Source organism: Bidens hawaiensis, unplaced genomic scaffold (genome assembly GCF_021521415.1).
Source record: "Bidens hawaiensis isolate Kalapana, Puna unplaced genomic scaffold, B.hawaiensis_p1.1 tig00011619_1, whole genome shotgun sequence".
Classification (NCBI taxonomy): Eukaryota; Viridiplantae; Streptophyta; class Magnoliopsida; order Asterales; family Asteraceae; genus Bidens; species Bidens hawaiensis.
The window spans coordinates 51,111-123,199 of NW_027491908.1; the positions used below are offsets into that span (position 1 = coordinate 51,111).

At 38.6% G+C, this 72,089-nt stretch overlaps 4 protein-coding genes across 5 annotated transcripts; 3 read left to right on the forward strand and 1 right to left on the reverse strand.

Moving 5' to 3' along the window:
* The first annotated feature begins 19,438 nt into the window (after positions 1-19,438).
* Positions 19,439-23,384, forward strand: LOC143538409 (DEAD-box ATP-dependent RNA helicase 32-like). The gene is made up of 8 exons (XM_077031980.1): positions 19,439-19,811; positions 20,497-20,769; positions 20,848-21,171; positions 21,255-21,446; positions 21,536-21,691; positions 22,297-22,712; positions 22,815-22,975; positions 23,062-23,384. Exons 1-8 carry the CDS (start codon positions 19,443-19,445, stop codon positions 23,382-23,384), a joined length of 2,214 nt encoding a protein of 737 aa, XP_076888095.1. The 5' UTR covers positions 19,439-19,442.
* A 3,282-nt stretch (positions 23,385-26,666) lies between these two features.
* LOC143538410 (polyadenylate-binding protein RBP45-like) lies at positions 26,667-31,195 on the reverse strand. 2 transcript variants are annotated; one of them, XM_077031982.1, is made up of 7 exons: positions 30,833-31,195; positions 29,473-29,947; positions 27,617-27,672; positions 27,405-27,535; positions 27,224-27,320; positions 26,945-27,136; positions 26,667-26,848 (listed from the first exon to the last, which is right to left on the reverse strand). In XM_077031982.1, exons 1-7 carry the CDS (start codon positions 31,178-31,180, stop codon positions 26,846-26,848), a joined length of 1,302 nt encoding a protein of 433 aa, XP_076888097.1. In that variant the 5' UTR covers positions 31,181-31,195; the 3' UTR covers positions 26,667-26,845. The 2 variants fall into 2 exon arrangements, with proteins under 2 accessions (XP_076888097.1, XP_076888096.1); XM_077031981.1 differs by lacking the exon at positions 26,667-26,848 and having other exon boundaries at positions 26,930-27,136.
* Positions 31,196-39,727: 8,532 nt separating this feature from the next.
* On the forward strand, positions 39,728-42,507 carry LOC143538385 (purple acid phosphatase 18-like). Its single transcript, XM_077031958.1, has 5 exons — positions 39,728-39,898; positions 40,921-41,589; positions 41,669-41,857; positions 41,930-42,018; positions 42,220-42,507. Exons 1-5 carry the CDS (start codon positions 39,746-39,748, stop codon positions 42,437-42,439), a joined length of 1,320 nt encoding a protein of 439 aa, XP_076888073.1. The 5' UTR covers positions 39,728-39,745; the 3' UTR covers positions 42,440-42,507.
* A 2,215-nt stretch (positions 42,508-44,722) lies between these two features.
* On the forward strand, positions 44,723-47,157 carry LOC143538386 (glycylpeptide N-tetradecanoyltransferase 1-like). Its single transcript, XM_077031959.1, has 2 exons — positions 44,723-44,764; positions 45,839-47,157. Exon 2 carries the CDS (start codon positions 45,852-45,854, stop codon positions 47,127-47,129), a length of 1,278 nt encoding a protein of 425 aa, XP_076888074.1. The 5' UTR covers positions 44,723-44,764; positions 45,839-45,851; the 3' UTR covers positions 47,130-47,157.
* The last annotated feature ends 24,932 nt before the right edge of the window (positions 47,158-72,089 follow it).

The window sequence follows — 72,089 nt, forward strand, 5'->3', positions numbered from 1 at the left end:
TCCTATGATCATAATGCATATCAATCATAAAATAATCAAAAACACAAAGTAGATGACATAATAGCAACCTATCATGTGGCAAACAATAATCATGGCAACTATGGAATAATAAAACTCAACAAACAACCCTAAGCACACATATATATCAATTAACATAATCAAACTTTTTAACTAATTCATAAAACCATAACGAAAAATAAATCCCAAATCAATCACAACGTCAACATAGGTTCATCATATGCCTAAGTAGTTTATAAAGTCTAGCCAAGCATTGAAAAATTAAACAAAACAAACTTAAAGGAAATCATGGTGAAAAATAATGTTAACGGAATAAAATAGGTGATAATTGTAGCATCTCGGATTTTTCGAACTCGTATTCGTTTACATAAAACCGATTCGGAAACTTATTCGGATCCTTATTATTAATAATGTCAAGTATTTATAAGTATTTAAGGTTAGTAATTTCATTTTATACTCTTTATACTTTCTAAGTTGCTTAAATATTGATTTACTCCAAAATATTCAATAATTGACCATTTATGAAACTACAAGGGCCTAACTTGTCAAAAATCAAAATTTTCCTCTTCCTTGCTGGAGCGCTGCGCAGTGGCACCCTCCCATGGTGGCCACGCGCTGCCATGAGGTATCTGTGCAGTTCGTTGTTGTTTATTTCGTTTCCTAGTTCGTTTTTGGCTCGAAATCGCTTATTTTTGGACTAAATCAAGTGAATTAAGCCCTAAGAAAACTCACATAGCCTAGATACATGCCCATGTTCATTACCCCTTGCCCAAGAACGAAATTTACTGATTTAAATATTGATTTGATCATTTAAAACATATCCGGTTTCTTAAACGAGTGAAATAGCCTTATTTAATTCGTTTTAGTGTTTACTACATAAACAACACCAATATTATCAGTCATAAACTTTCCCTAAACCCTAATTCTTCATTCCCAACTGTCACCATCCTCTGGCCTTTATAAACATCTTCGGTTTTGCTTTATTGTTTGAAGATACAAGCTTAATCAGTTGACTTTGCTTATTCATCGACCTTTGACTCTGCTTATTCATCGACCTTTAACTCCTCTTGTTGGTTGATTCTTTCACTTTCCAGGTAAGTTGTAAACTGAGAAATTGTTCATACATATTCCCTAGTCAATAACCTTCAATCAATTTCCACGGTTGAAGGGTGTTGACCGTCAATTTTCTTAAAACCCGTTAAAGGGCAAAACAGTCAACAAGTTTGACTATCTATTTTCTCATGCTTTTGGTCAGATACAACATTTGGTCAAGAAGACTTTTATTCTCGTAACAAAATTTTAAGGCTACTAACCAGAACCCGACTTTCGACTTGCTGTTCGGATTCTAGTCAGTACCGACCCGCTTAAATCTTTAATTTAACATAGCCGAAGTTCTAAACATCCGTTTGGAATGATTCCAACGGCATTAAGTTCGTTTTTTACTCATATTTTCCATTCTAAAAGTTTCAGGATCTGTCAGTTTGTTTCGTTCGACGCGTTAGGTGACGACTCGCTTAATTTTTAACTCGTTTATCATTAATATTATTCGCTTGCCTTCGATTTAGGTGAGTTTTATAATTCCCCTATTTTACTAAGTTTTCACAGGTTGTGAGGACATATGCATACATATTCGTATTTCATATTATCTATATATCACAAAATAGCAAACGTGTAATTGTGTGTGATTGATCAAATATATTTGTTACCAGCTTATTTGTTTACTTTATCTCATTCGGAGAGGTCCGACATATTCTCATTCATAGTATGATCATACTATTGACCCACGTCCGATTCTCTTAGCAACGGTTTTATTACTTGCTCATGGTTGATTTATCAGTGCCCGATTCGCTTGGCAATGGTTAATTGACACCTTATTTGCACATGGTTTGATTTCATTACCGTAATTTATTACGTTTTGCTTATTTCTTTTATTTATTATGTTAACATTATATCATTGCAAAAGCTGCTGATAATCTCACTCAACATGTGTTGTTGGCAAACTCTATTTTCTACACATATGCAGGTTACCTTTGAATTGAATTTTGATGTGAAAAGGACATCTAGTAAAGACGATAGGGAATTTAATGAAGATTATATTTATCTTGATTGATTATTTGTTTTAAATTATTTATATGAGTTATGGATATTTGTGCACTGTAATTTAAAATAATTAACTTAATAGGTATTTTCATTTATATTTATGATAGTATATTCGAGCTATGAACAATCAACTCACGCCCCAGCATTTTTGCCTTAGGTTGAGGTGTGACAATAAAACCCGTAGTCTTTGTTCTTGATCGATGAGCACTTCACCGGCTGATTCCTTGCCTTCAAACCAGCCAAAATATGCAATCCTAAGCTCCATGAAACTCCAAAATCGGCTCTGGTTTGCATGGTATGCTTAGGATTAAGTTTAAGGGTGTTTATATAGACTTTCAAGGCCCAAAAACCCAAAATTCGTAAAACATTCTGGAACTGGAACCAGAAGCGTCGCGCGACACTAGAAGCACCGCGCGACGAGCATAAGCCCCCTGTCCGCGACGAGCATAGGGGTGGCTCATGGTCTGGTCCGGTCCGGTTCACTCCTGGTTCGATCCAGTTCATTTCCTAATCCTCCGATTCCTCAGTTTGGCTTGTTTTTAGCACTTTTTCGCTACGATCAAGTCCCGGGACCTACATTATTCAAATATGTTAGTAATATACAGATCCTAATAAAAACCAAACAAAAACTAATAAAATACTAATTAAAATATAAACAAAAATTATATATATATATATATAGCATTATATCAATGTCACTAACTACATCTGCAGATGGTTTTTTAAACGAAATTTTTCTAGAAAAATCTGAATAAGAGGGACATTCTTCTTGAAAATTTAGGTGACAATATTTTCAGACTAACTATTCATGATTATCTATTGCCCGAGGGGGAGGACGATGTTGATTAAAGAGAGGAGTTTACTAGTTTTTTAGGATTGTAATGCCTGCTACATCCGATTTCAAGAATTAAAGCTTGTAGAGTATGTATAATTCTCGGGATTTATTAAACGTTTCTCGGGATCCTTCTCGGCACCCCGGTACGTTATAATCACTTAACTTTCTCCTCAAGTTGCTACACACTTCATACTGTAGGGACTAGGGTGTAATATATTTTATATCATAATATATAAAAAAAACCTAACCCTAATGTTATTCAGCACCGATCGCAGCCAAGACCCCCCCTGCTCGAATTTCTTCTGTCCAGCCAAGTTTGATTCGTAAAAACTTCAATTCAAGGTCGTTTTTATGATTCCCCATGTTTTTTACACCTTAATTGATCATATTAACGCGCTTATTGGTCGTTAAGGTCGAGTTTTGATGATAACAGTTTGCTGACAGATTCGTATACGTTTAGTGTAGGGTCTGTAACGTGATGATAATACATTGTTTTTGATCTATTATTGATTCCATGATGTTCTACTTTGAGTCTAGTTTCCAGAAAGGTATAATACGTAATTTTTGGACTAGATTTGAATGGTTTTTATGAATTTATAAAATCGAGTGTCAAAGCTGATGCAGGATGACGGATTCTGGTCTGTCTTCCTGGCGTCATAAACTTTTTTCGACAGGTCCAAATTGGTTGGTTCCACTTCTGGAAGTTAGTATTTTGAGTTAGGAACCAAACCCAATTGGAATCGTTTAATTTGGTTCGGTAATGAATTTTATAAAAATAAAACCATTTTGTTGTGCACTGAAATAGCTGCACGTACCTTGCTGTGTTGGAGGAATTTTTATAATTTTTGTGTCCAACAGAAAAATATAATAAAAATATTTTTATAAACCTAAGACATTTATTAAAGTCTGGTAAAAATTTAATAATTTATTTCAAAGGTTATCCTATGTAATTAAATGCATCTTCGCATGCTAAAATCTACACGTGTTACTCGTTATTGATCGATAAGTTCGTTTTAGGCTTAACCGGTGGATGTTATTGTGTTCTTGTCGGGGCTGTTTGAAGTGAGTTTTTGCACCACAATCTTCCTAGGTATGTCCCGTATATCATACTAAAAGATCATGTTCATAGGTGTTCGTTAAGTTGATCAACTAGTTGTAGTTTGATTGTTATGTTCGGTTGTCTAGAATTGTAGTTTGGCGCGTTTAACGCGAGGGTTGAAGTGATTAACGACCAATTCAGCTCGGGGACACTTGGTTTGATGTACGGGCTCAAAATTCATTTTTATAAGTTATGGGGCTGAATTGGTTGTCGGTTACTCCAACGGGTCGGTACAACGCGCAATTGTGTTTATTGAATAGTTGGTGCGTTGTGCTCGCGGGTTACCGACCCATTTGACTCGCGTGGCGTCGTGTGGACTTTTTGGCTGTGATTTTATCATAATGGGTCCACACGGGCCTGATTTGGATGTTAACGGCCTAAACGACTCCTAAACGCGCGTGTTAGTGTCACCTAGTGCTCCCGAGGGTAAATTGGGAATTCTTTATTCCCGGGAGTACCTAAGGGTAGTTTTGGTGAATGTGAGACCTCGGGGGCTGTTGTGATTAAGTTTAATGAGGTCTAGGGTTTAGGTAACTCGAACCATGTTAGAACGTCTCGTAGGATAAACGAGTCATCTTGATGTCATTAGTATTGATTGAATGTAAACCGACAGGTGTTTGAGTTTTGGGATTTCTTAGGGATTCTCTAGCTCGTGGTGAATCCGCGTCTTGTGTCAGGTGAGTTCTTGATGCCCCGTTTAACTCTTTTTAAGTTTTGGGCTAGCATGCACACCTAAGCGATTTTGCTTGATGAAATGTTTTAAACGATTTTACATAGGCTTGCTAGTATTGGTAGGCCATAGAATGTTAAAGAATGTGTGTATGTATATATATATATATATAAATATTAGAATGGCCAATATTTGGGGAATGTTGTAGTCGTCTCGACTACTGAATGTTGCGTATGCCTACTTCGTATTTGCATGCGCTGAATGTTATGTGTTTGGGTTGTACGTTTGCTCGACCCTGAATATTATTATTGAATATATATATATATATATATTATATATATATATAGGAATGTGCGTATAGAGATGTTCACACGTAAGGATGATTATTTATTGAATGTGATGACCTAACTGATGTAATTCCGTTTACAGTTTTAAAACCGTTGGAATGATTATTAAGACTTTTGTTATTTATTTAAAACTTGAACTCACTCAGCTTAAGCTGAATTTGTGTGCATGTTAGTGTGAGTTTCAGGTCAAGAAGAGGATGCCTTATCGCTTGGACGTGCATGAAGCTACTTGGACGGTGAAGGGCATACGGGATTTGAAGATTTTATTATTAAACATTTATTTTTAAAATTTTTTTTATTAAAGATAATTAAGTTGGTTTTGGGCAAAAATTCCCGGGTTTTAGGAACTTATTTTGTTATTTACTTTTTCCGCCGAATTATACTCTGTGATGCTTATTTTAATGAAAAGAATTGTTTTTATTTAGTAACAATAATTTTGGAAGATTGTTTAAATAAAAAAAACATAATGAACATAACCAAATGCAAATGAATAAACGTAAACAAATGTTCTCGGACATTAATGACCATACAAGATATGTACCAGTATTCTTTCATTTAGTTATATGAATAATTTAGTTTAATTATTTTAATGAAAAGAATTGTTTTTAAGTTTAATTATTTTTATGAGTGTTTTGAATGATTACCAACTGTGGGGTTCCCAGGGTTCGTGGCCTTACAAGTTGGTATCAGAGCCATGGTTCGAGGGATCCGAGCATCCCCGAATGCTTAGACTCGAACTGTATGAAAAGAGACCAGTATGCCCACCGCGAGTAGCTGCACGCCAAGAGGTAACTTTAAATTATTTAGTCATTACTTTAAATTTAAGATTTCCAGCATGTGATTAATTGTTAAGTGTTAGATAGAATGCTAATGTGGTTAGGGGCAGGGGGTGCTTAGAACGGGCCGGTGAAGTAAACGACTAATAACACTTGATCAACGTTATTTAGCAGTTTACCCTTACCTTTCATGTTTTAAATACCACTTGTGTCTGACTATGTTAAGGTTCCGTCTTTGTAGGGATAGGATTTGGCTAACTCTCGAGTCGTTAGCGTTAAAGCTTATCTTATTCCCTAAATTCTCCTGTTCGTTTCCCATCCTCTCGAACGCTTTGCGCGTAATGGTTTAGCTGAGGCGTAGAATACTGTCACTCTGGGTTCCTTGGTACTTGACCGCTTAAATTCCTCGCTCCTTCAAGAATGTATGAGCAACTGTTTAGCTAAGTAGGAGCGTGATGTTATACTAGATACCTTTCTACTTGATGAATTACCGGCGTCAGTCTTATTTGGTTCGGGCGCCAGTAGAAGTTTTGTGTCTACCGCTTTCTGTTCCTCGTTTAATAAATCACCCGAGCGTGTAGTCGATGTGTTTTAGGTTGAGGTCGCCGTAGGAAAATCTGTTTCCGTGTCTAGGGCTACCGTCATGATGTTCCTATCGTTCGGGATTTCCCGGATGTAATTCCAGATGATTTGTCAGATGTGCCGCCGGACTGCGAGGTCGAGTTCCAGATAGATCTTGTGTCGGGCGCAAAACCCGTTACTCGAGCCCTTATTGTCTAGCACCGAATGAGATGAAAGAACTTATGGCCCAGTTGGAAGACTTGCTCGACAAGGGCTTCATTCGACCGAGCATCTCACCTTGGGGTGCCCCGGTCCTGTTCGTTAAGAAGAAGGACGGTAGCATGCGAATGTGCATTGACTACCGTGAATTGAATAAGCTCACTGTTAAGAATCGGTACCCTCTCCCAAGGATCGACGACTTATTTGATCAGCTCCAAGGAGCTAGTTGGTTCTCGAAGATCGACCTTAGGTACGGGTATCATCAGTTGAAGATTCGGGAAGAAGATATTCCTAAGACTGCCTTCCGCACTCGTTATGGGCACTACGAATTCCTCGTGATGTCTTTCGGTTTGACCAACGCACCGGCTGCGTTCATGGATCTTATGAACCGGGTGTGTAGACCGATGCTCGATCGTCCTGTTATTGTATTCGTCGACGACATCCTTGTTTATTCCAAAAGCGAATCCAATCACGCCGGTCATGTCTCGGAAGTTTTGGAAGCTCTGCGAAAGAACAAGTTGTATACAAAATTTTCTAAATGTTCCTTCTGGTTGCGTGAGGTTCAGTTCTTAGGTCATGTTATTAACCCGAGTGGTATTTTGGTTGATCCTGCAAAGGTGGAAGCCGTGAATGATTGGGAGTCTCCTAAGTCTCCATCTGAAATCTGTAGCTTTCTGGGCTTGGCGGGGTATTACCGCCGCTTTATTCCCAACTTTTCGAAAATTGCTTCTTCGCTGACCAAGTTGACTAAGAAGAGTGTTAAGTTCGTTTGGGGTACTGAGCAGGAGGAGGCTTTTCTCGAGTTGAAGAACATGTTAACGCATGCCCTGATTTTAGCTCTACCTAATGGCATTGATGATCTGGTGGTTTATTCTGATGCCTCTTATCAGGGGCTTGGGTGTGTTTTGATGCAGCGAGGTCGAGTCATCGCTTATGCCTCACGGCAGTTGAAGCCTCATGAGGTGAATTATCCTACCCACGATTTGGAGCTGGCGGCGGTGGTGTTTGCGCTCAAGTTGTGGAGACATTATTTGTACGGTGTTCCTTGCGTTATCTATACCGATCATAAGAGCTTAAAATATTTCTTCGAGCAAAAGGAACTGAATATGCGACAACGTCAAGGGTTGGAGTTGATTAAGGACTACGATTTGGGGATTATGTACCATCCGGGTAAGGCTAACGTGGTAGCCGATGCGTTAAGCCAGAAGGAGAGACCAAAACCTATTCGTGTGAAATCCTATCAGCTTATTCTTAAACCCGATATTTTGAAACAAATAGCCAACGTTCAGAACGAGGCTTTGCAGGTGGAATGGATTATGTCATAGCGTGTTTGGGGTCAGGAGAAATTGTTGGTAGACGTCGGTGATGGGGTGAAGTATAAGGATGGTCGTTTATGGGTACCGAAATATGGAGGATTCAGAGATAAAATTTTGGATGAGGCACATTAGTCGCGCTATTCTATTCACCCGGGCGCGACCAAGATGTACCAAGACCTGAAGAAGAATTATTGGTGGCCTGCGATGAAGTTTGAGGTGGCTCAGTACGTGAGTAAGTGTTTGACGTGTCTACAAGTTAAGGCCGAGCATCAAAAGCCGTTCGGGAAGCTTCAACCTTTAGAAATACCTGAGTGGAAGTGGGATTTCTTAGGATTGAATGTAAACCGACAGGTGTTTGAGTTTTGGGATTTCTTAGGGATTCTCCAGCTTTACATTCAATCAATACCTGTCGGTTTTGGGATTCTCTAGCTTCAACCTTTAGAAATACCTGTCGGTTTACATTCAATCAATACTAATGACATCAATCCTGAATATTATTATTGAATGTTATATATATATAGGAATGTACGTATAGAGATGTTCACACGTAAGGATAATTATTTATTGAATATGATGACCTAACTGATGTAATTCCGTTTACAGTTTTAAAACTGTTGGAATGATTATTAAGACTTTTGTTACTTATTTAAAACTTGAACTCACTCAGCTTAAGCTGACTTTGTGTTCATGTTAGTGTGAGTTTCAAGTCAAAAAGAGGATGCCTTATCGCTTGGACGTGCACGCAGCTACTTGGACGGTGAAGGGCATACGGGATTTGAAGATTTTATTATTAAACATTTGTTTTTAAAATTTTTTTTATTAAAGATAATTAAGTTGGTTTTGGGCAAAAATTCCTAGGTTTTGAGAACTTATTTTGTTATTTACGTTTTCCGCCGAATTATACTCTGTGATGCTTATTTTAATGAAAAGAATTGTTTTTAAGTTTAATTGTTTTTACGAGTGTTTTGAATAATTACCAACTGTGGGGTTCCCGGGGTTCGGGGCCTTACAATGATATTACAATACACTGCCGAATTTATCAATAAAAGGGAGAGAAAACTTCAACGACTTGATTGTTGGTTGAAAATTTACAAAGCTATGTTTGATCGGTTTAGGATTAAACTATTGTAAATTTCTAGCATAAAATTTGGATTGTCCGAGATTAGAACATGATTATGTGGGCTTTGAGTGTCTGTCTAGTTACTTTTGTCTGAAGGGAACAACATATAATTGAAACCTGACTATATTGGCTATGCATATTCAGAGGATTGCTTATGTTGAATAATACAATATTCAAACGAGTTGATTTTAATGAAGAATACTAGCAAGTCTTGTCATCAAAAGTTTGTTATCAAGTAATGGAATTTGAAACTTGGTATCATATACCAAAGACATTAGAATATGAGCTTCAACAGCTTATAGGGCTTATGTAGGTTGTAGCTAACACGAATAGACTTATGTGATCTGGTATATCGAACTTGAAGTTCAATTTAATGTCCATGGCATCCTTTTGATGCCCCAAAGTCATATGGTTGGGCTTTGGGGGCTTAACATCAGTTTAGTAACAATAATTTTGGAAGATTGTTTAAATAAAAAAACATAATGAACATAACCAAATGCAAATGAATAAACGTAAACAAATGTTCTCGGACATTAATGACCATACAAGATATGTACCAGTATTCTTTCATTTAGTTATATGAATAATTTAGTTATATGAACGTAACTAATAAATTAATTTATAGGCATTCATTAAATGTCACGTTATTTACAAGCCTTGGTTACTAACATTATGATATTAAATTCCATTTTGCAATTTCCATAATTACACTTACAGAGGATGGAAATTAAACTACGTCGTTTAAGGAGAGGTGTGGGCTGCCTTCATTAGTTATTAGTTATCTTGGTTATCCATAATTTGAACATGACACGTAGAAACCCAAGGTAAAATTTATCTTAAGTGGTTTTGTGGTGTTGCGCTACAACAACCCTTGAGCAGAGAAATCCTAAACCAATATTAATGCTTATGGGTGTGGTTGTGTTGCGACTTTAGTGAAATATGAGCAGAGAAACCCTAAAAGACTTAAATTGAATTTAGTAGTTTATAATAAAGTATGAGTAGAGAAACTCCAATGATAAAATCACAGTTGGGCCTAACGACTTATCATAGGCTTACGTAGTTTGATGCTAACATATAACAAATAATAATAAAGAATAAAATAATCAAAGAAAGAAATGAAGAAATGAGAAAGAAAAGAGAAGAAGTAAAAGGAAGAATGGAAAATATAAAGGAAAATTCCATCCCACATTGGTGGAGGAAAGAAAATGGAAGGTTTTCACCATGGTATAAATAGGATTTCTAACTCTTGTCCCACATCGCTAGATTACAAAACTTGTAAGCTCTTTATAAGGAACAGAATTCACATGATAGTATTCTTATGTGCCAAATCACACCCAGTAGTCCTAGCGGAGGGTGCGAAGCACCCGACGTGCACGCGCACGAGCTTGGGCGAAGTGCGATGGTCGCAATGTGGCGCTTTGATGGCGCACGCTCACATCGCTGCGAGCCGCTTAAGGGCCGCCTTATACGCGAAGGAGTATGCTTAAGCTTCTTTGTGATACGCGAAGATGTGACGTAAAAGTTATGCAGCATTGACACATCACCTAACATGTGTCGCGCCACGTGGCATAGCTAGGGCTCACTCGACAATCCTACTGCAACTTCGCGACATGCGAAGATTCCTTCGCGATACGCGAAGATGCTCAAATTCAAGTATAAATAGGGCAGAAATCTGGACTTCACAACTTGTTCAAAACTTTTCTCTCTTGTATTATACCCGAGTAATTGTAACGGTACCTCTCCGATCGAAAGGAACTTTTATAACACGAATCCAAAAGCTCTACCTAACCAAGGTATGACATTGTTCCATCATGTAAAGTTTCATGTCTCGTGATATCATTATTATTATGGGTTTATACTAATATAGATATACTAAATTGTGCTTAATCTAGGTGCTTAACATTAGAAGGCTTGTTAAATATAAACTTGCAAGGTGAGACATTCGAGTTTTTGCACAACTCACATTTGCGTGAGACAACTGATTTTTCAATGTTGTCATGATGCTTCTCTAAATCCATTAAACTCATGACAAATAGTCTAAATATTTTCAAACGATTTTAAATACATTACAGTGATTAAGTCTCTATAGACTTACGGGATAGTTACTACTAGTATTGTTGGGTTTTGTATACAAGGCTTGCCTACTGGGCTATTACACGTTACTTATTGGACAAGTGTTAGCCAATAAGTAATATGGCCACAGTCACAGATACGGTCGAGTGACAAGTACCTTTCGGTAATTTGTAAGCAGGCAGATGTAAAAACATCTTAATGTTGTAACTGTAAAATGTGTCTTTTATAAATGAATGTACTCACCAGTATTTCCTGTTGATCAAATATTTTTAAACATGTTTCAGGTGACCTGTTAGAAACAAAGGAATGATGCCTGCAGGCTTCCAGCTTAAATAAGTGGCTTGTCACCAAAAAAAAGAAACGTATTTTGTAAATTAGGGTTTATCCCTATAAAACTTATGTTTGTATAAAAATGGGTTTTTATTCCAGTTTATGAAATAAGAATTATGGTGTTTTTATAACTTTGATTAATTTTTCTAACTACGGTTCTGATGAAATAGTCCGCTGCAAATTATTTTAATAAACATCGATACCACCACTCAACGTTCACGGCTCCCCTCCCAGGGTATAGGGGTCGGGGCTGTGACAGCTGAAGTGGTATCAGAGCCACTGGTTTAAGCAATATAGGTATTTTAACAATACCTAATTAAGTGTTAGGAAATAAATGTATTAACCTATGTGTTAACTTTATGGATGAAATTTTAACTACACATAAATATAAATAATATGATTTTCTTTTGGAGGTCGTTGTTTTATTGTTTTTGATTAAACAGCATGAGTGAGTTTTTAGAGGCTTTTGAGAACATATCGGTCAGTACGGAAGAAATGGAGACGGTAAACCCAACAACTGAAGAAAAACCAAATGAACCAATGGTATTCACTGCCCAGTCCTCGACTTCAACCCCAAATCAACCAAAAAGAAGAAAACGATATATGGACTGGAGAAAAGGAATGAGAAAACAAAAAAGAAAAGTTATGATTCCAGTACCAAAACCACAACCACAAATTCAACCACCAACTGAACCACAACCCCCTCCAACACAACCCATCACTGAACTTCCTATGGAAGAAAGGCTAGGCCAATGCCTAGATCAGTGTGAGTTCTTCCAACCAATAGTTAACAACATGGAAGCAGGAACCTCGACCAACCCAAACCAAAACCAAGAAAACCCGCTTCCCCCTGATGACCTCATAAACCAATCTCAATTTGAGGAATGGTGGACAAACGATTGGCAATTCCATACAATGACCACAAACCCGTACGCACCATTCCAGCCGGAAACTGCCAACTACCCCACGATGACACCGGAGCTGACCACACAACTCCGTCATTACGGGGAAGAACTTAATGAAACCGCCAACCGACTGAGAAACATCGGGGATAGCATGATCTGGCGATTTTACGATAGAGAACCCTATATATAATATAACTAATATAATATATATATATATATATGTTTATTACCGTAATTTCCTCTTTGTATAAAAAAATGGTGTGTAAGTAAAAATTATAGTGATGCATATATATAGATTAGATATAGAATATAGTGACGCATATGTATAAATATATATATATATATATAAAGAGTAAATGTCGCAAAGCTCGACGATTTTGACATATTCTGTGCCTATGTGTTAACATATTTTGTGCTTATGTGTGGATAATACCTTGCTTATTTTATTATTTAATTATGATATTAATATTCCTTCTTGTTTGAAATTCATATGTCAAATCAAGTTTCTGTTAACAACCGTGAAAATAATCATGAAAATTCCAATCAAGAAAATGTCCTGAATATAAATGCTATTGACGATATGATAGCCCAAAGAATTACTAAAGCAATCCCACAAATTGCTACAGCTATTAGACAACCAGTAACTGTCATTAGAGATAAAACCGAGAGCAATAAACGGAAATCTGACACTGAAGCTAGTAATAGTGTGAATGGAGGAAATAAAAATAAACAACCTAAAATGTTAAAAACTAATGGTTGTACTTACAAAGATTTCTTGGCTTGTTAGCCAACCGAAATTTATGGAAATGAAGGAGCTATTTCAGCACTACGCTTGGTTAGAAAAGACAGAAGCCATTTTAAGAATTAGTAAATGTGCTGAAGAAGATAAGATATTATATGCTTCTAATCTCTTTATTAATGAAGCATTAGAATGGTGGAATACAATCCTCCAGGCAAAAGGAAGCAACATAGTTTACATTATGACCTGGGGTGAATTCAAAGAAATAGTAGAAAGAAAATTTTGTCCTCCACATGAAAGAGAAAAGATTGCTACTATGTTCTTGAACCACAAGATGGAAGGTGTGAAATGTCGTGAGTATACGATAAAATTTTTTGGATATGCAAGAATGGTACCGGCTCTGGCTTCGCCAAAAACAGTACTAATTTCTCGTTATATTTGGGGATTAGTAAGTGAAATCCGTGATCTGGTAAAATTGGCTAGACCTCAGACTATTGAGGAAGCAGTTGAACTAGTCAATACCATGACAGACGGATTAATCCGAACACAGGAAGAAAACAAAAAAAAGGAATTAGCCCAGAAGATTTCTCAAGAATTCCGAAAGAAAGGGGCAGGGAATCCTATGCTCAGCCTTTCTGTAAGGTCTGCAGAAAGAGGCATTCAGGAAGATGTGCTTTTAAAAAGACCAAATTCTGCAACTACTGCAAGATGGCTGGTCATACAGATGAAGAGTGTAGAAGAAAAGAAACCCGTGTTTGCTATAATTGCGGATAACCTGGCCACATCCGTCCAGAATGTCCCAAGTTGATAAAGGTGCCTGACAACAAAGCTAAGAATACAGATGGACCTAAGAGGAACGCACGAGCTTTTCAGCTTACTGTACAAGAGGCAGCAATGATTCCGGACGTCATTGCGCGTACGTTTCTTATTAATGACGTTTACGCTAAAGTACTATTTGATTCCGGAGAAAATCAAAGTTTCATAAACAAGAATTTTTGTCAAGTCCTAAACCAACCATTAACCAAACTTAAACAAGTTTGCATAGTAGAAACAGCCGATGGAAATTCCACTTATATTCATGAAGTACTTCAAGGAGAAAATATAGACTTATTAGGTCACAAGTTTAAAGCAAATTTGCTTCCAATGAATTTGGTCGGATGTGTTATATTAGGAATGGACTGGTTAGCAGCCAATCATGCTCGAATCCTATGTAATAAGAATTCTGTTGAGATTCGTACGCCAACATGAGAGATTATTACAATTCAAGGAGACAAAGTTCTTAGACCTACAAAGTTTATATCGATAATGAAAGCGGCAAATTTCTTAAGAAAGCAGGGTATAGTATATATGATTTCTGTCATCATTAGCGCCAAAGGAAGGGAGCTAAAAGAAATTCCGGTTGTATCAGAATATTCTGATGTCTTTCTAGAAGATTTACCGGGACAACCGCCTGATCGTGAAGTAGAATTCAGAATTCATGTGATCCCAGGAACATCACCAATTGCTAAAGCACCATATCACTTAGCGCCAACAAAAATGTTAGAATTGAAAACGCAATTAGACGATTTGCTAGAAAAAGGTTTTATACAACCAAGCTCACCACCCTGGGGAGCACCAGTGCTGTTTGTTAAAAAGAAAGATGGATTGATGCGTATGTGTATCGATTATAGAGAATTAAACAAGGTCACAATTAAGAATCAGTATCCCTTATCGAGAATTGATGATCTATTTGATCAACTTCAAGGAGCTCGATATTTTTCAAATATCGATTTACTCTCAGGATACCATCAATTAAAGGTACAGGAAGAAGACATTCCTAAAACTGCTTTTAGAACCAGATATGGTCACTACGAGTTTACAGTTATGCCGTTTGGTTTAACCAATGCACCAGCTGCATTCATGGATATGATGAATCGGATATGTAAACCATATTTGGATAAATTTGTGATCGTTTTTATAGACGATATACTTATTTATTTCAAAACTAGTGATGATCATGTCAAACATCTTCATACACTTTTAACACTATTGAGAAAAGAGAAGCTTGATGCTAAATTCTCAAAGTTTGAGTTTTGGTTACAAGAAGTGCAATTTCTAGTTCACTTGATTAATTAGGAAGGTATTCATGTTGACCCTGCCAAAATAGAAGCGATCATTAAATGGGAAATTCCTAAAACTCCTACAGAAATTCGAAGTTTCTTAGGAGTAGCAGGATATTATAGACGCTTCATTCAAAACTTTTCCCGAATAGCAGTTCTGTTAACAAAGTTAACATGTAAAAATGTTAAGTTTGAATGGGGAGATAAGCAAGAAGAAGCTTTTGTAACTTTGAAACAAAAGTTAACAAATGCCCCAATACTTGCATTACCAGAAGGAACTGAAGATTTCACAATTTGTTGTAATGCTTCCAAGTCAGGATTGGGATGTGTATTAATGCAACGTGAAAAAGTTATTGCTTATGCATCCAGACAATTGAAGAAGCATGAAGAGAATTACACAACACATGATTTAGAATTGGAAGCAATAATTTTGGCCCTAAAAATCTGGAGATATTATTTGTATGGCAGTAAGTTTACTGTATTCACAGATCATAAAAGTTTAAAGTATATATTTAGGCAAAAGGAGCTTAACATGAGGCAAAGACGCTGGATGGAAATTCTTAGCGACTATGATTGTGAAATCCAATATCGTGAAGGAAAGGCAAATGTAGTAGCCGATGCATTAATTAGAAAAGAGCACGAGAAACCTAAAAGAGTACGAGCTCTAAGATTAGAACTTCAAATCAATTTAATTGATGAAGTGAAAAATGCTCAAAAACAAGCAATGGAAGGAAATAACATTGCTGATGAAAAAAGAAATGGTACAATTGACCAACTGACAACAGGAAATGATGAGATCCTCCGAATGGGGAATAGAATTTGGATACCAATCATTGGAAATTTACGAGAAAGGATTCTCGAAGAAGCTCATAAATCCAAGTATACGATGCATCCCAGAAAAGATAAAATGTATCAAGATTTAAAGAAAACCTACTGGTGGATAGGGATGAAAAAGGACGTAGCTAATTATGTTTTGAAATGTATAACTTGTTCGCAAGTTAAAGCTGAACATCAAAAACCATCAGGATTATTTCAACAATTAGAAATGCCAGAATGGAAATGGGAATTAATAATAATGGATTTTGTTACTAAATTACCTACAACGAGAAGAGGTAATGACACAATCTGGGTGATTGTGGATAGATTAACAAAGTCAGCTCATTTCATACCAATGAAGGAAACTTTTAAAATGGAACAATTAACTAAACTGTATGTAGACAAAGTTGTTTCATTACATGGAGTTCCAGTATCCGTCGTATCTGATCGGGATAGTCGTTTTACTTGTCATTTTTGGAAGAGTTTCCAAATAGCCATGGGAACAAGGTTAAACTTGAGCACAGCATACCATCCACAGACTGACGGTCAAAGTGAAAGGACTATACAAACGTTGGAGGACATGCTAAGAGCTTGTGTGATAGATTTTGGTGGAAATTGGGACGACCATTTACCACTGATAGAATTCTCTTAGAACATCAGTTATCATACAAGTATTAATGCTGCCCCATTTGAAGCACTTTATGGACGAAAGTGCAAAACACCAGTGTGTTGGGCAAAAATAGGAGGAAAACAATTATCAGGTCCTGAAATCATACAACAAACTACTGACAAGATAATTCAAGTCAAGGAAAGATTAAAGACCGCACGAGATCGTCAGAAGAGTTATGCAAATCATCGACGCAAACCATTAGAATTTCAAGTTGGAGATAAAGTGCTACTAAAGGTATCTCCATGGAAAGGAGTAGTCCGATTTAGTAAGAAAGGAAAGTTAAGTCCAAGGTTTGTTGGACCATTCCAAATTATTAAAAGAACTGGACCAGTAGCCCATCAGCTGGAGTTACCAGAAGAAATGGCCGGTATACATGATGTATTTCATGTAAGCAACCTAAGGAAATGTCTAGCTGAAGAATCGTTAAAACTACCCGTTCAAGATATAAAGGTAAACGAAAAATTGAAATTCATTGAGAAACCATTACAAATTGAAAATAGGAAGATCAAGAATCTCAAGCATAAAAGAATAGTTCTGGTCAAAGTAAAATGGGATTCAAAACATGGACCAGAATATACTTGTGAATTAGAATCAGAAATGAAGCGGAAGTACCCACACCTATTTCAATAGATCTCGAGGACGAGATTTAAAATAAGGAGGGGAGACTATAACAAACCATAATAAAGAATAAAATAATCAAAGAAAGAAATGAAGAAATGAGAAAGAAAAGAGAAGAAGTAAAAGGAAGAATGAAAAATATAAAGGAAAATTCCATCCCACATTGGTGGAGGAAAGAAAATGAAAGGCTTTCACCATGGTATAAATAGGATTTCTAACTCTTGTCCCATATCGCTCGATTACAAAACTTGTAAGCTCTTTATAAGGAAGAGAGTTCACATGATAATATTCTTATGTGCCAAATCACACCCAGTAGTCCTAGCAGAGGGTGCGAAGCACCCGACGCGCACGGACACTGGCTCAGGCGAAGTGTGATGGGTGCAATGTGGCGCTTTGATAGCGCACGCTCGCATCGCCGCGAGCTGCCTTATACGTGAAGGAGTATGCTTAAGCTTCTTCGCGATACGCGAAGATGTGACGTAAAAGTTACGCAGTATTGACACGTCACCTGACACGTGTCGCGCCACGTGGCATAGCTAGGGCTGACTCGACAACCCTACTGCAACTTCGCAATACGCGAAGATTCCTTCGCGATACGCGAAGATGTTCAAATTCAAGTATAAATAGGGCAAAAATATGGACTTCACAACACGTTCAAAAATTTTCTCTCTTCTTAAAAACTGGTATTATACCCGAGTAATTGTAACGGTACCAATCCGATCGAAATGAACTTTTATAACACGAATCCAAAAGTTCTACCTAACCAAGGTATGACATTGTGCCATCGTGTAAAGTTTCATGTCTCGTGATTATCGTTATAATTATGGGTTTATACTAATATATATAATATATATATATATATACTACATTGTGCTTATAATGTGTTTGTATTTCTTTATTTGAAAACTCGAGCTCGTTGCGCGACGCGCTTAGGGAACACACTAGTTATTAAATGGCCATTTTCGTCCCTGTGGTTTACTACTTTCGCCACTTCAGTCCAAAATTTTTAATTTTGTCAATTTAGTCCTCATAGTTTTAAATATTAGCCAATTACGTCCCATCCGTCTAACGGCATCCAGCTATGCCGTTAGTTTAAGGGTATTTTTGTCTTTCTCCTTTTAATTTTGAGTTAATGGTCATTTTAGTCCCTGTGGTTTGATATCTTTGCCAATTCAGTCCAAAGTTTAAAAATTTGTCAATTTAATGTTCAATTTAATTCAGTTTTTTTTATTTTTTATGTTTTTTGTTTATAACCCTGAAGAGCATAATTCAAGCCCAAAACCATCGAGCAACCTCAAATAATGGTATGCATTTACTCTGTTGACAACAGTAATCATACCCCCCCCCTTATATTTAGTTTCTAGACATTTCCTAAAATCTTCTCAATGGTGGAATTCAATGGTAAAGTGGTCAAGGTAATTCCCTGAAACCGAATTATACAGAAAAAACTAAAAATTGTTTTGTTGATTAATGTATAATAGTTGATTACGACCCAGATTTTCGTTATGATATGTTAATCTCTAAACCCTAAATATTATGCATTCATCAAAGAAACGATTTTTAGTTTTTTCCGTACAATTCGGTTTCACAGAATTACTTTGACCACTTTACCATTGAATTCCACCATGGGGGAGAGTTTAGGAACCGTCTAGAAACTAAATACGAGAGGAGGGGGTATGATTACTGTTGTCGACTGAGTAAATGCAGACTTGTTTTGGGCTTGGATAATGCTCTCTAGGGTTATAGAAAAAAAACTGACTTAAATTGACAAAATTTCAAACTTTGGACTGAATTGGCAAAAGTATCAAACCACATGGACGAAAATGACCAATAACTCAAAATAAAAAGGAGAAAGATAAAAATACCCTTGAACTAACGGCATAGCTGGATGCCGTTAGACGGATAGGACGTAATTGGCTAATATTTAAAACTATGAGGACTAAATTGACAAAAATACAAATTTTGGACTGAAGTGGCGAAAGTAGCAAACCACAGGACAAAAATGGCTATTAACTCTTATTATCATTATTATTATTAACTATCTATTTAGCAGGAAGAAACAGTACAAACTACAAACCATAAACCCTAGCTAGCTGCCATATCTACTTCAACCTCTGCCCAAAACCCTAACATGAAGAAACCCAAATCCAAGCAAGTACGCATCCAAGGCCGCCAATCGGAGCTTCAAGAAATCGAATTACTCAATAAATGGATCCAATTCGGCAAACCCGAATCGGGTTCGAACCCATTATCACTCCCGCCGTTGCCGGCCAAGTCTCCGGTGGGCCGTATTGACGATAACACGTACTCTCAGTACGCCGGGTGCACCAAGTTCCAGCAGCTGCCGATATCCAAGAATTTGAAAGATGGGTTGAGGCAATCTGGGTATAAGGATATGACTAGCATTCAAAGGGCTTCGTTGCCGCATTCGCTTTGCGGAAGGGATATTCTCGGTGCGGCGAAAACGGGTTCCGGAAAGACACTTGCTTTTATCATTCCGGTGAGTTGATTGGAGTGATGGTATGGTATATGTGCACTGTTAGATGCTTAATTGTTAACCGTCTGAAATTTTATGTTCTTGTTTGTTTGTCAAGGAAATGAAGTTTTCCGTGAATGGTTTACAAACACAAATGAACAATTTATTTGATTTGGCTAACTGAGAATGGTTGGTGTTACGGTTCGGTGCGGCTACCAAGTTTGTGTTGGTGTTTTTTTTAACATTCATATTCATATGTTAATTTACGTATAAATTAATCGCGTTATACTCATGTATGTTTTTGTTTTATAGCTAATAATTTTGCTTAAATCTATATGATAAGCTTAGCAAAGTCATTAGAAAATAGAAGACGTTAACAAACACATTGTCGAACGTTCACAAAAACATTTGAATGAGCATGGCCTTTGTTCATGTTTGTGCATTTAGATAATTGAAGGAAATTCTTGCTTATGTTCGGTCAATTTTTAAACGACCAAACAGAAACAAACTTCCAGTTGAACAGTTTGTTTACAGCCCTAATTGTATTTATAATGGCAATAATATTTACTGTAACAAAATTATATAGTCATATGGTGTTGATGTAGCGTATATATGTAGCAAGTGTGTTTAGGTATTCATTGTAATTCAATCTTGTTAGCATAAGTATTAATACCATATTTTATGGTTTCTAAAACTTGCTAATTTATAGGTTTTGGAGAAATTATATAAGGCTAGATGGGGTCTAGAAGACGGGGTCGGTAGCATTATTATGTCTCCAACCAGAGAATTAGCAGACCAGCTTTTTACTGTACTGAAATCAGTAGGAAAACACCATGGATTCAGTGCTGGTCTTTTGATTGGTGGACATGAATACGATGAAGAAAAGGATCATGTTAACCGTATGAATATTTTAATTTGTACACCTGGACGGCTTCTCAAACATATGGACACAACTCCAAATTTTGATTGTTCACAGCTACAGGTCATAATTTATTTGTCAAACATAACATTTTTTAAATCAAGATAATATTTTTAATAATTTCGTTATGCCTGTCAACAGGTTTTGGTACTTGATGAAGCTGACCGAATTCTTGATGCGGGATTTAAGAAAGAAGTGAATGCGATTGTTTCACAACTTCCGAAACACAGACAAACATTACTTTTCTCTGCGACACAAACGAAATCGGTTAAAGATCTTGCAAGACTTAGTTTAAAAGACCCTGAATATATTGCGGTTGATGAAGAATCTATAGTTGCTACACCAAACCGTCTGCAACAAAAAGTCATACTTGTTCCTCTTGACCAAAAGCTAGACATGTTATGGAGTTTTATAAAGGCGCATTTGAATTCGAGAATTCTCGTTTTTCTTTCTACCTGCAAGCAGGTAGCTTTTTTATGTTTTAGTTTTCATAAGATTCTTGGGGGGTTTATTTATTTATTTTTTTTAATTTGAGCCCGTTTTGATAGGTAAGGTTTGTGCATGAAGCATTCAAGAAACTGCGACCCGGAATCCCGCTAAAGTGTTTGCATGGAAGGATGAAGCAAGTAAAAAGAATGTTCATTTTACAACAGTTTGTTGAACAAAGATCGGTTCTTTTTTCAACTGACGTGTCTTCACGGGGACTTGATTTCAACAAGGGGGTTGATTGGGTTGTTCAGGTGACCTAAAATTCTGTTAGAAGTGACTAAACGGGCGGGTCGGGCTGGCTGGATAATGGGTTATAACTGATTTGGTTTTCTTTTATCAGGTGGATTGTCCTGACGACGTGGCAAGTTACATACATAGAGTCGGTCGCACGGCCCGTTATGAATCTATAGGGCGGTCGGTTTTGTTTCTTGCGCCTTCTGAGATGAAAATGCTCGAGAGACTACAAGAGAAAAAGATACCTGTTCAAGTTGACAAGGTAATAATTACTATTGTTAACTTGTTATTGTGGTTATTAGGCTTGTAAAGGAACCAAGCGAACATGAACATGGTGTATTTATGTCCGTTTGTTTAACTTTAACTGAACAACCGACCAAGCACTAGCAATTAAAGGTATGAGTTTTTTTCGTGTTTGTTTGGTAAAATGATCATGTTTTTGTTCGTTTATGTTTGTTTGTTAAAAGAGCAAACGAACGAATGTGACTGAACATAGAAGAGCGAAAACATGAACATTGGGCCTATAATATTAATAAAACCATACTGAATTGTAATGTGTTATATTTTAATTCCATAAAACTAGACAAGTTGTAACATGCCTTAAAAGTATAAATGAATATATAAAAAAGTGAACTTAATAAAAGAATATAAATTGAACGTAATAAATGATTCTAACTATCATAAATAAATGAGCATTCACTAACTTGAATGAAATAACAAAACATGTTCACGTTTGTTTAACTGATCACAATCCGCTCGCTGAATGTTCGGTTCGCTTACAAGCCTAGGCTCCTAGCAGTTTTCATTTTTTGTTGTCGTTTGAAAGTTATGTTGTATATTTAATGTTGTAGTTTTAACGTGTTGCAGCCAAACACAAAACGATTGCAATCGGTTTCTGGTTTACTAGCTTCTCTGCTAGCCAAGTACACAGACTTGCAGCCTTTGGCTGAACGGGCCTTCAAAACATACGTGAAATCAGTTTTCAAACAGAAAGATAAAGAAATCTTTGATGTGACAAAGCTTCCCATCGATGAATTTTCAGCCTCATTAGGTCTGCCTATGACCCCAAAACTCCGCTACCTTGACCGCAAAAACATTGACAGAAATACCCCTCCAGAGCCTGTTTCAGTTCCCCAAATTCCCACAAAGAAAGATTTGATAACACCAAAAGAAAGTAATGATTTACTTGAATCAGAAGATGAAGAAGACACACTTGATTTACTTCATACCAAGGAAGTTGCAGATGGTGATGAAGTGAAAGCAGCTGCAGCCGATGATATGTTGTATGTAAACATATAATATATATATATATATATATATTGTTATATTAAAATTGATATTTATATTGCACAATATTTTGATACTTTTTTTTACTTTTTGTGTAGGCCTACAACTAGGGTTCTTAAGAAAAAGAAGCTGAAAATTAATGTTCATCGGCCCGTGGGGACCCGCGTGGTATTTGATGAAGAAGGTAACACGCTGCCACCGCTTGCAAGATTAGCTGATGTCAGCACCACCGACTCTGCGCTTCTTGATAAACATAAAGGTAATAGTTGTTCTGATAATACTTAATACATTAAGTGTTTTTGAATATGATATGTGACTTGTTTTTATTTTATTTTACTTTTGCAGTGATGGAGAGGTTTGCAGAATTGAGGGAAGAAATGAAAACACGGGACAAGGAAGACAAACTTCTTGACCGTAAAAGGCGTAAAGAGAAGAGAATAAAGGAGAAAGAGAAGTATAAGAGAGCAAGAAATGAAGAAGAGGAAGAAGATGACGATGACGACGAAGATGATGTTGACTTTAATAAAGTCAAAAGGTCAAAGGTGTACTTTGATAGTGATGATAGTGATGGTGAAACGAAAGATAAGGCAGCTTTGAAGACTGATGAAATCTCTTTAGCAGAACAAGAAGAAATCGCTCTCAAGTTGTTGAGTTCTATGAACTCATGAGTTTTGCTGTTTGATCTGATGATCTGAGTTTTGCAGTTTGAATGGTTTAGTTTGTAATACTTTTTATCGATGAGTCGCGTCTAACAAATGAATTTGTGTTTGCACACTGCATGAAAAGTATGGTCAAAATTTTGTTATATTATTGTGCCATATACATTGCTTTGCAAGTTTTGAAGCATATATTATGTTTGAGTTAGGTTTATCATTGTACTTTATGCCCCATCATATACATATACAGATACTTATTCTTACACCAACCACACGTCAACCCGGGTCCTTTGCGGTGAGACTAATGATGTTCTGTTTTGTAGAAACAACCCAAGATGATAATTTCTCTCTTCCGGTGCAACCTCGTATATCAAGCATCTACCTGTGCGGATTTGGGCTTCAACACAAGTATATGAAATCATTTTTTATATTACAATTATTGTCATGTTTAGACACGATAAGACGTTTGATGACATGGGTACCCCTACCCACTCATGAGCTAAAGAATCTTAGGATTAAAGGAACATCAAACATAAGCTTATAAGCCAGGGAAGCTTGGGAATAAGGAAGCAGCAAACATAAGCTGTCAGATGGGGAAGCTCGATACTTGCCCAACAAGGTTCCTAAGTTGACCAGGACGCTCTTGCTATAGTAACGTCAGAAAAAGTCATAGTTGACGAAAAGCTGGTGTCTGCCATAAAGTAAAAGTAACAAGAAAACAAATAAAAGCTTAGCAAAGCTTATACAAAAATGGCATACACCCGGTCTGCATAAGCTGAAAGAAGAGCTGACGTTTTCCTCTTAAGAAGCTTCAGCTTCCGACTGCCTATAAAAGGAACATTTCACCAAAGGTATCATCATTCTAATTTCACTCTATTCTCTCTAAACTCTCTCTATATACTCCAACTTTATCATCGTGTCATATCACTGATTATCGCGCCGGAGGTTGATTGTAGGAGAACCCCTCCTACGGTGAGACTAACTGGTCATTTTTTCTTTTATTCTTAGCAGGTATAGAAGCTCTGGTTGGGATACACTCTTGAACGGCCATACTCTTCTTGTTACGTTGTTGTAGAAACATGTTTAGCAAAAAAAGGTGCGATATGCAATTTTATATTTTTTTAAAATAAGTAAAACTAAGAGGTTGTTTTCATGTTTGATACTTTTGTTAATCGCATCGTCAATTTTATACTTTTGTTTTCATGTATATCGTTTCTCCTTCTTGGTACATAAAACGTATAACTGTCATTCTCAAACCACCAAAGCCAATTGTTAAGCGAGTTGTTTTCATGTTTGATACTTTTGTTAATCGCATCGTCTCTAACTTGTTAAACACGTTAGGACACGAACTGACAGCCCTTGTGCTACAAAAACACTCAAATAACTTAATTTATTTACTTTCCGTATTCGGATTTGTGACTTCCATTTTTTATGTGCCGCATAGAACTAAGGATGTACAAGCTGGGGAGGTTCTAGGTGCATTTTGTTGTAAGAAAAATTCGGTGGTCATATCTTTACACAGAGACATAATCGGCTTTGTTGCAAAACATGTATATATCATAAGTAACACGATGGTAGAGATGGATGATCGACTTATTTAGATATACTGATAATTATAATCCTGATTCGTTAAAAGATATAACCGAGAGGTGGCAAGGTCGATTTCAAGGCGAGGATAAGGAGGGGATCAAATCGAAGCTATTATCATTTAAGTTTTATTTATTTAAAGTTTATGTTAATATTTTATTAGTTTCCTACTTCTAGTCAAATTGTGATTGTTAGGTCTATAAATACTTTGGAGTTTTTTTTATAATAATAAGAAGTTGAAGATTTAAGTTTTGAAGTTATAGCAAAAGGCGTCCTTTATGTTTAAACGTGTTTTCATTAGACGTCCTTTAGCAAAAGAAATGGCAGAAAACATGCTTCATGTTTCAAATCTCCTTCACGTTACGTCCTTTAACACTAACCCAGTTTTTTTTTTTTATTAAATCTAATCATGTGTCCTACACATAAGGGTATATCAGTCATTTCACCATTTATATAAAAATATTTTAATATAAATAAAATTAAAGAATTAAAACTCTCTCTCTCTCTCTAACTCTCAACCTCGACCACCACCAGAAACACCACCTGTCTCTCCCCTCTCTATCGGCCGCCGCCACCACCCCTTCCCTTCCATCGGTATCCCAACCCCAAGTTCAAATCTATCGATACCACTATATCTTTCTTTCGATTTAGATACGGATTCATTTTAGGCCATACAATATTGCTCCGATTATGTTGAATTGTTGGTATAGGTTAATTAGGTTTTGTGGTTTGATGGATTTGGGTTCTCTGGTTGAGTTACAGATCCGGCAATGGTTCTCGGGTCAAGTTACAAATCCGGCAACGATGGATGCAGTGGTGGTGGAGAGTGATGTTGACAGTGGTGGAGTAGGTGGCAAGTGAGGGCGGTGATAGTGAAGGTATGGTGACGGAGATGGTGGTAGTAATTGATGATGGTGTTGGCATAGTGTGTAAAGAGGGAGATGATGAAGATGCAGGTTGTAGAGAGATGTATTTATACAAATGGTCTTTCAAGAGTAAAATACGAATTTACCTTCATGTGCCTACACATGACCAAATTTAACAAGTAAATTTAACGGAGTTGGGCCAAAGGATAGAGTTTTTAAACGTAAAGAATGTTAATATTGAACTTTACCCAAAGTTTCATAAGTCAATATTGAAGTTTAATATAATCAATTATTTTTTAGTTCAAAAGCACTTCTTGGTTTCTGCCAATCGAAACAATAATTCTCCAAGGCTACTTCACTATTCCGATCACGTATTCAAGCATCAAGATTCTGCGTTGGGTTTCTAAATCCAAATTATCTTAGATGTCAAACGTTAAACTGAAAAGTTTAGCTAAAAAAAGGAGTGGGCAAAGTTAAAAGTTAAGCTAAGATGTCCAATTAATTACTCATACATCCAACAAATTCTTCAAACCAAATTTCATCGAGTTAAATGAAACAAAATAGTTGATGTTTTCGTGTCGTTTGGTTGCAACATACGAGGTGTGAAAAGCTGCGATCAACAACCATAAAAGGGCAAGTACACAGCTAGGGAAAGCGATATAGACTTTTAGCGCACATATGAAACGCATACAAGAAAGAATGTAATGTGTCAAGTATAAATACTCGTAGAAGAAAGCAACTGGATTTTTATACCAAGTTACTAACCGTCAAAAAAACCGAGACGCACACCATAGCAAGTTTATGATGCCCTAACCATTAAAAAGCCAAATACCATTAAAAAAGATAGTAAAAAAACAATCACTTACAAAGCACACTAGGCTTTCCAACATACTTAACAAAGCATCTTCAAACAAACAAACAAAGATCAAGAACAATAATAATAAAAATGTCAGTAGGTTCCCCTGTTTAGCATATCATCAAACTCTATACTACAGACCCACTTTGTCACAACTCTCCACATCACTGCAACACCACAAAACAAAACCAAATCAATTTTCAGCCACTGCATAACAAATCCCATAAGAGCAATTTAAAAAACAAACATCAAGACCGGTTTACCTGCTGCTGCTGTGGTTGTTGCTGATAACCACCATACCCACCAGCTCCTGCATAGACCCCATAATAAGCATTTGGATCCTGAGCTGGTGGAGCATACCCATAAGCCGCCGCTGCCGCCTCGTATCCCTGTCCATAACCATAATAACCACCACCACTGGCACCACCACCATACTGGCCTTGTTCGGGCTGTCCCTGCAAACAAATCCAAGTGTCAAATACAAACACCGCCAACTATGGGTTTACTTTTTTAAAATTAATAAATAAACTCAAAAGTCAAACCAGTTTGCTGGAAGGACTCCGGCCCCATGAAAGGCGAACACTCTGACCTCCTAACTCCGTCCCATTCAAATGTGACAAAGCTTGCTCTGCAGATTGCCTATAACACAAGACGACAAAATATTAGGCATGACATATATATATATATATATATATATATGAAAGAATATTGATGTGTTGTTACCTGGTAGCAAACTGAACAAATCCACAACGTTTACCCATAGGTATCTTCACATGAACAAGTTCACCAAATTGGCCAAACACTTGCCTCAAGGCTGCATCAGAAACACTTGGATCCAACCCACCCACAAATATCTGCGATCATAATTTGTTTGTTAAAGATGTGGGATATAACCCAACAAGATCCATCAAAAGAATAAAGACAAGAATACCCACAGTTGTATTGTTAGGATCACTCTCTCCTTGATTTGCTTCAGCACTCTGGTAGGAAGCTGCACATGTTATAAATGTCAGAAAAAAAATAATTTCTCAGAAGTCTCTAGAAACCATAATTGACTTTTTTTCAACACAAATACAGCCATATAAACTTCATAGCACTATCTTGACTAGGAATCAATACCTACACTCCAGCTTCCGATTGAGTTACACAATTGAAAATACTAAGAACTATAACACAAACATAAACAAGTACAACCAAAATGTAATAAGAACACATCTTAGAAGGTAACTTAATTAACTAGAGGCATATGCGAGTTAGCATTAAAATATATTAAGATAATCAAAGTAAACTACAAACCATACACTTGAAAAAACATAAATTAGATAACAAGCTTAACTATCCTACATTAGTAATCTACACAAACAAGGTTTGAAAGACCTCATGAACACGTCTGACATTATGTTAGGAATCGATATGAGTTGATTGTGATAGATTGGTATTAGGGAAGAAAATAGGAACAATATAGACGAACGATTGTATTACTGAAACGTAAAGAGGAAGTTACAAGATATTCCAGGGCTATGCCCTCTCTCCATGCATCACGCAGGAGCCTTAAAGATCTAAACAAACTTAATCCTAACCCTAACAAGCCTTATCATCTATTACTTATACTACCAATATATTACACTTTAGCCACTTGTATTATTTTCCGTTCACCCCCTTTGAGAATACATATATTGCGTTTCCGTCATAGCTCATTCCCATCACATTATAACAAAGAGTACTTCCATATTAGAGCATAAAGAGCTCATGAATATGTCTGACATTATAACAAAAATTACTTCCATATTAGAACATGACAGTAGATAAACACGTGCATCTTCAAGGAGCCTGTAATTCTTTCCAATGGTAGAGTTTATCCCTAATCACCCTCTAAGTCTGTTAAAGTTCCTTTCAAAACAAGACATACACTAGCAATTGACACACCATTTGACAAAAAAGTACTCGCACAGATAACATATGCACAAAACCAACTTGTTTATATCAATTCTTGTAGTCTAGAGTTGATGATCTATGACCCGATGAAAGTACAACTTTGCATCCAAACTCACTGATAGATAACATAGTACATTTCTATCAACCCACCAAAAACAAAGAATTAAAAAAAAGGTAAACTTGGTACTGAAAAATGATCTATATTCTATAGAAAATATAGGATGAAAACAGAGAATGCCATTACCACATAAAGAATATGACATAATGTGAGAAAAAAAGTACTTGGTTCTAAGAACTGTAAAAGCACCAAATAGGGAAGAAAGAAACGCAACTACAGAATAGTAAAAAAAACTGTGTACTTTAATACTGGTAACCAAATATAGAAGTAGAAAATAAAAAGAATTGAAAGGGAAAGCTAAGCTGAATGTAGAAAATGAAACGGAAAAGGAACTGTAATAAGGAAAGAAGCTCATTACATAAACATAACCACTGACCTAAACCAGGCCACTGCGATTAAGTGGAATCATTTCAGCTGAAATCGGTTCCAGGCACCCAAAAATGAGAGCCTCTCTGGGTCCTGCTTTTGAGACAACATGAGCTTTTATAAGTTTTTATGCATACTTTTACATGGTTAAAAATACTGCCTTGTAACTAACTGCTGAAATGAAATGACTAAAATTTATAGCATCCCCAAGAAACAAACGACTTAACATCCAAGTGCATAACAGAAAAAATCAAAAACAAAACAAGTCTACCTAAAAGAGAGAAAATCTAACATAAATTTAATCAAACAAAAGCAATCATTTGAGAGTAGTTCCACGAAGAGTGACAACATTTAAGAAGTTCAAAAATGTACCTTTTTGCATGCCACCGCCTCCTGGACCTGCCTTTGTAGCGGCAGGGCCGATTCTCATTGGCCTAGAAGAACAAAGAACACCATTCATTTCAGTCATGGCACGAATTTGTTCACTCTCATCTCCAAATCTAACAAAGCCATATCCCTTGGTCCGTCCAGTTGCTCTATCAGTAACAACTTTTGCTCCTTTCACAGATGGATAAACATTTTTGAATGTTTCTTGAAGTAAGTAGTCCGAAACATCTGCAGCAAGATCACCAACAAAGATTGTGTAATCAGGAGTATCACCATTGCGTTTCTCCCCTGCACCAAACGTAGCCCAGTTGAGCCTGAAATTCTGCTCAGTTGACGGCATTATAGTTCCATTAAAGGTCTGCAATGCATTTTCTGCACCGGCACGACTCCTGAACTCAATAAAACCATATCCCTCAGGCTGTCCACTTTGCTTGTTTCTGATAATTTTCACTGAAACTACCTGAAAATAATATTTGAATAAAATTCAGATCTTCAAAAAGTTAAATAAAACATGACATCAAGTTAGAGTTACAATAAACAAGGCAATAAGTATGCTTGGGTTGATTTGGGTAGATTTTGAGCTCAAACCAAACCAAAAACCAAAACTTGGGTTTTTCGATTTAAAAAAATCATTATTTTCGGTTTGAGTTCAGATCTACGTTCTCTGTTTTGACAATTAGGCTTGAGGTTTTGGGGCAATAAAATTGGCACAAAATACCAAATTTCTACCTAAAACCTTTTCATTCAATAAAAAATTAATTGATTATTATACATTTGGATAAAATATATAAATTACACTGTTTAACAAATTCTTATAAATTATTAAAACTTTTAATCAAAACTAAAATTAAAAAAAAACTTATAAATTATTAAAATTTTATGCAAAACTACAAAAATTATTAAAAAAACCATTAAACGGATTATACATTTGGGCTAAAATATATAAATTACACTATTTAACAAATTCTTATAAATTATTAAAACTTTTAATCAAAACTAAAATTAAAAAAAAACTTATAAATTATTAATATTTTATTCAAAACTACAAAAATTATTAAAAAAACCATTAAACGGTTTTGATTACATGTAAAACCAACCGAAAGTTCAATTTTTGCGAAAAAAATAAAACCAAACAGTCATTTTTTGTTTGAGTTCCGTTACTTCAGTTCAGTTTTCTCGGTCTCGAATAGGTTGTTTCGATTTCATATATTCATGCACACCCCTAACTTTCATAATAAGTTAGTGTTACAATAAACATAACACTAAGTTAGGGTTACAAATAACATGATAATAATAATAATAATAACAACAACAATAATAATAATAATAATAATAATAACAATACCTCTCCAGTATTATAAAAACAATTGGTAACATAATTCTCATCCATCCAATACTGCAAATCACCAATCCACAACGACCGGATCTCATCACTCGCCTGAGCTCCTCCACCATACTGCTGCTGCTGCTGCTGAGCCGCCGCGGCTTGCATCATCTGCAGCGCGGCTTGCTGCTGCTGAGCCGCCGACGGCGCCTGATGCTGCTGGGCCCACATATGCGGCGGCAGTGGCTGCTGCTGCTGTTGAGGCGGTGGCGGCATCATCCACTGCGGCGGTTGCTGGTACTGCTGCTGTTGCTGTGGCTGCATCTGAGCCAGTTGTGGTGGGGCCATGCCGTTACCTGGTTGCATCATGGATAGAAACCCTAAGATTAGGGTTTAATTGATTGATTGATTGATTGGGGTGTATAGACTGTAGACCCTAATTGAAGATAGGGTTGATTTGTGCCAGAGGATATTTTTGTCCGATGAGAGGTGTGTTTTATAGTGAGGTTATGACAACTGGGCTGTGGTTATTATGGGCTGATGAGAAGAATGATTAAAGCCCATTAAGTCGTACTCATTTCATAAGCCCATTAACCGGCTGGAAACCAAACCGAACCGGTTTGACAGGAGTGTTGATGGAGCCATTTCCCGAAACATCAACGGAGGGCGCCTCAACCGCTTCTGCTGATGCAGGGCCCGTCCACAATACCGTGTCGAATTCGACGGAGGGGCCAGCTAGCCCCGGTCACTTGAAAACCCGAACCGGCTCGGAACCGGTTTTTTTCAAACCGGGTAGAAAATGACACCGGTTCCGGTCAGGAACCGGTTCGGTTCCCGACCCGAACCGATGCCCAGAAATGCAAACTTTTAGGAACCGGGTAGGGTTGGAACCGGAACCGGTTTTTACGTAAAAACCGGTTCCACCGGTTTTTTTTGAAATTTAAATATTATAGCCGTTAGGAACCGGTTCCAACGGCTATATAGCCGTTTTTGACCGTTGGAACCGGTTTTTTAACTACAAATAGGTTATTTTCTTACTATAAATAGCAAGGTTTGTTTGTGTACTTGTTAAACCACTTTCAAAACTATAAAACACACTCCAAACCACAATTAACCTTAAACCGACAACAAATGGCAACTAATGATGACGTTGTTATGGTGATCGAAACAACAAGATGCCCCGATGTTTGGGTTCATTACGATTTGTGTCTCATGACCGACTCACATGAGTTGGCACGTTGCAAATATTGCTCGAAGTTTCTTAAAGCAGAGTCCAACTCGACATTACGAAAACATACGAATAAGTATTGTCGAGAGAAAAGAAGTTTGGAAGCTAAAAAAACGGAAGTGGGAGAGTCGTCCGGCTCTACAACCCAAAAATAAGTATTCCCGGATTAAAACGACGGACTTTGTTTTTTATGTTTTAGTTGTTATGTTTAGTATCGTTTAGGTTTTAATAATGTTTGTAACAGTTATTTTTTAAATAAATAAAATGTTCGTCATTAAAAAAGTAACAAAAATTAATCATGAGTAACAAAAGTAATTATAATAAAACAAATCAAAACTAAATATTAGTTGAACAAGTTACAAATAATTTTACCAAAACAAATAATTACAACTCTTCTTCGTCTTCATTCTCGTCTTCACCCTCGTCTTCGTTATCGGAAGAAACCCCGTCCTCCGCCTCCTCATCATGAATATTACCGTTAGAACCGGTTCCAACGGATCTATTGTCTCAAAAACCGGTTCCAACGGCTATATTACCGTTGGAACCGGTTCCAACGGCTAATTGGTGTCTAAAAAACCGGTTCCAACGGCTATATTACCGTTGGAACCGGTTCCAACGGCTAGTTTGACTTTTGTTTGACCCTTCAAAAAAAACCCGTCGGAACCGGTTTTTCCAGGTACGAACCGAACCGGTTCCAATTAAGAACCGGGTAGGAATCGGGTTGGAACTGATACTGACATACAAATAGGAGAACCGGGTACGATTTTAGGGTACAAAAATACCCAAACCGGGTATTGTACCAACCGGGTTGGAACTGGAACCGGTTCCGGTTCGGTTCCACCAGTTAGGTTCCGGAACCGGTTTTTTTGTGCACGTCTACATTAACCGGCTGGAAACCAAACCGAACCGGTTTGACAGGAGTGTTGATGGAGCCATTTCCCGAAACATCAACGGAGGGCGCCTCAACCGCTTCTGCTGATGCAGGGCCCGTCCACAATACCGTGTCGAATTCGACGGAGGGGCCAGCTAGCCCCGGTCGCTTTCCATACGAGCCGGATGAGCTGATCGGGGGCGACTCCGTCTCATCCATCCAAAGGCGGCTAACAGATTTCACCCAAACCGCCAGTTTTGGTACCGGTTCCTCTTTTAAACTACCAAATCAGTTTTAAACTGGACCTGTTTAAGCAGTGGCAAAGCTTGGGCTTCGTCACGGCGCTGACCAAAGTCACGGGCCCAAAAATTCGGGTCGACGATTCGGTTCGTGTCGGTGGTTCGGTTCGGGTCGGATACAATATGACATCTATATATCTAAGTTTTTTTTCATTCATTCAAACGATTGTTCTTACAATTAAAAAAAACTAGATAATTTTTTAACCAACGGAGACCTAAAATATTCATAATAATGCGAGAGCCGAGAGGAAGTTAGAAGAGGAATTACAAAGCAGCTCGACGACCTTTAAGATTTTGAATTCCTCAATTATGGATTTCGAATCAAATGTTTCAGCAATTTCTTTTTCTATGTAATCCACCAAGCTATTCGCGAGATACTCATCTGATATATTATTGCGAAGGCGATTCTTGAATATTTTCATTGCTGAAAACCCCCTCTCTGTTGTTGCAGTAAAAACTGGAAGTGTCAAGATTAGCCGAACCACTCTATCAACCAATAGTACGTCTCACATTTCTGAGTTTCCACAAGATTTTAGCATAAATCAAAAATACTTGAAAACACCACTTAGATTGGTATTCTTTGGCATTTCATAATTAAAATTCTGCAATTGATATTGTAAAAGAGTAATTTCCTGCTCCCTAATCAATCCCCGTTATAGCCCCCTCAATTTTGAGTTTTATAAAAACATGTTTTTACTATTCGACTACTATTTTTTAACTTTTGTTTATAAAAATTGCGATGTTTTATAAAAAAATCAAATGATGGGCTATTATATTTAAAAAAAAAAAAGGCAATGGTGACCGGTAGCATTTTGGAAAAATAAATCGAGGTGATTGTGCTTAATACCTATAAAAAATTTAGGGAAAATCATAAAATTTGCCCTACTGACGAAAAAATGGTAGTGACCGGGGCCACCCCGGGTCCCCAAAGAACTTCGCCATTGTGTTTAAGTAAAATCAGTTCTAAACCGAACCGAAAACCAAGCTGAACCAAGTCAACCTCTCTTGATTCTAAACCGAACTGGTTTGGGTCAAACCAGTCGGTAAACCAGTTCGGTTTGGGAAAAAACCAGTTTTGTACACCTCTAGATGGAGTCATAGACTAAATTAGAGGTGTACAGAACCGGGTTTTTTCTCAAACCGAACCGGTTTGGGTTTTGCATGGTCAAAACAGACCCAAACCGTTTCGGTTTAGAAACTGGTTTCAGCATAAAACAAGTCAAACTGATCCAAACCGTTTCGGTTCGGTTTAGAACCGGTTTTATGCCAAAAAAAAAAAACAAAACATGTTTTCAAACCGGTTTGATTGTGAAAAGGCCGAATCGTTATACAAACTGGCAGTTCGGTTCGGTTTGGGAACCGGTTCGACTTAAACCCGTTTTAGATGTGAATCGGGCCGGGTTTTTTTACACCTCTAGACTAAATGCATACACCAATCCATTAATTTTTTCTTGCGTAGACATTGATGGTTCGATATTCAGGAGGATCATGCTAGTTTTTAACATAGGTTTATGGTTTTTCAGTTCAGTCGCGGGTGTTATGGGAGTAGTGTTCAACTATGAGCGGTCCTTTGGATGTTGACCGAATGAGTGGTTGTGTGGATGTCTATTGAACTAGTGACTTGCTTGATTTGTAATTAAACTAACCGCTTCATTTTGGTTTTAAGAACATTGGTTTAATGTTCACAATGATTTTGTCCTCTCACATGTTGGATTTATAAGTCTAGCACATGGTATATGACAAATTTACCATTGACGTATGAACTCAAAAGGTCACGAGCTAAGCAATTGATCGAAATATGGATTTAATTGTTGTTTTGACGTACACATCGGTTAATTTCAAGACTGTTGTTATTAAGTAAATTAATAAAACAAAATAAATCATTTTATATGGTTAGTAATTTTTTGGAGTTTGATGATATACACACATAATGTGGTTATATATATCACACCCCGACCAAAGGCGATGGAACATGCCGAAGTGTAACGATTGTCCATAAGCACATGACACTAATTAAAGTGACAGTATTTAATAAACTCATTTCATTTCACAACATCGAAAATGTCACATAACAATTATCCATAAAATAACCATAAACAAGATATCACAAAATATGGCAAATTTGATATTGTTCATTTTTACTAATATCCTAAGGTCTTTGATGTCGTTTTCTTCACAATCATAAATCAACCAAGATGCAAACCTGCAACATTTCATAAAATAAAGTTTGTCAACACAAAGGTCGGTGAGCAATTCATAAGTTTAATCATATCAGTATATAATAAAGATAACCACAAAACTTGCATACGAAACGATAAATAAAAGTGGTAATTTGGATAAATAGATATCGCTAAACACATTAGCGACACCTAGCTATAAGGGGATGCCAAATAGTCTAGGATTTTATAGTTATCGTTAATTGCATTACGTTAACGACACCTTGCTATAAGGGGATGCCAAATAGTCTAGGATTTTATAGTTCCACCAACCAAAAGCGATAAACACATAGGCATATAAGCATAGAACACCAAATCGAGCAATTATTTAGGTAAAGTATACAACTACGTTTGTGGTTTAAGATTCAAATATAAAGCATTTTGTTGAATAAGTATGAAATGTCACCCCAAAATAAAAGATAGAAAATGAGGTATGAAGTACTCACCTTCAAGTAGTAAACTTGAAAGATGATAATTTGGAGATTTGTCGGAACGACGAGTTTAACGCACAATGCCTAAAAAGAAAAGAAGTTTTGAATTTAGAAAGGTTGTCTTGAAGGTCTTTAAACAAAATAAATGTTGAGAAATGTAAATAATTAAAGTTCAAGGTTTAAAATGTGACTATTTAAGAATTTATAATAATAACCCTTTAAAAATGTAAGTTTGCTCGAAACCGGGTTAAAGTATCTAACCTTAATATTTACTCAACCTATGTTAAGTAATAAGGTGGGTAAAATGCAAGAATGCAAATCCCTTTGGAATAAAGATACTAAAACGGGTTTTTTTTATCGAGTGTTCGCGTTGTCGGTTCGGGTCTTGATAATTGGTCAAACCCAAAGTCAACTTTCCAAAATATTGAATGTTATGAGATAACTCAATAAAATTTAATAAGACTTAACCAAGTATGTAGTTCCATTGTTTTAGAACTAACAACGCACGTTAAGCGAGTGTTCGGTTTTGTCGGTCCAAACTTTGTTATGAGATCAAGTTGGATCAAACATTTCCAAGTACTTAATAATATATTTAAAAATCAATTTATAACTATTTTTAAAGAAATATACAAGTCTTGATGGCTAAAAAAAAACACACTTGTGTGTCTTAAGCGAGCAAGAATCGGTTTGGTTCGGTTTCCATCTCACAACAAGTTCATAGATGGTTTCCACATGTCCAAACACTAAAGAACTTGTATAATAACGTACAAATAAAAAAATACCAAAAGTTAACAATAAAGTCTTTAAACAAAAGTTCGGTTTTCGGTTCGGATCGTGTTTCGGGTTAAGACCGAGGTAAGATTCTACAAACCCATAACCATAGAATTTGTAAAAATGATTTTAGAAACTTAGATCTAACACTAAGTATGTTTAAACAAACAAAAACTAGTAACAAAGTTCAGTTTACGGTTTAGAGCTATTTACGGTTAAACCGAAGCATAGACTCTTAAAAACCCATAACCATGGAACTTGTAAACATGACCAACAAACTACAATAAGCAAGATTATATGTATGAACAAGTTATATAGATGTATATATATCAAGGACACGAAGTCTTCCATGAAGCCTTGCCTTATGGGGTCCGAAACCTCACCGACCGGAATCGGAGAAGTAACTACCAAAGGTAAACAAGGGGTGTATATTATATATATGTTGCACAACCATAAACAAGTATTAATAAGGCTACATAAACTAATTAAGATGAAAGACCAAAAGCCTTCAAGAACACTTAAGAAGATAACCTTGAATCTTTGATGTTTGAGAGAGTTTTTTTTTTGGAGTTGTAGCAAGGGAAAATGAAGAGGAAAGGTGGTGTATATATAGGGTAATGTTGGTGGTCAAATATGGGTGTGAGACACAAAAGTTTTCATGCAAAATGGATCAAGACAAAAACACAAAACAACAAAAAATAAATAAATAAATAAATAATAAATAAATAAATAAAAATAAAAATAGGATGTTTTCAAGACCCAACAAGTGTGAAACAATATTGTAACATAAATCCATCATTTTGATTATAACATAAGCTTCGGTTTACAAATCGGGTCGGTTTACATAATAAACAAATACAAACGAATACAAACAAGACCCGAAATTGACGAATGTCACAATATAGATGTGTGTTCTTATATAGATGATTTGATGCAAGTATTGTTGTTCGTGTGACATGTTTTATATATTTTTGCAACTGGATTTATGTGTGGCGTCCCATTTTTTATAATGTTTATTCTTATATCAATGAGTTACATGATACACATTTATCATAACGGTAAAGGCGTCATTTTGTTTTAACACGCATGATGGTGTCCCTTTTATGAGGATAATGTTTGTCTCTCTAGTTCCCGACGAGGGCGAAACACATGAATAAGGGGTTTGAACAAATTTAAGCTGGTCTTCTCATTTTTTTTTCTCAACCTCAAAGTTTGAATAAATTGTTTGGGTTGGTTGTAAATGGGCTATTTCTTCAAGCACTTGCTAAATCACGATCAAAGAGTGTTATCCTTGTGTTGTGATCTTGACATTTTGGTGCAAATACTAGCAACTTGGGGGTTCTAGACTTGCTTGGTGTGGATTACTTTCGAAAAACGGGACGCTTGGGTCTATTGTTTATCGTTTTCTATCTTGTTCTGCCACTTATCAAATGTTGTTGCGTTAACACCATATGGACTGTTTTAGTTTTAAGTTTACTTATGTATGGATCTTGATGGTTTTTCATTTATAAGTTCTGAAAACTAACATGTTAAGCTTTCATGGGAGAAGATTTACATAGTGACATGCTAAAAACTCGACATCACAAACAAAAAACGGCTAAAATAACTCCACTTCTCATTTTGTTCATTTCCTTAAAACGAACATACATGAAAATGTATCCCATTTTTTCATTTACTTTGGTTTGTTTTTGTTTATATATGTTCATTTAACCTAACTTCATTTGTTCATGTTTACTTACATACTTATTTAAACTTATTTATTATTTGTAAGCTACAGTAACTAGTCCACCATGCACCAACCCATCACCCAAAACAAAATTTTGCACCAAGTAATCAACTAACAGAGTGACCGAGTGAACAAGAACACACTCAGTTACATTCATTCATGTCCACCCAGTTATAATATAAACAAACAAACAAAAACACACTCATTTTCTGAACAAACAAACACGAACAAGATAATCCCTACATTCAAATATTCGTTTGCTTGATTAAAGCTAAACGAACCAACATGAACACGCCTCATTCTTGTTCATTTGGTTCATTTATAATCCCACTTCACCCAAAGTCCATAAACACCCTATAACATGCATCGATGCTCTATTATTTATGAAACAATTGTATTTTTCAATAAAAGAAGGAAATTTCTTCTAATGTAAACGACATCGTTTGTCTTAAAAAAAAGTAGTTAGTCGTATTCCTTGTTCAATCATGTGTTTTTAGCTTTATGTTTCTTGGACGAAATTGCTGTTAAAGGTTCCCACGATATTGGTACTTTATAATTTGTCACATAAATTAGAATCAAAGGAATACTAGATTTATATAAAACTTGTACATCATTTGATTAAAAAAGACACTTCAAGCAACTTACAATAACAAAACATTAAAGAAATATGATTGAAGAAGGAATTTCGGATACGAATAGTACACTATTCATACTTGTTCAACAATGAGACCTTTTTGATGAGAATGTTAGCGATTTCCAGCAGTTAATCCTGCAAAACAGAAACCATTAGTGTCGTTACAAGAAAGCGGTGTTTCTAGTAAACACCATTCGACGTAAAAATTCATACTAGGTTCTTTAGAAGAGAATAGGTACGAAAGTAAAGTGTTACTGAGTGAAAGAGCATATATGAGTCCTCTCTGTTATGCAGCGCTTACAGTGATGGAGTGTATGGTTGGTGTCATTAATCACGTCTGTTGATACAAGTTTGTGACAATGACACATGTGGTCTAATTGGTTATTGGGAAATATTACTTCTGCCCATTTGTTCACAATAAATCGTGAAATTAAATGCTATCGGATCCGGATATTCCTATTCATGAATCAGGTTAATACAAATTTGTAGTGAATCTGAGTCCATGGAAAAATTCAAATTGAAAGTTAAAAAAGAAAAACCACTTTAAATGAAAAAAAAAAAAGGACAATAATTAATTTGAGGTCTAAAGTTGGAAAGCATAACCAAAAAGGGTTCTATCTATAATAAATAAACATAAACAATAAAAACAATTAAATCAAATAATTATATAAAATACATGCTACCTAATTCGGACCAGACGATACCTGAATCAGACGACATCCTTAAATTCAGAGTCTACACGAAAACAATAACTAAGAATGCTTCCAAACAACCTCAAAATACTGTTACCGTTGTCGGCGGTGGGTCTGCTAATCACCGCCGTAACGGCAACCGGAGATTACGTCCGGCCACCAGCTCGAAAAACTTTACACTTCCCATGGGATCCAAAGCCTTCATCTCAACCTCAACAGGTTTGAATTTAATTTAATTGGTCTTTATAATTATACATGTATTTAAGTAAGCCTAGGGTTTTGCTAAATCCCTAACTGCTTATTCAGTTGTTAAAGTTAGGATAAAGCACACACGAAAGCAATAAACGAACACTGGGATTTAACGTGGTTCTGTTTAAAATGGCCAACGTCAATGGGCGTTGGCTAGTTATTCTTTTATTTCGGTGATAAACGGATTAAAAACTTCATGATTTAGAAAGACTAAATAGGCCGGGCTTAGCGCCGGCTGCCTACATGGTGCGCATTAAACCGAAAAAAACAAAAAACCGATCCGAAACCGAAAAAACCAAACAAAAACAAAAGCCGACAGTTTGGTTGGTTTTATGTTTTTGTATTGTAAAAACTGAACTTATGGTTCGGTTTTGGTTTTGCTTTTGTATGTACTAAGAACCAAAAGAACCGAACCGAAACGAATTTCTAGATTTTCATTTTATTATTATTATTATTATTATTATTATTTATTCTATAAGAATGTAATAAATATGTTAATGTAACTCAAATATTTTAGCACAAATGTATAACAATCAATTAGTTATTAATTAACAAAATGATTTAGGCCTAAATTCATTATTCTGGGTCAATTTTTTTTTTCGGCCCAAAAGTTTCAAGCTCAAATGGCCAAACCGAAACCAAAACGAAACCGAAAAACGGAACGTTTTTAAAATTCCAAAAGTTGCAGTTTCTCTTAGTTTGGTTTTAGCCCAAAACCGACCCAACTGAACCATCCACAATAAAACTGCCCTGCGCCCTTCTCCTTTTCTGCGATCTCAACTAATCCGGCCCAAAAGGCCCACGAGCCCAACAGTTGATCTTACTGCAATGACAAATCATGTAGCCATGTAGGAACTTGTTGCCATTTTATATGGTAGATTTTGTTGAATAAATATTAATGCAAGTTAGGAGGTACGGAGTGCATGCGTGTTAAAAATGTATTCCGATTTCTAGGGCCTTTTGAAATATACTTGAAGTTTCTGTTCATGCAGGTGCATATTTCCTTGGCAGGTGAAAACCACATTCGGGTAACTTGGATTACAAGTAACCCATCATCTCCTTCACTTGTTGAATACGGTACATCACCCGGAAAATACACTTCCAGGGGTCATGGAGATACAACCTCTTACAGCTACATATTATACAACTCAGGGACCATACACCACACTGTTATCGGGCCACTAAAACCCAACACCGTTTACTATTACAGATGCGGAGGCGAAGGAGCCGAATTCCACTTCAAAACCCCACCTTCAAACTTCCCGGTTACGTTCGCCGTAGCCGGTGATTTAGGTCAAACAGGCTGGACAAAGTCAACTTTAGACCACATTGATTTATGTGAGTATGACGTGCACCTGCTGCCTGGTGATCTTTCGTATGCTGATTACATACAGAGACGGTGGGACACGTTTGGTGAACTGGTGCAGCCGCTTGCAAGTGCAAGACCTTGGATGGTTACACAAGGGAATCATGAGAAGGAGAATATACCGTTTTTTATAGACGGGTTTGAAGCGTATAATGCCAGGTGGAAAATGCCGTATGAAGAAAGTGGATCAAGTTCGAATCTTTATTATTCGTTTGAAGTTGCAGGTGCTCATGTTGTAATGCTCGGTTCGTACACGGATTATGATGAGAATTCTGAACAATATAACTGGTTAAAGGTAAGTTTGTTATTTATAAGCTAACAATATAAATTTTGTTAACATGTACGTACTGATTTTCTGTTATTTTATTTAACAGGCGGATCTTTCAACCGTAGACCGTAAAAAAACACCATGGTTACTTGCATTATTCCACGTGCCATGGTATAATAGTAATTATGCACATCAAGGTGCAGGTGACAAGATGATGGAAGCAATGGAGCCGTTGCTTTATGCTGCAGGTGTTGATATTGTTTTTGCTGGTCATGTGCATGCTTATGAACAATCGGTATACTGTTTATTATACTTATAGTAATTATTTTAGTTATAACATTTATTGGTTATTGTTCTTATTTTTCAGAAACGCGTCTATAATGGCAAATCTGACCCGTGTGGTGCTATTCACATCACGATCGGAGATGGAGGAAACAAAGAAGGTTTAGCACACAAGTAAGTTCTATTTCACGAAACTTGGGTTTTTACTATTTTGCCCTTGCACAAAGAACAGGTGAAGACGCAGTTAACTTGCTCTAAGGGCTATTTGTGTAATTCATTACTAAAATTTTCTTCACATTAACTGCATCAAGCATACATTCTGGAGATGTTATGGCCACTGACACACGGGGTTTGACTTCGGTTGACCGTGAATAGGTACAAGGATCCGTCGCCAGAATGGTCTGTGTTTCGTGAAGCAAGTTTTGGTCATGGTGAGCTGAAGATAGTGAACTCGACTCATGCGTTTTGGAGCTGGCATAGGAACGATGATGATGAGTCCGTGAGGTCTGACGAGGCATGGATAACCTCGTTTACAACTACGGGTTGTGATACTAAGGAACAAACAGAAGGTAGAGAAATACTTTGGTACCCTTAATGTAGTAAATGCTGGTAGTATAAATCACACTCGATTTCAGTATGCTTGTGTATATACGCAACCGTCAATCATACATGTTACTTGACAGTCGCTATTCTCTATATCTTATTTGCCACCGCCTGTGTTATAGTCTTCGTTATAGCCATTTTCACCGCTGTCCCTCGCTTATGTATATTTTTGCTTGCTTGATTATTGTTTCAGTTTTAACAATTACTGTTTTTTCATCAATCTAAAGTAATGTCAACACTGCGACCGATTTGCTTTGCCACCGATGTCCCACCCTAACCCTCACACCACCACCGTTGTTCACAATCGCCACTTTATAGTGCCGCGTAAACAATGGGCACCATCACTACCATACCTTATACTATACACTCTTAATATTGTTTTTAGATCATACTGCAAGCCAAACCGCTAGCAACGATTTTTTTTAATTCTTTTAAGTTTGAAGCAAAAGCAAACATTTGCGTAACAAAAGCAAGACAAATTGGATTTTAATAATTCAAACTATTACTTATTTACCGATAACCATTCATATCTAGACCTTAACTAGGGTTAGAGGTGACAAAAAACCCGGTTCTGGACCTAATCTGGCGATTCCTACCTGGAACCAGACCCGACCCTACCCTACTTACGGGTATGGACCGGGCTTTGGGTTTACCCAGAATTGTACCCGGAACCGACCCGGACCCGGTGGAACCGGTTCCATCAATACCCGGTCAAAACCCAACCCAACCCTACCCGAAACCCGGTGGAACCAGTTAAATACCCAACTATACCCGGAACCAGTTCCTACCCGAACCTGGTTTTGACTTTTGTTGATCATACCCGGAACCGGTTCCTACCCGGTTTCGGTTCATGAGAATACCCAATTTATGCACCTCTAACTAGGGGCATCTTCATTTCCGCTCAATGTTCTTCACACGTTTCTCTATTGCTGATAATCAAACCATCCATGGGAACGGAATCAAGTGGAAATTAAGTGTAAATCTATGATTATTATGCAAAAGACTATTCTTATAATAATAATAATAGAAGTGAAAGAAAGAAGTGTCACTGATTATAGATCAATCGTCTATGAATTATTATTGGTCAATGAGTTATAGTTTTGATTATTAAAATCTAATTTTGTAAAAAACAAAATCAAACGTACAAAAGGTGCGGTTTCATGATTTGAGACACTTCATCATCTAAATAAATACAAACATATATGAGACATCAATAGAAGTTTAAATTTAGTTGTGTCACATGATTATCGATGTTTGGCAACTAATTTGTACAAATTTACATATTTATAAAAACCATTTGTTTTATTCCTTGTAAAATGATCAAATGAGTTATTTAAAAACATGTAACAAGACGTTTGTAATCCAAGTGGAGTATAGTATGATTAGCATAATGGTTCTCTCGGGTTTTTTACAATCTAAATCATAAACCAAACCAATCAGTACAGTTTAAAAACTTATAGCCCAAACCAACTCATCGCCAACCCAAATCAATACCACGAACACCAACAAAACACACTCTTCGAACAAAAGTACCAAACACTAGATGTTAGAGGTGCATAAAAAACTCGAACCCGGAACCGGACCCGAAAAAAATACCCGGAACCGGTTTTTGTTATACCCGGGTTTTTAATACTCGAACCCGTACCCGACCCCACCCGTAAGATACGGATAGGGTATGCATTTCAGTACCAAAACCCGTACCCGGAACCGGGCCCGATTTATACCCGGTAATACCCGAAAACCGGAACCGGTTTACTCGAAACCGGGGTTTTCCAATACCCAAAACCGGGTTTTTCAAATACCCGAAATTACCTGAAAATACCCCTAAAATTGTAACCCCTTAAGAAAAATCCAATCTATACCCGAAAAAACCCAAAATAGAGTTTTTCAATACCCGAAATAGGGTATACAAATACCCGGTTTTAGAATACCCGGTTCTATACCCGACCGAACCCGATGCATAGGGTATGGTTTTTAGAGACAATATCCGGACCTGAACCCGACCGGGGCATTAGCAATACCCGATTTTTCAATACCCGGTGAACCCGGGTATTAAAAAAACCCGATTTGTGCACCTCACCTCTACCAGACTCGATTAAAATTTAAAACTTTCCACCAATCCATCATTATCCCATAAAAACTTGAATCATAGTAACATAATAAAACCGGTGGCCCAAAGTGGTTGGTTGGGCCGAGGAGTATGTTTAAAGTACAAAACTACCCTTGATGTATCATAATAATGTTGTGTATATATGCTCTCAGATTTGACGCTAGCTAGGGCTTCAGCTGCTGGCCGTCGACTTCAGGTCTACACACAGTAAGTTTATTTCTATTTCATTAAATAAATTGTTATTATTAACGATTTCAATAGATTAATTAGGTTACCTTGTTTTATGATCCGATCGGTTGTATGACTTTATTAATTGTTGAATTTGTGCTAGCAGTTAGGATCTCGTTTAATTTGTTATATCTGTTGTATAATTAATGTTTGTAACTGAACTGATTTGTTCCTAAATTTTGAATATAAGTAGTGAGTGGTAATTTAATCTAAATTAGTGGTGTGCACGAAACCGAACCAAAATCAAAAAACTGATCTGGAACAAAGACAGATATTATTTCGGTTTTATGTTTTTGTAAAAACCTAACTTAGGGTACGTTTTCGGTTTTGCATATAAAAACCGAACTGAATTTTATATTTTTATTTTAAGTAATTTATAAAAAATTTAGATTATATAATGAAGGATTAAAAGAGATCATGACTGGGGTGTGCATGAAATCGAAAAAACCAAACCGAAAAAAGCAGTTCGAACATTGAACAACAAAAACCGACGGTTTGGTTTTATGTTTTTGTAAAAACTGAACTTGCGGTTTAGTTTTTGGTTTTGTATGCCATAAAAACCAAAAAAACGAACTGGATTTATATATTTTTATTTTAAATAATTTGTAAATAAATTTACATGTCATCCCACCCTCCCCAAACCCTACCAATAGCTTTTTGCTATTTGTGGGATTTACTGGGTATGGTTGTCGTATTTCAAATAATTTGTAAAAATTTAATAAGTATGCTACTCAAAATATTATATAACAATCAGTTAGATATTAATTCTTAAAATGTTTTAGGACCAAATTCATTATTTTGGGGCAATTTTTTTTTTCCGGCCCAAAATTTTCTAGCTCATATGGCATAACCGAAAAAATCAGAAATCGAAAAACCGAAACGAACAGTTTTTAGAAGTTCAAAAGCTGAAGTTATGGTTTTTGGTTTGATTTAGCCGAAAATCGACCCAAACTGAACCGTGCACATCCTTATTAGATGTGAATTTGACATTGATAAGTGCAGTGTATGATTTTGGTTCACTTAAGGATATTGCCATCTTAAAATTGTATGTAGGGTTAGATTGACAATGGCAGAGAATGGATCAGTGAACGATGATACAAATTTGGAGATCGTTAACAACGAAGCATCAGTTGATGAGTTATCACGAGAGGTTCAAGAAACACTTTCAATCTCACAAAGGCACAAATTTTGGGAAACGCAGCCCGTCGGTCAGTTCAAGGATCTGTCCAACACGAGCCTGCCCGAAGGCCCGATTGAACCACCGACACCTATCTCTGAAGTTAAACAAGAGCCTTATAATCTACCAAATCCTTACGAATGGGTCACGTGTGATATGAACTCTGCAGACACATGTGCAGAGGTTTATAACCTACTGTCAAACAATTACGTTGAAGACGATGAAAACATGTTTAGGTTTAACTACTCAAAAGAGTTTCTCAGGTGGGCCCTACATCCACCGGGGTACTACAAAACCTGGCACATCGGGGTACGTGTCAAGACTTCAAAAAAGCTTGTGGCTTTCATAACCGGGATACCTGCAAGAATGCGGGTTCGGGATGAAATTGTAAGCATGGCAGAGGTTAACTTCTTGTGTGTTCATAAGAAACTAAGGTCCAAACGTTTGGCCCCGGTCATGATCAAAGAGGTCACGAGAAGAGTTCATTTGGAAAACATATGGCAAGCTGCTTATACGGCAGGGGTCGTTTTACCGACGCCAATAACTTCTTGTCAATACTGGCACCGGTCTTTGAACCCTAAAAAGCTTATTGATGTCGGGTTTTCAAGATTAGGCCCGAGGATGACAATGAGCAGGACATTGAAGCTGTATAAGTTACCTGATACTCCGGTTACACCTGGGTTTAGAAAAATGAAGCTTCGTGATGTACCCGCAGTGACCCGATTACTTCGGGTTTATTTACTGCAGTTTGTGGTTGCGCCCGATTTTGATGAACTTGATGTGGAACATTGGATTCTTCCAAAAGAGGAAGTTGTTGACAGTTATGTGGTTGAAAGCCCCGAGACTCATGAAATAACCGATTTCTGCAGTTTTTACACTCTGCCATCATCGATTCTCGGGCACCCGACTCACTCGATTCTGAAAGCGGCTTATTCTTATTATAATGTTGTAACCAAGACTCCGTTAGTTCAGCTGATGAATGATGCTCTTATTGCTGCAAAACAGAAGGATTTTGATGTTTTTAATGCGTTGGATGTGATGCATAATGAGACATTCTTGAAGGAGTTGAAGTACGGGCCAGGTGATGGTAAGCTTCACTATTATCTTTATAATTATAGGATTAAGAACATCTTAAAACCATCAGAACTTGGGCTTGTGCTTTTGTAGTTTGAAAACTAGATCATGGTTTTGGATATTGTGTTGGTTTTAGATTTTGATAAATATCTATGTACTCTGGTTGGTAATTTGATCTCTTGAATTCATAAACATCCATCTCTTTTAGTTAAGTGAATTGTATTTTCATAGTTTTTGTTTGTTAGATATTTATAGCATATTGTTTTGGGATTGTCATAGTATTAGTATCAAGTTTGTTTTGGTTTGTGAGCCTAGTGCCCTACTCGGGCTTGATAAGTGAAACTTGGGTTTAAGACTTAAGTTCGTATATTCAGTGAGCTCAATTTGTGTTTGTGGTTTTAGCGAGCCGGTCACGGATGGCTCACTGGCGACTCATCTTGTTTACACCCTACCTCCAATCTATAGGGGCACTTCTAAGTAGAGGTGCACAAATCGGGTTCAAATGGAAAACCCGAACCGGTTCCAAACCGGTTTTTTCACACCGGGTTGTAAAATGGCACCGGTTCCAATCAAGAACCGGTTCGGTTCCCGACCCGAACCGATGCCCAGATATGCGAACTTTTAAGAACCGGGTAGGGTATGAACTGGAACCGGTTTTTACGTAAAAACCGGTTCCACCGGTTTTTTTTGAAATTTAAATATTAGAGCCGTCAGAAACCGGTTCCAACGGCTATATAGCCGTTTTTGACCGTTGGAACCGGTTTTTTAACTATAAATAGGTTATTTTCTTACTATAAATAGCAAGGTTTGTTTGTTTACTTGTTAAACCACTTCCAAAACTATAAAACACACTCCAAACCACAATTAACCTTAAACCGACAACAAATGGCAACCAATGATGACGTTGTTATGGTGATCGAAACAACAAGATGCCCCGATGTTTGGGTTCATTACGATTTGTGTCTCATGACCGACTCACATGAGTTGGCACGTTGCAAATATTGCTCGAAGTTTCTTAAAGCAGGGTCCAACTCGACATTACGAAAACATACGAATAAGTATTGTCGAGAGAAAAGAAGATTGGAAGCTAAAAAAACGGAAGTGGGAGAGTCGTCCGGCTCTACAACCCAAAAATAAGTATTCCCGGATTAAAACGACGGACTTTGTTTTTTATGTTTTAGTTGTTATGTTTAGTATCGTTTATGTTTTAATAATGTTTGTAATAGTTAGTTTTTAAATAAATAAAATGTTCGCCGTTATTAAAAAAGTAACAAAAATTAATCATGAGTAACAAAAGTAATTATAATAAAACAAATCAAAACTAAATATATAGGTTTGGGCATCAAAAACCGGTTCCAACGGCTATATTACCGTTGGAACCGGTTCCAACGGATCTATTGTCTCAAAAACCGGTTCCAACGGCTATATTACCGTTGGAACCGGTTCCAACGGCTAATTGGTGTCTAAAAAACCGGTTCCAACGGCTATATTACCGTTGGAACCGATTCCAACGGCTAGTTAGACTTTTGTTTGACCCTTCAAAAAAAACCTGTCGGAACCGGTTTTTCCGGGTACGAACCGAACCGGTTCCAATTAAGAACCGGGTAGGAACCGGGTTGGAACTGGTACTGACATACAAATAGGAGAACCGGGTACGATTTTCGGGTACAAAAATACCCAAACTGGGTATTGTTCCAACCGGGTTGGAACTGGAACCGGTTCCGGTTCGGTTCCACCAGTTAGGTTCCGGAACCGGTTTTTTTGTGCACGTCTACTTCTAAGTATGTAATAACAGTGGCTTGCGTATTTATATTATGTATTTGTTGGATTTTTACTAGGTATGATTGTTATCATGTTTTAATGAATTCAAAATTTTTGAATGACAAAATATTTCATTAAAAAGGTTAATATTTTTTAATCTATTTAATAGATTACTTTGAAGTTTTTAACATTAAAAACAAAAATTGATGCGTAAGAGAGATATTGTTATAATCTCATTAAAATCTCAAATTATGCATTTGTGCATCAAAAGTTGAATTGTAGTAAGCTATTTATATTTTCATTTAACATAAACTAAAAGTAATAAACTATATAATGGCTACATGTTTTAGCATGAAGAAAGATTAATTTTGAGTAGCTCATGAGCGAATGATTTTTCTCATTTATACCAATGCTTGGAAGCTAGAAGCGGTAAATCCGTAAAAGAGATGTGAAGCTTCCATTTAAATGTAGAAGCAATGAACAGAAAATAAAACACCAAATTTAGCACACAACAATTAGAGTGAAACCCCAAAACCCATATATGTTAGAAATTAATGTTAAAAAGACTAGGTTGAGACTATGGGAAAGAATGATGGATAAGACGGTGAGATGACACTAATGTGACGAGTGATCTAAATTAATAAAAGACGGGATCAAGATTAATGAAAGGCGCGTATAATGCATAGCCTAAATAGTTTTCCTTACTACACTCTTTTCATAAAAACTCTGAGATAATTATGATAAAGGGGCTTTTAATTAGAGATGACAACGAAACCTGAACGCGATGGGAGAACCTGAAACATTTGGGACATTTGGGACGGTAATACCCGTCACATTAGGGCATGGAACGGGTTTCGGATTACATTTGAAAGTTCTACCGGGTTTGGGACGGGTATGAAATTTGTTGTATGCCTGATTACCCAACTCCATAACAATATGAAAGAAATATTATTAACATGCATGACATAACTGCGAATCAGTTTGTAAACAAAGAACATGAAGTAACGACTAATGAGAATACATGGTAACGTGCTACACCCCAAATATTTATAAAGCATGGAAAAAGAGGTTATGAAACTCACTTGTTAAGTGAAGCGAGTTTGAAGAAGAAAAGCAATTAAAGGAGTGAATTGGGTAGGTGAAGAAACACTAGGTGACCCGGGGCAGATTACGGATAATCTGAGGGTTAAGTAATGTTTCCCACGAGGATGAGGTCCAGCAGAGAAGATTGTTCTTCAGGTGATCTGCAAAATAGACACCGTAAGCTCGTCACTGAGAAGGGGGGGGGTTCCTCCTTGTGACCACCCTCCGGCGTGAGAATCAGACTAGATTGCTCTGAATATAAATGTATATTAAGAGATTGCTAGATAAGATAACAAGATATCAGATGATGTCCTTACCATTCCAAGGTGTTGGAGTATTTATAGCCGAAGGTAGGTTTCCTAGAAGGTACAGCCGACTGAATAGTATTCCTGTTCTACCAACAGTGGGCTACGCTCAAGCCATGCTGGTTGGTGGATAGGCTGCGGCCTACATTGACAAGGTCGGCTGTATACTGTTCCTTTACTGCCGGCTATGCACTGTTCCACCAACTGTAGGCTGCGCACGTCCCACAGTAAGGGTTGGTGAGTAGGCAGCGGCTAATAGTGACAAACAGTACTAGAGGGTGCTCCTCCTCGTATTGTTGTCGGTGAGCTGTCACCCTGTGATTGGTTCATGGGCGTCTCTGGTCAGATCGTCTGTTTTGCCCATACCTTGGTAGGTATAGTACAAAAGATCTTCCAGAAGCATACAGACTGGCTCATTTGGGCGGGAGTATTCCCGCCTTGCTCATTCTTTCATGTGACTACTGAAGTAGCTAGTGCCTTGTGCGTGTAGCCTTGCTGTCAGTGCGGGTAGCCTTCCCTGATGGCTTGTATCCGCAACTGCGGGAACAAGCGGGGTACTTCACCATTGGGAGGCTTTCCCTGCGGGTACAGCTGGTGTACTGCGCGTAAGGTTTTCTGAGCATGGTTGGTTCTGCGGAAGCAGTTGGTCGTTGCGCAGACGTCCCTGTTCAAGGTGAGTCTTGCGGATCCAACTGGGCTCTGCTGGGACCTACCTCTTCAAGTCCCCCCAGTCCAATGTTCTTCTCATGAATTATTAATAAGTGAGGTGAACTTTTGGACTAGCAAGGGGTTTTGAAAAGGGTTTTTAGTTTTAAGGTTTTCCGTGGGGATTCTTCCCGCGGTTTTCCTGATGTCACGCAGAAATTCCCGACTTTTCTGCTTGATCTTTGGGTATGAAGCGGGTAGGTCTGTAACCTCCTCGCAAGTCAGGAGCGTTGAGTCCCACTTGTGTGGATTCTCCATGGGGTTTTGGTAGTTTTCCACATAGTGATCAATTATGCTAAAACCACCAATTCCATCTTGGAGTTTCAAACAATATAGTTCTCGACGTTCCCGTCATGCGGGGATGTTATTCTCGTTTCCGCAAGCATGGCCCAGAAGATCCTTCTTGGTTTGAATTCCCTGCAGAGTGCTAAGTATGTGAAGGGTTTTGCCTTGACACTGTACCCGCACTCGTCTTACGGTTACTTTACTTCCAAGGTATTCCTGGCGTCAATTCCCTGTGGGTGCTAAGTATGTGAAGGGTTTTGCCTTGACACTGTACCCGCACTCGTCTTATGGTTACTTGGTTGCCAAGGTAAGGGGTATTTTCCCGCTTACTTTTGAATCTTTTTGAATTTGAAATTTTTTTTTTTTTTTTTTGAAATTCGAAGAGTTGGTGAAAGGATAAGAACAGTCCAAACTTCTGAAACGTCGTGCGACGGTTTCTTCTGACTGTGTCAGGACGTGCAGGAAGTTATGGTGACGTGACAGTACCTGGTCATTCCAGACGCTTTTTCAGGCGCGTGGGCGCGATTTTTCGGGCGCGTGGCCGCGAAATTAATGGTACGCGTCCTTTCAACAGCTGTTGCCAGCTTGCTTTTTGCCACGTGTCATAGTTTCATTGCACCTTCGATTTCTCTCTCTTCCGCATTAAATTCATCGCATTAATTGCGATTAGTATATAAAGGGGGAGAGGGTTCTTTGTAATCCACACTTTCACTTTTCTCTTCATCTTCAAAACGATTTCCGGCTAATACTCAACTTTTCAGTCGAGCATTCTCTCGAAATCGTTTTCTTCTTTCATATCTGCAAGATGTCGTCTCACGATCTTGAGGCTACAGCCCAGGAGGCTGGGGTGTACGTCGATGACAAGAGTACTGCTGGCGAGTGCCAGTGTGCTCTGCCTGTCGATCTATATCAGTACATCGTCAGGAAGTTCATGCTCGAGTCTCTCGAGCCTGAGTTTCCTGAACCCCATCAGACGGTGTATGATGCCCCAGAGGCAAGATCGGGGTATATGCTGCATTCTTTGTCTATGGGAATCTTAGGTTCCCATTGACAAAGTTTGTGTACCGTGTCTTATAGAGGCACGGTGTACACCTGACCGAGGTGCACCCGATGGCGATTGCGAAGATTCGCCACTTCGAGTGGGTGTGCCGGATTCTGGGCATTGAGCCCTTCGTCGACCGCCTGATGACCTTCTACTCTTGGAGGTGCATCCAGGGGTGGTATACGCTGATAACCCGAATCAAGGGTTTGAAGATTTGCGCAACCGAGCGCAGTCTTCGTTCGTGGAAGCGGGAGTTCTTCTACCTCTCCGCTCGCGCCATCCCCCTTGCCATGAAATTTAAGAATGGGCAAGCTCTCCCAAGCCTTCACGCCTCCAACTACCAGGAGGCGGAATGGTTCTCGAAGATATCCCGAGTCCAATCTCCGGTTTACCGGTTTGCGGAGTCCGGGATGGTGATGCTCGGGATGAGCCGGGTGTGGAAGGGTGCGGATGCGCGAAAGATCCCGATCGTCCTCGAATACGGTTTGAACTCTGTTCCTTACGGTATGCTCTGTTTCTTTTTGTTGATTTAGAATCTCTTCTAACTTATTTCGTGTTTATTTCAGAGGGGAACGACTTGCAGTCGCTCCTGTATCCGCGGGAGGCTGACAGTCCCGCTCGGATGGGTACTCGTGCTCTAGATGAGAACGAGTTGCCCATCCTAGAACAAACGGCGGATCGGTTCGTGGAGGTCTACCAGCTAGGCCACGAGATCCTGAGCGCCAGGCGGCCACGTAAGGCGCTATTCAACCCTCGACCCCTCAATGTTGAAACCTCTGCTGGAATTCCTCTAATCTTATGTTCTGATGAGGAATCCGCAGATGGTCCTCCGTTGGTGCGGAAGAAGAAGGCTGCCGGCGGGAAGGGGAAGGAGAAGGTGGCCTCCACTGCCGATCCAGTGCCTCGGTCTGACTCAGAGGCCGAGAGCGAGGAGGTGGCGGGGAACCCCGGTGGTGATAAGACCACTGCTCCGGAGGCTGCGACGAATGTCACCTCCGGAGAGCCCAGGATGACAACGGTGACCGGCGTGAAGAGGCCGGCTCCATCGGGTTCATCCCCGCCTGTCCGCACTTTTAGGCTCAAGAAAACCCGTAAGTACAAACTATATTTTTAACTGCATAGCTTTCCATCATTAATACTTCTTCTTTGTGCAGGCGTGGATGTTGACGCATTCCAGGGTGGAGCGGGGAGGAGTACCCCCCCGCCCATGACGGTAGGCTTGGTCAGCCTACCAGAGGCGACGACCCAGGCGGCTGCGCCTGCTTCCGCTGGTTCAGTTGCTCATTCCATTGAGCCAACTGTTCCAGCTGTGATGACATCACAGCCGGCTGTCAGTGCCATTTTTACCACATCTCTCACTGAGCCGGCGGTTACTTTTGCTGCGGACTCCGCAGCGGCGACCGCGGCGGCCGCGGCGGCCTTCACCATGCCTCCTCCGTCATCGGCAACGACGGCCGATCCTTCAGGTATGCATGGGGCTTCTTGCCAACCTCTGCCTCCTTCCCATCTACCTGACCTTTTGGACGGATTTCCCTTAGGTTCAGGTGATGGGTTTGGCGGCTATCGGCCTGTTATTGACCCTACAGGTACGTAGGGTTCTTTTGGCCTAATTTTTATTTATTTTTTATATCATCTTTTCCTAACTGCTTTTTTTTTTTTGCAGTGTCGGATTCCAATGAAGTGTATGTTCCACGATGGAACATCCGCCGAGGAACAACCCTTCGCACACCTGTGGAGTGCGTGGAGTGGGCTCGTCACGCAGCTCCCAGTGGTGCGTTGGGGGAAGCCATGGCTAGCTACCAGGGGGGTAGGCTAACCAATGAGCTTCGGGTTCTCCTGGCCCGGATGCAGCCGCGTGTCGAGCTGCTTTGTCGTGAGAACGACAAGTTAAAAGCAGCTCGCATTCAAGAAGTAGCTCAGGCGCGGGCTGTCCGGGAGGAGAATAGGAGGCTCTCCGCCGCGGATGCGGAGAAGGAGAAGGCGTTCAAGGCCCTTGAAGTTGAGGTTCAGGCCCGTCTCGAGGCCCGTTCCAAGGCTGCCCAAGCTGTTAACGAACAGCTTCTGCTGGCTAAGGAAACTGCTAGGAACGCAACTGAAAGGGCCACCAAGGCTGAAGCTGTTGCTGAGCCTCTACGCCTCGAGAATGAGGAACTTAAAGCTAAATTAGAGGCGCTCCAACAGGCTCATGATGCCTTGGCGATGGAGGACGCGAAGAAGCTCCAAGAGATCCTGGACCAGAGGGGCGTGCTTGACCACACTGAGCGGAAGCTAAAGGGCGTCGAAGAGGCTGCTGCAAAGGAAGTGTTGCTTGCCAACCTCAATAAAAGTGAAGCCGAACGCGCCTGTACCCAAGCTCAAGCCGCCCTCCAAGAAGCTCTGGTTGCCAAGGAATGGCTTCTTCGAGAAGCGTTGTCTCAGGTAAGCTTTTCATGTCTTTACGCTTTTCTTTGTAAATAGAAAAGGTTTTTGATACTTGTATTATTTTTGTAGGTTGTGCATCGGGTCTTCACGGAGACGTCTTATGACGATGCTATGAGCACAGCCCTCAACGCTTCTCATGAGGATGGGGAAAAGGCCGGCTTCCTGCTTGGTCTAGGGTTTGTTGAGAAAGGCATCCCGCCTTCCAGCTTCCCTTTGTATGATGTGGATACTGAAGCTGTTTATGACCAAGCAGTGAACCAGTATGCCGCCTTCCCGCATCCAGTGGTGGAGAAGGTGAACGAAGTCGCTGCTGCTGATGATGGGCTAGCTATCCTTAAAGCTTTCCTTGAACCACCACGCTCTACTGATGGAGCGGGTCCAAGTGGAAGTGGTCCTGAAGCTTGATCCTGAAGATCCCTTTCCACCATTAGCGTAGATTTTTGCTTTTGTATAGCTTCTTTTGTATGCGGGTATGCACCCAGCAATCTTTGTAATTTTGAATTTGATGGAATAAAGATTGTGTTAGTTCTTTGCCTTGTTTATTTTACGCATGTTTTGATCTAACTTAGCAATTTCTTTAGTACTTAGATAAGTTAACTTTTTAACGTGGCAAATTATAAGTTTGTTTCGCTTCCTCTTTCATGATTGTGCGAGTATGACCGTCACTTACACTTAGTAGGATGGCTTAACTTTACTTATATCTGACCTGCGTGGAAGTTTTCCTCATCTTTTCCTTTGAAATTTTCTAAGTGTTCAGAATAAGTTAACCTTTGGACGTGGTAGATGATAGGTTGAAGTTTTGCCTCCTTGTTCGTGATTGTGCGGGTAAGACCGTCACTTGCACTTACAAGGATGGCTAAACTTTACTTACATCCGACCTGCTCGTAGGTTTTCCTTAAACTTAAAATTTTTACCGTTGTGTTTATGCGGGTTTTGCCGCCTTCCACACGTAGTCGTCCCCTATTTATGCGGTGAATACCGGCACATCAGTGTGGGAAGTTCATAAGTATAAAGGTAAGGCTATCAACACATTGTGAAAGGAGAATCATTTCCATTAGAAGTGGCTCTAGGCCTTTTCTTTACAAGTTTGGAATTGATCTACATATAACATTTGCGTAATTGAGCTCCATTCCATGTTCTTGGGATGGGAGTGCCATCGAGCCTTTCGAGCCGGTACGCGCCCTTTCCCAGAACTTCTTTGATAATGTATGGCCCTTCCCAGACCGGGGCCAGCTTTCCTGGGCGTTCTTGGTTCGAAGCCTCGTTGTTACGCAGTATGTAGTCTCCTTCATTGAAGTTGCAGAGTTTTACCTGCGTGTTGTAGTACTTTTGCATTTGTCGCTTGTAGTTCTCTTCACGCACTGCGGCTAAGTCTCTGCGTTCCTCGGTTAGCATAAGATCTAACCGTCTTTCCGCATCATTGTCTTCTGGCTGAATCAAGACCCTTGGTGAGGGTAAACCAATTTCGACCGGGACCATGGCTTCAGTGCCATAAGTGAGACTGAACGGGGTTTCTCCCGTACTGGCCTTCTTCAGCGTTCTGTTTGCCCAAAGGACGTGCGGAAGCTCGTCCACCCAGCCGGATCTGTGTTCCAAGAGTCTTTTCTTTATGCCTTCGACGATGCTCTTATTTGCTCTTTCCACCTCACCATTACCTTGCGGGTGTGCCACTGAGGTAAAGGTGTGGGTGATTTGAAGTTCTTTCAGCCACTGTTGTAGCTTCTTGTCAGCAAAGTTGGTGCCGTTATCGCTCACCAAATTCTGTGGAAGTCCAAAACGACAAATAATAAATTCCCAAATAAATTTTTTGATATGTTTCGCGGTTGTTTGGGCTAAGGGTTTTGCTTCTATCCACTTGGTGAAGTAGTCGATGGCTACCACTAGGAACTGAACATTTCCTGCTGCTGTAGGAAATGGGCCTGTCACATCGATGGCCCACTTCTGAAATGGCCATGAAGAGGTGACTGGAACAAGTTCATTCTTCGGGCGGTGCGTGTTGGGTGCGTAGAGCTGGCAAGACCTGCATTTTCTGATGTATGCCAGCGCATCAGTATGCATCCCCGGCCAAAAGTATCCCGCGTTGTTTAGCTTAGCTACAACAGCGCGGGGACCTGCGTGTACTCCACAGATGCCTTCGTGTACTTCCCTTAGGAGGTAGTCAGCATCTTGGTTGTCCACGCATCATAAGAGTGGGCCAAGAAAGTTACGTCTGTAAAGGATGTCATCGATGAGTTGATAATTCAGCGCTTTACAGCGTAGTTTTCTTACCTGTGTTTTTGACTCTGGTAGTGTACCTGCCGCAAGGTATTTTATTATTGGTGTCATCCACGTTTCTGTGCCGGTTTGGATGACACAAATTTTCTTGTGCGGGACCGAAGGTGTCTCGAGGAGTTCAATGCGGATGTCCTTTCCTAAGTGGGTGAAGGCTAATGATGCAAGCTTGCTTAACGCATCCGCAGATTTGTTTTCACTTCGCTTGACGTGTATGACTTTGCAGTCGTTGAAATCGCGCATAAGGGATTTTGCTTGTGCGAGGTACAGGGCCATTGTGTCGTTCACGGCCGTGTACGTCCCGCTGATTTGATTGGCTACTAACATGGAATCCACGTGGGCTTCCAAGTTTTTCACTCCCATCTTACGCGCAATTCTCAGCCCAGCCAAGAATGCCTCATACTCGGCTTCGTTATTCGTACTTGGAAAATCCAATCGAATAGCGTAAGTGTATTCTTGGCCTGCTGGGTTGGTTAGTTTCAGCCCTGCGCCTGAACCCTCGTTACTGGCTGCTCCATCAGTGTAGAGTCGCCAGACATCATTGATGTCTTGTGCTGGAGAGGGTTGAGCCTCTTCCTGGCACTCTTTTTCCCGCGATGCAGGCACTTCCGCAATAAAGTCGGCCAAAACCTGGCCTTTTATGGCTGGTCTTGGCTTATACTTTATCGCGTACTCCCCCAACTCAATTGCCCATTTGGCTAGGCGTCCCGATAACTCGGGTTTGCCTAGAACGTTTGCAAGTTTGAAGTTGGAGAGAATGGTGATTGGGTGACCCTGGAAATATCGTCTTAACCTGCGTGAAGCATGTATAAGTGCTAAGACTAATTTTTCGAGGGTAGAGTACCGGGTTTCTACGTCTGTTAGGATACGGCTGACATAATAGATTGGCATCTGGATGCCTTTCCCCTCTACTAGCAGGACTGCCCCGGTTGCTCTATCTGTTGTGGAAAGGTATAGGATTAACCCCTCTCCCGCTTTTGGTGCTGTGAGCGTTGGGAGTTCGATCAAGCGTGACCGAATCTCCTGAAAAGCTGCTTCCGCTTCTGGTGTCCAGCGGAAGTGCGTTTTCTTTAAACAGTTTCTCAACGTTGACACGAAAGGAAACGACTTATCCGCGTGGTTTGCCAAAAAGCGATTAAGTGCCACTAGTCGTCCATTCAGTGTCTGAGCCTGTTTGATGGTAGTAGGTGATTCCATTTTGATAATGGCTTCGACCTTTTCAGGGTTCGCTCTGAAGCCATCTTTAGTGACGATGACCCCCAAGAACTTCCCTTCTTCCATTCCAAAGGCACACTTGCTCGGGTTGAGCTTCATGTTTATCTTCCTGAGCGTGTTGAAAGTTTCTTCGATGTCTTTCAACATCGCTTCTGCGTCAGGGCTTTTGATGACCAAGTCATCCATGTAGACTTCCAAGTTCCTCCCAATTTGGGCATGAAACTGGTTGTCCATCAGGCGTTGGTATGTGGACCCGGCATTCTTAAGTCCGAATGGCATCATTTGGTAACAAAATGTGCCATCGGGCGTCCGAAAAGCGGTTTTGTCCTGATCATCAACGGCCATGTGGATTTGATGGTACCCCTTATACGCGTCCAGGAAGCATTTAAGGCGAAACGGTGCCAACGAATCCACCTTAAGATCAATTTCGGGTAACGGATAACAATCTTTGGGGCATGCTTTGTTCAAGTCCTTGAAATCTATGCACATGCGCCATTGTTTGTTATTCTTCGGTACCATAACGGGATTTGCAACCCATGTTTGATATCTACTAACGCGTACGATGCCTGCGTCAAGGAGTTCCTTGACTTGGGTTCTACACGCGTTAGTTTGTTCTGGCCCCATTACTCTGCGCTTTTGTACGATTGGCGTAACAGCCGGATCGCATTTGAGCTTATGCTCTGCCTTACTTCGGGGTACACCAGTCATGTCAGCTGCTGTCCACGCGAAGATGTCAGCGTTTTTCTGTAATAAGCGCTTGAGTAAGGTGCGTATGGGATCAACAACTGTTGGGCCAATGGAAACGGCCTGGTCAGGGTATTTGCCGTTGAAGGCCCATCTTTCTGGTTCGGTGATGGTTGGTTTAGCCATCTTTGGTTTGGGTTTAGATGAGACAGATGCGATGCATACCTGGGGAATGCCGGTGATCATCGCTACACCCTCAGCTGTTGGCCATCCCATCATGCCGTGGACTGAGGATGCCACGGCGTTGAATCTTGCCATCCCGTCTCTTCCGAAGAGAATGTCGTATGTGTGGTGTGGCTTCCTCATTACGACAAAATCCACGTCTTCTGTGCGTGAGTGATTCCCGTCCGTAAGAGTGACGGGGAAAGATAGGATACCCAGCGGGGGGTTTGTGCTGCCATCGAACCCTTCCATCGAGGCGCAAATCGTTTCCAGGCGTTCCTTGTCTTCATCATCTAGCTTGTCGAAGAACTGCCTGTACATCACCGTTGACGAGGCGCCGTTGTCAGCAAGAGTGCGAGAAGTGATGTAGTGCCCCAGCTGGCTTTTGATGACGATAGGGCCTTCTTTGCTGGGTCCTCCTGGCACTCGCGGGAAGCGCACCTCAGCTTCCTTCCACGCGCATGGTTCTGTCGTTCGCCTTTTTCTTCCTCTGATCTTACCATGAACCATGTTGATGCTGATGTCAACGGGCTTTCGTCCGTTGCCTCGGTACCGGTTATCGTTCCTTCCTCCCTTCTTGATTGATGCCACCAGTTGTGCCAGTCTTCCATCCTTGACGAATGCTTCAACAATATCCTTCAAGGATGTACACTCTTCCGTACTATGACCTTTTGTCCCGTGGAAGTCACAGGATTTACTCTGATCCGCATTAGGTCGCTGCCGGATCATTGGAGCTTTTGGCCATGGTAGCTTTTCAGTGGCAAATATCTCCGTGACGCTTTTGGTGAGTGGCGTCCACCGGTGTTTTTGGCTTGAAGGGTGTGTGTTATTTCTTCCGCCAACAAGAGGGTGAGAGTTGGATGAGGTGTCAAAGTTTACCCTTGACTGCCAAATACCTAGCTTCCTCTTTTTGTTCTGCCGGGCGATCCGAACATTGTTTTCTCTAGTCCTTTGCGTGTAGAGGTGTGTACTCTGGGGAAGATCCCTTCCCAGTTGCTTCTCCGTCTCGGCAAAGCGCTTGGCCGCCGTCATGATGGCATCCCATGTGGATGGCATGCCGTCCTTACCCGTCAATGTGCGGATAAGCTCTGGGTATTCGGCGCCCTGGATGAAAGCGGCGCGAACAAGATCTTCACTTATGTTGCCCAGACTTAGCTTTTTGGAGTTGAAGCGAGTGATGAAGTCTAGTAAAGATTCATCCTCCTCTCTAACGCAGTTGAGGATCGTCCACTGTTCTTCAGTATATTTCCTTTGTTGGCTGAGGTGTTGGCTGAACTTGTTCTGAAAGTCCGCCCAATCATATATGTGGTGGACCGGTAAACGATCGAACCATGCCTTGGCCGCTCCAACCAGAGTCATCTGGAACATATAACACCACGTGGGTTCAGTCCAGTTACTGACGGTTGCCCCCGCGATGAATCTGTTCAAGTGGTCGTCTGGGTCGGATAGACCATCATAAGTGCCAATGTTGGACATTTGTTTGGCACTTCTCGGGGCGATTGCTTCCGCAATGTCCCTTGCAAACTTTGACTTTCCTGCATTTGCAGCAGTTGGTCTGAAGGTTTTGGAGAAGTCACGCGGGTTTCTCTCCGCATTCGTTGGTTTAAAGGCTTCCCCAAAATTCCTTGTCGGTTGGAAGTCCGTTTCCTTACGCTTCCCTTTTGCCTTATGGCGAGGGTTTGCGTCGGTATCGGATTCTTCCCGCTCATCGTCTGAGTACTCGCACTCGCTGTTCATGTTGAGATGTTGGCGAGTACTGCCGAATTCGTCAGCCTGTTGAACTGAACGCAAGCGTTCATCCAACTCAGCTTGGAACTCTTTCTGACGTGCTTCGGCACACGCCTTAACTTGATCTAGTGTTTGGCGAGGGACCCTCGTTCGTTTCTCCAACTGGGCATCAGTGAACCCCAGTGGAATATTGTTTACTGCACTTGCCCCGGTTTGGGTAACCGGGGTAGTGTTCGTAAAATTTGTATAACCGCCGTTGTTCCCCCCAGTTGCTGGGGTTGTGGTTACCGGGGTTTCTTGGTCGCTTACTGGCCTTGGGACCGGAGTAACGTTAACCATTTCTTCAGAAATTTTTTGAAAAAACTAAGAATTAGTTTTAGCTTTTTTGTCCCACGGATGGCGCCAATGAAGAAACACTAGGTGACCCGGGGCAGATTACGGATAATCTGAGGGTTAAGTAATGTTTCCCACGAGGATGAGGTCCAGCAGAGAAGATTGTTCTTCAGGTGACCTGCAAAATAGACACCGTAAGCTCGTCACTGAGAAGGGGGGGGGGGTTCCTCCTTGTGACCACCCTCCGGCGTGAGAATCAGACTAGATTGCTCTGAATATAAGTGTATATTAAGAGATTGCTAGATAAGATAACAAGATATCAGATGATGTCCTTACCATTCCAAGGTGTTGGAGTATTTATAGCCGAAGGTAGGTTTCCTAGAAGGTACAGCCGGCTGAATAGTATTCCTGTTCTACCAACAGTGGGCTACGCTCAAGCCATGCTGGTTGGTGGATAGGCTGCGGCCTACAGTGACAAGGTCGGCTGTATACTGTTCCTTTACTGCCGGCTATGCACTGTTCCACCAACTGTAGGCTGCGCACGTCCCACAGTAAGGGTTGGTGAGTAGGCAGCGGCTAATAGTGACAAACAGTACTAGAGGGTGCTCCTCCTCGAACTGTTGTCGGTGAGCTGTCACCCTGTGATTGGTTCATGGGCGTCTCTGGTCAGATCGTCTGTTTTGCCCATACCTTGGTAGGTATAGTACAAAAGATCTTCCAGAAGCATACGGACTGGCTCATTTGGGCGGGCCGCCTTGCTCATTCCTTCATGTGACTACTGAAGTAGCTAGTGCCTTGTGCGTGTAGCCTTGCTGTCAGTGCGGGTAGCCTTCCCTGATGGCTTGTATCCGCAACTGCGGGAACAAGCGGGGTACTTCACCATTGGGAGGCTTTCCCTGCGGGTACAGCTGGCGTACTGCGCGTAAGGTTTTCTGAGCATGGTTGGTCCTGCGGAAGCAGTTGGTCGTTGCGCAGACGTCCCTGTTCAAGGTGAGTCTTGGGGGTCCAACTGGGCTCTGCTGGGACCTACCTCTTCAAGTCCCCCCGTTCTAGCTTTTTTGTCCCACGGATGGCGCCAATGAAGAAACACTAGGTGACCCGGGGCAGATTACGGATAATCTGAGGGTTAAGTAATGTTTCCCACGAGGATGAGGTCCAGCAGAGAAGATTGTTCTTCAGGTGACCTGCAAAATAGACACCGTAAGCTCGTCACTGAGAAGGGGGGGGGGGTTCCTCCTTGTGACCACCCTCCGGCGTGAGAATCAGACTAGATTGCTCTGAATATAAGTGTATATTAAGAGATTGCTAGATAAGATAACAAGATATCAGATGATGTCCTTACCATTCCAAGGTGTTGGAGTATTTATAGCCGAAGGTAGGTTTCCTAGAAGGTACAGCCGGCTGAATAGTATTCCTGTTCTACCAACAGTGGGCTACGCTCAAGCCATGCTGGTTGGTGGATAGGCTGCGGCCTACAGTGACAAGGTCGGCTGTATACTGTTCCTTTACTGCCGGCTATGCACTGTTCCACCAACTGTAGGCTGCGCATGGAAAAAGAGGTTATGAAACTCACATGTTAAGCGAAGCGAGTTTGAAGAAGAAAAGCAATTAAAGGAGTGAATTGGGTATGTTTGGTTCAACACATGATCCTAAAATTATGAAATATTTCTAGATTCAATGTATTGCATAAGAGAATTATGAAGAACCAAATAAAACAAATAAAACATGGATGTTTTAGTTAGAAGTTTGGGGTTTTAAGGCTTTAAAGCAGAGATATATATATATTTATCTATAAATGGTTTTTGGACTTTTTCGTCATAAAAGTTTCAAGTAAGTTAGTTTTATTTGTTTATTAAAAGTTTTGTTGTAATAAGGTTTAGTCACATTCATAAATTTGACTTGTTTCAAGAAAAACTGAAACGAGCCTAAAAAGTAAGAAAATGAGTTTAAGTGAGTGGTTCGTGTTTGTTCAGACACGAACTCAACTTTAAGTCAAGTTTGGTACCAACATCACAAAAATATTATTTTAAAGTTTAGGGGATTGGGTTTAGATATTAAAAGTATAAAAATTCCCAAACTTAACTGAACGGTCGTATAAGCGAGCTGAGTTCGTTTTTGATGAACTAACACCGTTGTCAAATTATTTTGACATGACATCAAGTTCTAAACGATAGGAGAGTGCAGAAACTATAATTTACATACCCAAGGAATGAACTAGAATAAAAAGAAGATTTGAATCTTGAACGATTTGACTTTTGTAGTCAAACTAAAGCAAAAACACCAAATTGACGGCTAGAATGATTTTGAGAGTGGAATGAGTTGTGGCAAAGAATGAGTTGAGGTTAGAGAATGCATTTATAATGAAGAATTCATTAATAACAATGCTTGACCGGATTAAATGGTCAAGCAAGTCTTTAGCCTAATCTTAAGCAAGAATAATAAGGGAATTAAATGTTTCGACCAAAATTGAGGAAGTGGTTGAAAATATAAATCATAAAAAAAATAATTATAAACATGAAATACATGTGACATGAAAATCAATGCTTTCATAAATAAACGCGGAACCGAATTATATCAGAATTTTAAAATGTGTTAGGTTTCGGTTTCAAAAATTAACGATTGTTACATTATGGTGGTAAACATTGTGTACACAACGTTGTGATGGCTCACATTTTCAGAAAAAGAGTCGTTTGACCCCCTTAACGACTATATAAAAAATTAAAAAAAAAACCTTTTATTTATATAAACTTAACCCTCATTTTCGTTTTTTTAAACCACAAAACAAAAACTTTCTCATCCTCTTAACACCATCTTCATTTTTTTTTTCGAATTATCCAACAAATACCCATTATTTTATATGGGGCAACCAAATCACGAACCGATAATTAGGGGATGGTCACAAAGATGGACAAATGACGAAGAGGTAGCCTTAGCAATGGCTTGGGTCTGTGTATCTGAAGACTTGGACCATGTGGAACAACGGACGTTTGGATTTTGGCCACGAGTTTGTCATTTTTTTGTTTCAAAGGGAGGATCAAGGGATCGTACAGAGCACCAAGTGTGTTCGAAATTACAGGCTATGGTCAGACAAATTAATGTTCTCGATAACGACATATTTGAAGTCATAACAAAAGTCAAACACCGATAATCGGGAATAGTTGTTTGTCTATTTATTTATTTAATAAAGTGTTGTTTCGAGTATTTATGTCATTTCATCTACTTTTTATTTATTGAATGATATATATTTGTTTAGTTTTAAATAAAAAAAATAAAAATGCAAAAAAGAAAAAAAAATGATTAAGTAACGATTGATGCAGAGTTTTGAGAAGAGTTTTGACCATAGTTACAGAATTTGCTAGCTATGCCGTGAATTTCATTTTGGTACGTGATGTACCGAATCGGAATTCGCTTCCATACCAATCCCACTTATTTCATGTACCCCATTCCCTGATTCGTCGATCCAATTGAACCCTAAAACGTGTATAGGAGTTGCTGATACGTTGATTCAACTGAACTAGAAATTGTGAATCATAATCAATGGTAAGTCGCTCCAAATCGATTGGAGGGTTTCTGGAAATCATTCCTAATTTGGAGAAGATTAGGAAAGGAGGAAATGGCTTGGCATTTGGTTATAGCTGGAACTCGTAAGTCAAACAACCATAATAATATATTTTAAAATATTTTTAATGTTTTATGATATACTTTAGGTAACTAGTATGACCCTTCAAGCTTTTAAAACTTTCAAATCATCATTCAAGTTACTATAATCACCTTGAAAATGAAAGGAGCTACTAGATTCACCATTCAATTTCTTAAAAACTTCAAAGTCACACCTCATAGTTTCCGAATTCAAATTAATTTTGTTTGTCATAGTTGGTTTGTCATAATTTATGCTTTGAAGTGCGTACACCGAACCGAACTCCATGGTACATCGTACCGATTTGTATCGAAATGAACCTACCCCCCCCATGGACCGAATACGCCCCCTCTAGCGAATTGCGTACCCGTACCGGAGCAAACGACGAATTAGGCAACTATGGTTTTGACTACACCTTTTTTTGCAAAATATTGAAATGTCGACCGGGTGTCACATGACATAAAATACCCAGGGGTATAGCATTTTCACTACACATGGTCTTACATTAAAAGTAGGAAAAAGTCCAAAATTTAAATGAAAAATGACTAGTGAATGATATTTTTTTAATGACTAACAAGTAAAGCCGACCCTAATAACAAAGACAACCCTATCTATATCTATACTATATATAATACATGAGACAAGGGTAATTAAGACACATGATTTTAAGGGTTTTACAAATGCTAATACATAAAGTACATGCGTAAAAATGGGTAAACTTGTCTTTTAAACACAATTCATACAACTTACAAGTTTGTCCACTCATCTTTAACAATATTTTTTTTTTTAATTTAAATTTTAAACTAACTTCCCACCCATGATTTTTGAACGGTCATAATTTTTTACATGTTAAAATACTTTTGTAAAAAAAAATACACCATAAAACGAATATTTTATTCTCTTTAATTTGAGCATGATATTGTTATAATTTTTTCAATTTTAAATAAATTAATATGTTGCATATGGGTGTTTAATGCTAGTTTTAATGGTTTTAAGTTGAACTTATGCGCCCAACTGTTGGTGCCGACTTTTTGTCGTCCAAAACCAAAGCTGAATCATTGAAAATTGAAAACGTACACTTACTAGCGGTCTAGTTTCACAGTTTAAGTGCTGATAATAAATTTTGTTTCAATGATTATTAATTTTAATTATTTCATCAATTCTAACTAAGCATCAACAAAATATGATACTTGAGAGGATCATAACATAAAGAACGATAATTTTAGCCACATAAATGATAAACATTAATGGAGGACCCAGAAGGCGAAATGATAACAAGAACAAAGATTATAAAAAATCTTACTAGAATTAAAATGACTTTGTTAGGTATATTTTAACTATATCTAACTAGTACTTTACCCGTCCGGTGGACGGAAACATCAACACGGAAATGTAACGAATATATTAATTCAGTAACGTGGATGGACAGAAGGGAGGTCTGGATGAGATAACCAAAATAGGTATATGATGGGTTAATTCCACTAAAACGAATTCTGGTCAATTAAAGTCTCTTGAAAGTAATCTAATTGACGAACCCTTTTTAAAAACTTCTTTTAGGTTAGTTTGAAAGAGTTCTTTCTTAAAGTGAGAAAGATGATTTGAAATATTTTTTCAAATGGTTGGCCACTTATCACAACACACTAACACAAATTGAAGTTAGCACAGGTTCTCGTTCCAGTGTTATGGAACTTTGGTCTTGGGTAGGTTACCACAAATCAATGTAATTAAATTTACCTTATAAAAAAAGTATGCCAGTATTTTCAAATAATCCATAAAATACAAGCAAACTGACATAATTGTACGGTTGATCAGACATAAACACAAGAAAATAAGCAACGAAATCCAGTTTCAATGATTTTTCAACACATACAATTTGACAAGAGTATATTAACACCAAGCTTGAAGTGAGAGACACTCATCCTTCAAGGCCACAAGATCAAGGATAAATTTTATTGTAAATGAGAGAATGGTTTCAGATGGGTCCCACAACAAAAACCGGTTTTATACTTCCTCTTGTCAATAGTTAACGGTTCAAAGCTTCCTAAGCATCATCATGACCACCTCTTGATGAGGGTGTCGCCCGTGTGAAAGATGACAACCTGGCCTCGAACCTGGGTGTCGAGTGGAGAGCCTTTGAGCGGTTGATATGTGACTACTGCCTGAACTGAGACAGTTTGACCGACTCTCACTCGGCTCACCAGACGAGCTTGGTCTGCTGCTTGATATTACTGCTCGATTTGAAGTACTACTTGTTCGTGTGATGCGGGCTCTATCTGAGTCACCATGCTGAATGCACAAATAAATATGTAATTTTATGCATAAATGAAATTCTTTTCTCTTATTTAACTAAAGTAACTCACAACTTTTTTAGATTGTGTTGTGTGTTCTGAGATTTTATGTCTTGAATAATCACCATGCAATCCAGTTAGTCTAGCAAATGACTCCACTGTGCCTGAGAATCTATCTTTAACATCTGCTCTCACTAAAACATATAAATACAAATTATCACCATATTTTATATCCTACTTTAATGCAATTTCTAAAATTCAGTAAGCACACAAATGCTAATATCTTATAATTATACAAACACTACCTGTTGGTTCAGTTCCGGTTTCAAAACACACACCTTAATCGAATTCTTTATATGTTAATATGAAAAGCAAAGTGTTACAGGAAGTAAAGATAGAAACCTGATGTATTATTCCATAAAGCAAAGGGCTATAAATAGCACACAGATATCTAACAGAAACATTGCCGGTTTTGAGGGAGGGCGGAGATGGTGATCGAACCCGGCCTGAATAAAACCAAAAGTACAAGGTAAAAAAACAAACTCCTAAGATTTTTTATTATGTAAATTAAATACATAGTGACGAATGAACCGCAAATCCTTAAACTATGCTGGAATATCTTCTGACACATCATTATTCCTCTCCTTCCATTCTTCCCACATGTAACTGTAATTAAACATGGTAAATTAAATGCATAAAAAATTGATGTAAGTCATATAGAGATTCCAGCTTAAGCTTACCATTTGATATCCTGTTCAAGACTTCTGTGGCTTCCAAAACCGGCACTTGCATACCCCTAAATTCAACCTACTTGCTACTCTAAACGGGTCCAATAAGTTGAATGCCAAAACTCAAAAGTCACCCAATACATGTATCACCTTTATTCAAGAAATTAAGTTATTAATGTAGAAGTATAGTCTCTTGTAATCATTCTCAACACTAACTATTCATAAAATGTTTTAAAAAAGACAAATAATATTTCTACCTCTAGTTAGGAAGATAATAATATTTCAACTACCTGAATACATAACTTGAGGAATGAACCCAACTCTTAATTTTCAAGTTGTCACGAATAATTCTGTACATTTTCTCCACATATTTGGGTCAGAAATATTAATTTGACGAAAAAATTATTAAAGAATATGATATTAGAAGATTCAACCGTACATGCTTCCCGCAAAAGGCCTGGCAGTTTAATGTACATGCACCCCACGAAAGGCCTAGCATTTCAATACTGCGAACATCCTCGTCCAGCTTCTTCGTATCTGTCTCATCATCCCATGGTTATACTAACATAAGAACCGCTGATTTAACACCTGAAGTAAACAAATGTAACATGGCTGTTAATTACCATGAAGAAGTTTCATATCATTAAATTTGAGTAATACCAAACAAACTCACTTTCTTTTTTCTTTGCTGATGCTTTAACTTGATCATGTTCTTCAGCTGCCTTCTTTTCCTCCTCTGTCTCATCATCAAAGAGATCAAGGTCATCAGCAGCTGCCTGAAATATTCATTCATAAGAATTATGTGAGTTTAGAGATACTAAAAAAACCCTCTGTAACAGAACCTGAATTACAAAGAAAAACAGAAATAACAACATTCATACACACCTTCAATGTTTCCGTAACAGGAGCAGCTTTTGCAGATGGAGCTTGGGCAAAAATTCCAATTCCAGTGGCTTTAACAGGAAAGCTACAATAATCTTTTCTTTTCAACCCATTCGCAATCGTTTGAAAATTCCAAAACCGATCAACCGCCCGAAAGTAAAAAAAAACTATATGTGAAACCAAACTGATGACCGGTTTAAACTGTTTCAAGGTTTTAAACCAAACTATGAACACTCATAATTGTTATGTGATTAACAGCGGCTGCATTCAACACCCGTCTTATCACACAAACACCCGTATAGTATAACCATATTCCTAGCCAGAAGTAATTGCAACCAAACCACCAACCAATGGCCGAGATATTTATGATAAAGCCATGCCTTTTCATTTGAGGTCCGAATCGTTATTTAATTCACTTCTTACCCAACAAACCGAAAAAACCATACTTCCCTCCCATATTTCTCACACATGATCTCATAACTCCACATTCATCTTAGTAACCAAGGACGAAGACCGGCTAGGGTCGGCTTCTAGTTGGTCTCAGTTTCTAACGTAGCCGAATTTAACCCACCCGATAACTAAAAATCCATAAGATTGGACAAAAAAACCACTCAGCCACCGGTTGCTCATGCAGGCAGTTATCTCAAGTAATATGCCATTTCTTTCTTTTTATGCTTCATAAAGATTTAAAGTATCTTCATATTTCACGTTTTGTTTTAGCCACTCAAGCAAAAACCCAAGAGAAATTCGTACTTTCAAGCGTCTCATCGTTGCTTAATTTCTTTTTGTACTCATAGTTTTGTTAGGGTCACGATACACATCAATACACATGGTTAGTTATGTCTTGACTTTTAGTTGCAGGGATTAAGCCAGTGCAATCCCATGGCTAGGCGATTGGGGGTTTGATACTAATAGTGGACTAGACTATTTTCATAATATTCTTCAGCACCGTGTTAGACCAACTATACAAATTTTCATTGCGAAGTTTGCAACGTGTACCGCAATATTTACAACATGCTAATGATACACAACGACAGGAAACAACACATGATAAATCTCAAAAAAGTGAGTTGAACGAGCTTCTAAGTTGTGATATTTGCAATGTGGTTTGCAACTCTTCAGAAAAGTTTGAGAGAGAAGAAAAAACAAAAAACAACTGCAAAAAGTAAATTAAAAGGTTACTATTTTTAAAAATTTTTATTTTCATAAGTATTGATTTACTAATGTTTTTTTAATAATTTTTTGTGTGGGTTGTGGTGGTGACATGGATGAAGTTGGTAGCCACAAGAGAAGCCGTTTTTAGAGTTATTGTTGCACGACCAAGTCTTTTGTTCAACGTGTGTTGCTGTAGCCAGTAATGTTATTTTGCGTTTAAGGATGTTATTGTAATATGAAATGTAGAAATCTAATGACATGTGTTTTATTTTCACTTTAATCTGGGTTCCAGTGGTGATCAGTCAACGGTCTAACAATTAAACTCGGTTTTAATTAAAAGATTTCATATTTATTAATCACATTAAAAAAGTTTACGCAGCGGAATATTAAAACCAATAATCATCACTTTTAGGAACCTTACAGGATCCGGTTACAAACAATACGAGTACGAGCCAACAAATAAATATAAATTGTAAACTAGCAATATATTTAAGTTTACCTCAGTTAATAAATAACCGGTTGAGACATCAAAGGCTAACGAATAGGTGACACAACGAGGCAAACGACCGGCGGTGGCGGTGCACGGTGGCAACGACAGCGGCGGTGGTGTGCGGACAGCAAGCGGCGGCTGGCAGCGGCGACGGTCGACGGCAGGCGGCTTACAGGCAGCGGTTGTCGCCGACAGGTAGCGGCGGCCAGGGGCTTGGGTGGAGTAAGAGATAATGGCCACTTAGTGTTATAGAATTCATATATTATATAACCTCTCTAATTAAGTTAAACTAATCTTAATTAGTTAAAGTCCAACGGGCCGAAAGACAATTTTTAGGTGCCAACTAACAAATCGGCTTCAGCATTTAACATTTAACTTTAAATAGTCAATAGGCTTCAAAAAAGGATATGAAGATTAAACAACGACACGACACGACACGACACGACACGACAAATGAGAGTTTCTTAATCGATGGAAAAACTCGATCACAAATGGCATCGGCCGACGAAAATTTTATGACGTTCTCTTAGTAATTTATCACTTATCATCTAAAGGATTAGTCGCATAAAGACTAAATTATTATGAGAATAAAAAAAAAAAGACAGACTTTAATAGTTAAATGCTATCTATATGGTTCATATTCTTTTAAAACTTGTAGTTTAAACAACACGTGGCCTGTCCCGTGGTGCCACGTGTTGACACATAGTTGGACACGTGGATCAGATTATTTAACGAGTTTTCGCGTTGCGCGAAGAAATACTTTGCGTCGCGCGAAAGACAATTTTCTTAATTTTTGTGCCAGCTTCTTCGCGTAGCGCGAATTAGTTTCAGTCCAGCTTCGCATCGCGCGAAGAATAATGAAAACCAGAATTTTCATTTTTGACCATTTAACTTTCAGAATTTGCATTTTTAGCCCAAATTAGATGGGGTATTTTCACGGTGTTACAGCTGTATCGACTCGTGTTTCGTCTCACTCGTTCTTACTTAGTCCCAATAATCATTATTATAATAATATTAATATTTTAATATTATTATAATCTTTAAACTAAACTGGGCTGTATATCTGGTCTGGGTATAGTTGTCATGCCCAGTAAGTGTTAATAGGCTTAGATTGAACGTTGTTCAATGTCTAATATGTCACACCCCAATCTTGGGCTTAGGCGTGTGACCACAAGTTGGTACATGTTTTGTAAATATATCAGAGTTTAAGGTTGTAAAGCGGAAGACTTGATTAAAATATGCTTATATTCAAAAGACGGGAGTTAAAACACCCGATTGTCGGTACAAAAGTGTTTTGAAGTTAAGAAACCATAATTTACATGATTTTAATAATAAAATATCAACTGAGCCATCAGATCATTTAACGGCTATCCATCATCTTCAAACACCTATTATTCATTACATGTAAAACTAGGGGTGTTCACGGTTCGGTTCAAAACCGTGAAACCGTTCAAACCGGTCATCGGTTTGGTTTCACGGTCGGTTTTTTTATTTACCTTTCGGTCGGTTGGTTTCATTATTTTCAAACCGTAACGAACGGTTTGGTTTACGGTTTGGAAGTTTTCAAAACCGTAAAAACCGAACCGTAAGATTTAAATATTAAAAATACTTCATATACATATTAATTTTATATTTTGACTCAGGCTACCCACAATTTGCTTTTTGCTTGTTTATTGAAATGTAATGGGCAGTTAGATAGTTTGATTTATAATTTGGTATTAACATTCTACTATATTTTATATATTTTATAAAATGTATAACTAAGTATCAATAAATGGTAATAAGTTAATAATAGAAGTCTATTTTGTTCTACTATGT

Bases quoted from the DNA above. Each gene is read 5' to 3' on its own strand.
- LOC143538409 (XM_077031980.1), top strand. From the start codon at position 19,443: ATGAAGAAACCCAAATCCAAGCAAGTACGCATCCAAGGCCGCCAATCG. The intron at 19,812-20,496 runs GTGAGTTGATTG...GCTAATTTATAG, and splicing joins CACTTGCTTTTATCATTCCG to GTTTTGGAGAAATTATATAA. The intron at 20,770-20,847 runs GTCATAATTTAT...GCCTGTCAACAG, and splicing joins TTGATTGTTCACAGCTACAG to GTTTTGGTACTTGATGAAGC.
- LOC143538410 (XM_077031981.1), bottom strand. From the start codon at position 31,180: ATGATGCAACCAGGTAACGGCATGGCCCCACCACAACTGGCTCAGATG. The intron at 27,673-29,472 runs GTACATTTTTGA...TAACATGTGCAG, and splicing joins AGGCGGTGGCATGCAAAAAG to CTTCCTACCAGAGTGCTGAA. The intron at 27,321-27,404 runs GTAACAACACAT...CTTGTGTTATAG, and splicing joins TTTGTTCAGTTTGCTACCAG to GCAATCTGCAGAGCAAGCTT.
- LOC143538385 (XM_077031958.1), top strand. From the start codon at position 39,746: ATGCTTCCAAACAACCTCAAAATACTGTTACCGTTGTCGGCGGTGGGT. The intron at 41,858-41,929 runs GTATACTGTTTA...CTTATTTTTCAG, and splicing joins TGCATGCTTATGAACAATCG to AAACGCGTCTATAATGGCAA. The intron at 42,019-42,219 runs GTAAGTTCTATT...GACCGTGAATAG, and splicing joins AAAGAAGGTTTAGCACACAA to GTACAAGGATCCGTCGCCAG.
- LOC143538386 (XM_077031959.1), top strand. From the start codon at position 45,852: ATGGCAGAGAATGGATCAGTGAACGATGATACAAATTTGGAGATCGTT.